This window comes from Dermacentor albipictus, chromosome 2 (genome assembly GCF_038994185.2).
Source record: "Dermacentor albipictus isolate Rhodes 1998 colony chromosome 2, USDA_Dalb.pri_finalv2, whole genome shotgun sequence".
Taxonomy (NCBI): Eukaryota; Metazoa; Arthropoda; class Arachnida; order Ixodida; family Ixodidae; genus Dermacentor; species Dermacentor albipictus.
The window spans coordinates 93,312,187-93,384,275 of NC_091822.1; the positions used below are offsets into that span (position 1 = coordinate 93,312,187).

Sequence of the window (72,089 nt, forward strand, 5' to 3'; positions counted from 1 at the left end):
CGACCTTTTTAATGCGATCTAGTCTGGGTGATACATACGGTGGCGTGGAAATACCTAAGTTTGTTGCGTAACAGCAGGCGATGAAAGAACTTATGAACAAGGCACAGATGGGACATTTTCTGGCGTGACGACAAGGATTGTAGGTCATGGCCAGATTCGATGGCACTGATTCTCGCGGTCCTAGTATAGTTAGAAAAAAGGTAATGAGTAGCGTTATTCTGAAACATTTCCAGTGACTGCGTTAGGTTTACTTGATGTGGATTCCAGATTGAATCAGCATAGTGAAGTTTGGGTCTCACTAGAGTTTTACAAAGGAGTAGTTTTAAAGAAGAAGGTGCTTTGGAACATTTGCGTCGTAGGTAACCTAGCATTCGGTTAGCATTACTTAACGGGCGATGTGGGCATTCCAAGTGAGATCGCATGTGATCTGAAGACCAAGGTACCTGTCAGCTCTTACCAAATCGAAGAGAGCGTTATTAATGGAGTACACAGGTAGTTCATTGGTACCTCTAGCTATATGCATGAATTTACATTTGTTAACATTTATTTCCTTAACAATGAATTGCAGCTTGCAAAAACGGCGTTTAGTTCACCTTGAAGGCTGATGATCTCGTCATCGCAAGTTATTTCACTGTAAATTACACAGTAGTCAGCGCATAGGTAAATTTAAAATGAAACACAGGAAGGTGAGCTGTTAATATATGTGAGAAATAGAAGAAGTAAAAGCACGGTGCCCTGTCGTACACCCTAAAAAACAGGACTCAGATAAGAGGTTACTTGGTTAGCTGAAACAACTTTGAATCCTCAGTGAGCAAATCCTAAAGCTATTACAAAATTTTGGGATCAAGCTTTATTTCATGCAGGTTGTGGATTATTAAGCTATGGCACATTTCAATTAATGCTTTTGCAAGGTCTAAAACAATTAGGCCTGCAGCTGAAGAGTGGTCCAGCATTAGGTTCAGTTTACGCGTGAATCTTATACTTGGGTGTCACATGAATATGTTTCGCGGAAACCGTTTCTAAACTAAGGAAAAAACTAGTTTGCTTCTAAGAAATGGGGAATGTGAGAAAACAGCATACGTTCGATAATTTTGCATGGCATACTGGCCAAATAAGAAGGCCGATAGGTAATGGGGAATGTTAAGTACCTGTTTTGTAGAGTGGAATCGCCTTCTTAACCTTTCTATCAGCAGGCAGTGAACATTTCTCAAGTTATTGCTGGAAAATCTTTCTAAGATTAACGGAACAATACGTGTAAGTGCTTTTTAGAAACATTGCATTAATTAAGGTACGACCAGTAGCAGATCAGAGTTTCAGTGATCCGATAAATTTTTCTATGCCGACTTGTTCAATTATCAAAGGGTACATTGCGGCGTAGCCGTAAGATAGTGTAGTTGGATGCGTTTCCTGAGCGTGTTTATAAACGTTAAGCGTAAAAACGTCATTTAAAACGCATGCCCAATCGGCAGAGGGAATTACGCTATCAGTGCTATCAACAAGGGCTATGGCGTTGTCATGTTTTGGGTAATAGTGCTCCATAACTTTTTCGTATTAGTAGCTTGCATGGATGGCAATGTGTTCTTTAAAAAGTTATCTTGAGCTTATTCAAGCGCTGTTATGTAGTTATCTGTAGCGCGTTTATAGGCTGCCCAACTTTCAGCTTTTGAAGATGCGTTAGCTGATCTGTGCAAACGTTTCTTTTTGTTAGAAAGGCGCTTATTGTGGGTGTTGACCATGGAGCGTTATCATTATAGGAAAGAGTTCAGGAAGGCATACATTTTTCCGTTATATCACTAATTTTAGTAATAAACATATTCCAGTTGAGTTGCACATTGCGGTTATCAAAATCAGTCAGAAAAGTGTCAAGAAATATACAGAGCTCATCGGTAATTGATTCAAAGACAGCTTTCTCATAGTCGGTAATTGTCTTGATCTTTTTCTCTGACTTCGGACGGGAAATGTTGAAATGGATAAGAGAATGATCGCTTAAGGACGGTAAGTAGGTAATGTCCGAAATAAAATCGGGTCATGTTGTCAGAGGACGGTCAAGGGTGTTACCAACTTTTCGTGTGATTCTGGGGGACTGCGTTATCACTGGACTGAAAGAGAACAGTGCGCAATGGTCCCGAAAATATTTTGCTAACGTAGAGACAGGGTGAATCACAATGGGATTGGTATGACAGGCTATGTTTCGAATAATAAAGTCGCCCAGTGGAAACAAGGATAGGAAAGAATAGCATGTTTCTCATGATATGATAAATAAAGATCGAGCCCCTCAGTTAACCCACTTTCTTCTCGTTCTCTGTATCTCGCCACACATAACATTTATGTTATGTGTGGCGAGATCAGCGGGATGTGTGGCGAGTTAAGCGGGAACCCTGCAACAATGGGCAAAGCACAGACAAAGCTTTTGCCTGTGTCTTGCCCAACGCAGCAATATAAGTGTTCTACATTGTTGTAACTGCGCGAAAAGATACTTAATTAACATTTAAGAGCGCTTTTTTTTCTTTTCAAACATAGCGTTTTTTTTGCCTAGTTAATGCACGACGCACTGTCTGGTGCACGGCTTTGATGCCTTGTGCCATTTTATTAAAGATGACTGCCCTTTGACTCAACGCATGTCTGCACTGCTCTGTCTCTTATTTCACCAGCATAAAGATGCTAGTTTTTTTTCAAGTACATTACAAAGAATGCACGACGTATTTTTTGCCCGATACTTTCTCCGTGTTGATGAAATAAAGCAAGACTAGAATACCCGCAAATCCAGGCGCTTTATTCCATCCTTTATGTCGGCCAAAGATCACAACAAGCGCTAGGAAAAGGACTCTTTTTCTATTCGCACATATCGGTTTGTTGTTTCTGTGCAATGCGCAGACAGGTACAATTGATGCATCCAAATTAATGTGAATATCAATATTTTATCAAACGTTGAACAACATAATAATGCGGTGTCAACATAAGAGCCCGTTAGCGTCAATCAACGCCAACAATAAATGAAGGTTCACCCGAACCAATTCCCACAGTGTGTGGCGTTATCTTTTTTACTGCTATGCTCTACATAAACTAGAGGCATCTTCTGCAGTAATGCAACTAAAGTAGATGACTACTTCGACCAACCAAGCACCAATCGCTTCACGAAAAGCAGAAGAGTTTTAAAGCTAACGAAATATGACTTGAAGCTTTCTGCGAATGCTTTATGAGATCACATTCTTAGAATAAAACACAAAGAAATTTTCTGTTGTCTTGATCCGCAGCAAATAACTCGTGTCGAAACTAGTATATTACTATGATGGCATCGACAGACGCTCAAGAGAGGAGCCGCCATGAAAAAAGATGAAGTGTCTTGCTTTTTGGCGCGAGCGTTTGTCAGCCTGGGGACTTGGCTCCAGTGTGAATGCAGTGCGAATGGTGTCCTTTGTCTTGTGCCTTGCCACACGTAACATTTTGGTGGAGAGGCAGGCTTCAGAGGGATCCCGGCAAAACTCGACAGAACACAGACAATGCTTTTGTCTTTGTCTTGCCCAACGCAACAATATAACCGTTCTAAATTATTGTAACTGCCTGAAAAACTACACATTAACATCTAAGAGTACTTTTTTTTACTTTTCATGCCCGGCGTTCTTTTTTTTTTGCATACATTATCCATGACGCATTGTCCGCAGTACTGCTTTGATGCCAAGTGCCATATTAAAGGCGGCTGTCCTTCGTGTCAAAGCCTGTCTGCACTGCTTTGTTTCTTGTTTCGCTAGTATTAAGAGGATTGTGGTTTCATTTTCAAGTACAATACAAACCCTTTACGACGCATTCTATTACCCGATACTTTCCGCGTGTTGATGACATTAAGCAACAATACAATGCCTGCAAATTCAGGCGGACAGTGACGAAATATATCAACTACGTGTTCCTACATTTCGGCGTACGTTATGCTATGTGAGACAACGAGTGGTAGTAGTCCTAAGTTTATGCTGACAATTTTTTTTTTACATGGCAAACTTAAAGGCTAGCCATTGTGCTTCGTAAATGCCTCAGGTTCGTTCTCGCCATTTCGGTGTATGTTGTGCTGTTGTGCGGTGTATGCTGTGGCTGTGCGAGAAAAAAACAAAGTGCTTGAGTTCACAGCAAAGTTCACTCACTAAAGCTAGCACTTTTCTGCGATGTCTTGTTTAATTGCTTGAAGTTACGAGAAAGTGCGACTTTTTTCTGTTGTGTTGCATTGTATTTTCTGTGCTTGTAGGATCCCATATGAACCCGATAGATATGAAGGTACATTGTATCCAGTATTGATTCTCTTTCTTCGTTATCTGCCTTCTAATTTAGAGAAATTTCATCCATTTATTTGTCACTTTTGTGGTCCTTATTCATACATATCGTTATTTTCCGTCGGAGTCAGGAAGTGCGGCTAGCACGTACCATGCCACTAGCTATTTGTGGCCGCCAGAGTCGGTAAACGATTCTTCCTAGCCCCTAAATACGTCTTTTCATTGTGGAGATAGTTAGCGAGAACACTGGACTTCGTGACTTGGTATATTATATATCTATTTGTAAAGCACAGCGTACAAGGGGCTAGTACCCGAGCCGGTTGCATGTTATGTGCTAACCTCACTTGCTGACTCTGACTGAGAATAACTATATGTATTAATCAGGACTACAATAAGGATACGTTTATGAGGGTTTGTGGCAAGTGTGCGTTTGAGTGCACGGCATAACCCGCACCCACTAGAAGTGGGCCAATGTCTTCAGTGCCTTCACAGAGGCAGGGGTGCTGACATGATGGAAACGCTGACATGATGAGCGGTGTCGAAGGCAGCTGTGCAAAAACGACGACGACGAACACGCCAACAGTGGCACAAGCGCGTCTCTGACTTCGTGACGTGTGCAATCAGCCATGCACTAGGCCCACTCTTGGCTAACCGGAAATGAGAACCGTGGAGCAGCCGTTAATTCATGTAAGCTTGCTCGTCTCACACAACGGGGGCCTCGACTTGATTCCCACCCACACCGAAATGCAGCAAATTTTCTTTTCAAAGCCACTAACGTACTTTGTTTGGCGGAACCTCCGTGGGAGTGGTGACATCCATTTGTGCATTTGCTGATGTGATTTTGCTCTTTGCGATGTCGGCCATTTTTCGTCACGGCGCAGTTTAGTCAAGGGCACCTGCCAAAATAGACACCTAAGGATTTCACCTTAATAAATAAAGAAATACTACAAGACAAATGAATAACTCGGCATGGCAACGTTTTTACCATCCTATCGAGGCTCAATCACGATGATCTCTGCTTCTGGAAGAGGAATAGCGATGCGGCTGCAGCGGCACGCTATTCCTCATCACTACTGTAAATGGCATCCTTATTCTGTTGGAGCTCCTTATGTGCGTTGCTTGTGAATATGCGCTGGTAATAAAGATACTTATAAGTAAACAAACAAAAAAGAAACCGATTCTTAACGATTTTATAAAAAAGGCATGTCATCTATGTTATTAGTGATTATGATAATGATAAAAGTAGAGCTTGGAAACTCTTTGGCGTAAAATAATCCCCTACAATCCTAAGCAAAATTACACCCTTTTGCCACACAACAATAATCGTCATCTGTCTTGTCCGCATTTCCTTTCTTTAACGCTGCGAGCCCGGTACTTCCCAGTGACGAACTGCATGCGCGTTATCAGCGCGACATAGCATTCCCGACAGGAAAGTAGCGGGTGTGGCGTTTTTAAGAAAGGAAACGCAAGCAAGGCAGATGAAAATTATTGTTGTATGGCAGAGATACACCCCAAAGGGTGTAACTTTGCCTAAGGGTATAGCTTGCATAAACTAATACCTGCTTTACTGCATCAACAAAACTGACGTTATCATGTGGGATATCAGGTGGAATGTAAATGTTTCTTCGATGAAAGTAAGTTCGGTTATTTGCCAAGTATAAAAGAATTTACACAAATAGAGACGAAGTCACGTTGCATTCTAGATCAGTTTACTTGCACAAAGTTCATATTTCCCGGTTGGCAAACACACCCCATTTTCACACAGTCCGAGAGGGCATCTTCGATGTGCGGATGATTCTATCCTTTCAGCATCTTCCGCACGGAGGGCCTTGAAAGAAACCATCACAAGCATGTTAGCTCCGAAGTAGATGCTCCTACTTTCAAGGTAAATAAACCCCTGCGTCATTGTAAACATTTGAGAACTTACCGACAGGGAACAAGCGCTATTAGGGGACTGTGTTACGCAAACCCGTGAGTGAAAGTGCACGGACTTTGGGCTCGCTAACGGAACCTAATTTATCGGTAATCCATGTGCACAAAGTGAAATTCAGTAATTAACTGGAAAGTATTCAATACCATGTTCTGACTGCAGTCGTTATTTAAAACTACATACTTGACTGCAGAAGAAGAAAGGAAACCGAAGGCATGATTTAGTTAGTGATACCATACAAAGCCAGAAAACAAAGACACCACAGACGGCATACGGGAGATTACATGTGCGTAATAATTAATATAAGTGAATGCAAATCATAGTGGATAAGGAAACACCAGGCCGAAGGAGGGGCACGAGCGCACGTCTTTGCATTACGCGTGTGATGCTCTTACCAATTGAGCTATCGCGGCGCCGTTGTCCCATCTATTTCCTGGGATATTTATGAACTAGAACTATACCTGGGAGCATTAGCCGCGGTAGCTAAATCAGTAAGAGCATCGCAAGCGTAATGCGAAGATGTGGTTTCGTGCCCCACCATGGCCAGTTTTTTTATCCACCTTCGCTTTAATAATTTATAATTTAGTTATTTCAGTTAGTTAGTGCATGCAATTTCTGCTATGCTGTCATTGGTGTCTTTGTTTTCTGGCTTCTTGTCATATACCTAGGTGTAGAAATAAAGATCGTCTTAGCAAGACCCCTGCTTCGAATACTTTTCCTCAGGGGAGTACATGCATATCTTGTCATAATTAGTTTTGTAGATTTTTTATATGTACGCTATTACGACATATTAAAATATTTATTATCAGTATAGAACAATCAATACCTTAAGTGCAACGCTTTCGCTGGAAGGCGAGGTACTCATAGCGTTAGCAAAGTATTCGACCGTTACAAAATAAATTAAGATACCTAGTTTTAAAAGGAGTTTGGGATGCGGTAAGCATTCACCTATTAACGAAAATAGCTTGATTTCATGCGCGCATAAAATACATGAACGGATCTCGCTCCAAGCCTGTCAGCATTCCCAGGATCAACGCAGGCGCGACGAGAGCCGACATCACGGAATAAACGCTCGCGCGAACCGCTCACCGCCTGAACTGTTTCGCATCTCTAGCATTCGGCGCACGTGCAGCCACCAGTCACATCTGCTCTCAGTTGAGCAAACAGCGATGTGCAGCTACGGCCCGGGTAGGCGAAAAGACGCTCGCTCCAATTCCTTAGCGCGCGCTTAGCATTGGGAGCTCGGGGAGACGGTGAGCGTCAAGCCCACGTCCTTCTCGTATCGCAGCCCCCCTCCCACCCCCGAACGCTTGCCCTCTAAACCACAGCATAATGCGTACGGACCACTAATCGTAACTCCACTTGTACAATAATATAAACAACGTCGTGTCGAGGGCGAATGCAAAAATTCACCTTCTAAGTCCTTAGTGATAATATGATAATAAAACCGCGAAGAAATGGAATCATCTAAGCATTATGATTTGTGCAAGAAGAGCATGTTCTCCAAGATAGAAGGAACAAAGACGCCAAATAAGATGTGCTGAAAAAGCCTAAGTTATGACTTTTGATACTATTTCATGTTGCAGAGGCGCGAAAACTCTTATAGATGAAGCAACTACCTTGTGTAAAAAAGTCTGTCAATACCTTTTTGAAAAGTGTGATAATTGAGTGTCTGGGCTAATTTAGATATATTAACATCTGCAGTATAAGTTTTTCAATTGAACTCTATTAGCACAAGTTTGCCCTTCCGAAGCAATAAAGTAGACAACAAAGCTTGAAAGCTATATTTTGGTGGAGCATACGAAGATGGCTTGCCTAAAATGATCACTGGCAGGCAGCCTTCCAATGCGGAGGTAGTTAGCCGTGTTTGCTGTTAGGTGAAGTGCAATAAATGTTTTCAAAATTGTTGAAGCCTGAACAAAAAGACTCAAATCACATTTACCAAGCGCGCAACCGATGCTGCTTAAATTTCGGCCAGCGTTACAACGTGATTGGAATGTCATGGTAGGGTGCTGCTCATTTACCTGGAAAGTGGTTTCAGTCGCTAAGAATCAGGAAAAACAAGCTTGTTGTATTTCTTCAAACGCTGTAAATCTTGGTGCGGTACGTTTACACGTAAACGTCGGTGTTTTGGGGCGAAATTTCACTAAAGTGACTGGTTCTCTGAAAGTGATCAACCGGGCATACCGCCCCTGGACTACTCGCTACAGATACTAAAACGGTGACCGATTTGCTGCACTTATTATGGTGTTAGCATTATGAGGGACTTCTTCGAAATTTCAAAGTGTGATTGCATTAAAAAATATATGATTACTTACGTAGCAAGGAGTTTTATCTGGTAGCGTTCGATTTAATCCTTGGCAAATAACGCAGCATCCAACAGGTCTCTGTAGAAAATTTTATCTACTTGTCACTTATAATTGCACCAACAAGGTAGCAAGAAAACGACTTCCAAGTTAAACTATTAGCAATGTTAATAACAACACTGTGTTAGCTATACTGTACGCTTCTAATGATATTCTTCGTGATATCGCACTACCACCAGACTGATTTCGTACTCGAAAACGGGATACGAAGACAAACCCCTTACGTGACGGAGCCCATTGCGAGGCAAATCGGGATTGCTCGTAGAGGGGCAAACTGTTGTGCCGCGTTATTAGGCTAGGTGCCCGAGTGATCTTCTGCGACGTTCCATACGACCTTCCGTATCGTGCCCCACACAACCCGTAGCGCCATTTGGGCTCTAATAGGTTAGTCTGTGTAAATACATAAACTCATGCACGCTTACCGCTAAGTGGTTGTGGACACCAATGCAGCCACAGGCCAAAGATTTAGTTTCGTAGAATAATTGTGAGAGCGAACTCTGGCGCTACCGTCGCCGGGAGCTGCCACCGGGGTGGTTCAGTTAGCAAGGCAAGATGGCAAGTATATGGATTTGCCTAAACTTCCTTTTTCCACTATCAAGCGCCTTCGTGACTTAGTAGAGAACCCCGATCATATCGAAATCGATATTGAAATCATCGCTCCGCGGAGGTACGCATCGGCAAGTGGCATAGAACACCCTTAGAAATTCCCGCTGGCAAGCAACAGCGTTGGGACGCTGGGCGCGTTTTGCTTTGGCCGCCTAGACAGTCTGCAGATCATACAGTGAGAGTCGCTGCAATTCGTAGCGAATATGCTTTTCACTGAGTCTTCTGCAATTATTCCTTTGATATAGCTTCCTGTGATATTCCTGCGATATGGTTTGGTACAGTAGTTTCCTTTGGAATTCACTGGAGTGAACGCAGATAAAGCGGGATAAATAACGCCGCAAGGACGTCTCGTGACACAAGCAGGAAGATCAGAAAAGTGCATTTAGTAATTATCGTTCCATGTTGGCTGAACGATTACAGCGCCATAGTTCCCTCTTGCAGTTATTGTAGGAAACTCCGCGGTCCAAAATTATTGCTAGAATTTTTTCGACACACGAAAGGCCAACTTGACATCGGGAGACCTGTGTCGTATCATAGACCAAAAAGGTCACAATTTATGCGTGAGCTAGTGCTTTTATTATTGTGCATACGAAACATCTGTGACTATCTTAAGCAACGTCTCAGTGACGGAGACGTTAGAATGCGATGAGAAAACGCACTCGAAACGCGGTCCCTTACGGAGGCGCAGTTAGAACACCAGCAACAGCTTGCTCGGGTAAGACATGCGTGGGAAACGCTAGCAATTACAGAATCACGTCAGCAGCAACAAGGAGAAGCTGCTGAAGAGGACACGTAGGAATGCAGCCGAGCGCATCGGCAAGCAGATCATGCGAGAAGATAAGTGCTGCAGCAGCATTTATTTCATTTACCGAACACAAGATGGTAAACTAAACCGGGATTTGCCTGAGGTTCAAAAGGAGAATTTATTATGTCCTTTTGAACCTTAGGCGGTATCCGGGTTATCTGACTATTTATCACCCTCGCCGGACGGGGTTTTTTTTCGAAATTTGGCCTATGAGCTAAGAATGTGTCATAAGAACAAGTTTACTGGCGAAATCGCCATAGCTTGTGTTTTATTCTTTGGATTTGCTTATCTCGTAAAATTCGGCCGTCATGGTTTCAATAGTGCAGTATAGGGTTTGTAAGTAACGATTCTAAAGAATGGTGCAGATACACGAAAATACTCCATTGCGGAGTTTCTGCCCTAAGGTTTTTGTTAAGCCATTGGCAGCGCCAGCGTTGGCACGTGCTTTCGTGCAAATAGGGCGTGAATGCTAACCTATAAGTGAAGCATAGCTTTTGCATACAATATACACCCAGAAAACATCCAGGAGGCAAAAAAATTATTTATGTACAGTGGATTAGTCATAGTATCCGACAAGGTATCATGGTTCAGAATTAGTCGCATATGTCTGCATATAATTGAAAGACACTAACCGTTTGAAGCTCATTGCCAAGAAAGTGAATGGAGCAAGCAGTTCCCGAGGACCTGCTCTCGGGTCTTGAAACTAGAAAAGAGATTAAGGAATTCGGTGCATGTTTTGTTGAAACGAAAACTTTATAAAGGGAACTTGTCAGAATGCGGCAGTAACGGCTGCGACTTTTTACATAACAGGAATGTCTTTATTCACAATCAATGATTACGGACCTTAACAGAGAGTGGACCCGCTGTGGTTGCTCAGTGGCTATGGTGTTGGGCTGCTGAGCACGAGGTCGCGGGATCGAATCCCGGCCACGGCGGCCGCATTTCGATGGGGGCGAAATGCGAAAACACCCGTGTACGTAGATTTAGGTGCACGTTAACGAACCCCGGGTGGTCAAAATTTCCGGAGTCCTCCACTACGGCGTGCCTCATAATCAGAAAGTGGTTTTGGCACGTAAAACCACATAATTTTTTTTAAAAACACAGAGAGTGTATAAGAGTAGGGTTGAATATTAATATGGAGAAGACAAAGATAATGATTAATAGCCGGGCAAGGGAACAATACTTCAATATCCTCAGTCAGCCTCCAGAGTCTGTGAAGGGGTATGTTGACCTAGGTCAATTACTCAGAGGGGATCCTCTTCATGAGAAGGAAACACATAGAAGAATAAAAATAGGTTGGAGCGCATTCGGCAGAGATTGTCAGATCCTGACTGGAAGCTGATCATAATCATTGAAACGAAAGGTCTACAACGAATGCACTCTACAGGTGCTGACATATGGCCAGAAATTAGGAGACTGACAAAGAAGCTTCAAAACAAGTTAAAGACCACGCAAAGAGCGATAGAACGAAGAATGTTAGGGAAAACCTTAAGAGACAGGAAGAGAGTGGTGTGGATCAGAGAGCAAACAAGTATAGCCGATATTCTACTTAAGACAAAGAGAAAGAAGTGGAGCAGGGCGGGTGATGTAATGCGTAGGCTAGGTAACCGGTGGGCCACTATTGTTGCATAATGGGTGCCAAGGGAAGGGAAGCACTGTCGAGGATGTCAGAAGAACAGAACAGCTGGAATCGGTTGGCGCAGGGCAGGGGGAATTCAATTTCGCAAGGAAAGGCCTTCGTCCTGCAGTGGACATAAAATAGGCTGATGATCATGATGATGAATGCTTTTATAATCCTTTAAGTTAAAAATAAAGGTCGCACGTCAAGAAATGCCTATGACAAATTTCAATCAATAGAAAAGAATTGTGCAATAGTTTCGCAAATGCTAACGAGGCAACGAATGAAGTCTGTCGATTGCTTAAAGCAATGGTTTTTCTACAAAACAGTCTGTGCTCGTTTTGCCGCTGGTTAGTGGTACAAGGGTCTTGTCGAATACTCGTGCTCACAGCACGGTACAGCACGCATCCAACAAGATCGCTTATGTGTATCCATCTATACTACCCCCGCAGATACGCGGGCTCCATTTATTGCACATTGCGACAATGAAAAACAAACGTTTCTCTATGCCCTGACTGCAATGACCTCTGCGCCGTTAAACACCTAATTCTTTTATTAAAGCCAACGTTTCTATGCCTTTCTCAAAGGGGGACTAGCCCGTCTGTTCCGCCGCATTTCTTCCTTTTCTTTAGTAACGCGGGCTTATCTCGTGGAGACAGCTCAGTAACAAAGTGGGCCGATCGGGGATCTGGTGAAACGAAGAAAGGGCGAATCAGTGATACAATGTGATGCGTGGTTACGGCAGTGCCATGGCGTGGGTCCGTCAGTCTCGCGGTCTTGCCGCACAGGCACGCGATTGCTGTGTGCCAAACGCGGTGCAGAAACTGAGCAGTGCCATCCGTCGCAGGCCGACGACAAAGGACACAAAACTTATCCGATGGGAGAAGTATATGAACAGTTGCTTGAACGTTGCCAGGACATGAAATAAAATTGTGCGCATCATATGGCTTACTGCGGAGCAATAAAGCGAACAGTTTCGCGAACATTCCGTCTTATGTTTATGCCAAGAAACAGGTTTCACCTCGGGCCAATTTATATGTGGGCATTGATACAGTCAGACTGTCCATTGCTGTATTGTTTACATATTGTGCCTGAGATCAAAGCATAGGCTCCCTCCTTCTATTCAACCCCCTACTATGATCATTGATGCGGACGATCATGTAACGCTTCAGAGATATCCAAATAAACCACTCTTATATGACGCCCGTTAACAATGACAGAAAATGTTGTAAGAATTTTGCACCAGCACGTTACGTACGGTATATGAAACAAGATTTTGCAAAACATATAAAACACTGCCGAAAGCAAGCACATACGAATGCTACCCGGGAGCACATCGATATTATTCCGCCGATATAATGAAAACATTCTTAAATGAAGTGACTGCCTCATCAAATACCGAAACTGATCGCAGTTCGCTTCCCTCCCCTCCCCACGGGCGCTTTCCCTTGGGGAAGGTGTGCTTTTCTAGAAGCCTTTGCCACTTATGTCATTATCGAAGGTCGCGTAGGCGCTCTTTCCTCGTTTGAAAACACCATCCGCTTGATGTTGACATGAGTAGACGCTCTTTCTGCAAACGCTGTTCGCGCCCACCTACGCATTGCAAAACGTGCTATACCAGGTTATTTTATTTCGCTGCGCACTACAAACAAGCCACACTATGTGGAAGCCACACGCCCACTGCATGTAAAAGGCGTGCTGGCATTGCGATTGCAACTAACCTCCTTCGCAGATGGGCCAATCGACGGGCCTTACCCTGTTGACGTCATGTGCAAGAAGGTGTTGGCGTCAACCGTACGTGTGACGAAGGCACAGAAAAATGCTGGAGACGCGAACATGATTTTTCTTTGCACAATTTACTTCTCCCCCTCTGCAGAGTGCTTCCGTGTTCACAAAAGGTGACCGCCTCAACATTTAATACCATGGGCATGCTTATATCGAAGAGCCTTCGAAACGAAAGGCACTTTATGACCCTGACACATGGGTAAAACCAAACGACTGCGTTTATGACTATTTGGTTGGACATCGTCAAAAATAAACAGACCAAATGCAGAATAAATTTACGTGTCTAGCTTTCTAGCACCCGCACATTTCTCAGCAGCAGGGAGTAATTAAGAATTTTATTACGCTTATGAGAATAGCAACACTAGCAGAAATAGAAAAACAATAAATGAGCTAGCATTGTTTTGGCTACACGAAGGCAAAGTGTCGTTGAACGCCACCGACAAACCGGAGGGGTGTAGGAGGCATTTGATTTTGACGTCGGAAGTTGGAAAGAGGCATTGGCGTCATTCCAAGGCTAACAAAGCGCGGACAAACGGAGGAGGGAAAAATTGAAGAGTTGTTCTGGAATTCTGGAATTAGAAAAGGTGCGGTAGTAAGGAAACAGTACAGTGCGTTCGGCTGCAAGAAATGTCTGTCTGTCTGTCTGTCTGTCTGTCTGTCTGTCTGTCTGTCTGTCTGTCTGTCTGTCTGTCTGTCTGTCTGTCTGTCTGTCTGTCTGTCTGTCTGTCTGTCTGTCTGTCTGTCTGTCTGTCTGTCTGTCTGTCTGTCTGTCTGTCTGTCTGTCTGTCTGTCTGTCTGTCTGTCTGTCTGTCTGTCTGTCTGTCTGTCTGTCTGTCTGTCTGTCTGTCTGTCTGTCTGTCTGTCTGTCTGTCTGTCTGTCTGTCTGTCTGTCTGTCTGTCTGTCTGTCTGTCTGTCTGTCTGTCTGTCTGTCTGTCTGTCTGTCTGTCTGTCTGTCTGTCTGTCTGTCTGTCTGTCTGTCTGTCTGTCTGTCTGTCTGTCTGTCTGTCTGTCTGTCTGTCTGTCTGTCTGTCTGTCTGTCTGTCTGTCTGTCTGTCTGTCTGTCTGTCTGTCTGTCTGTCTGTCTGTCTGTCTGTCTGTCTGTCTGTCTGTCTGTCTGTCTGTCTGTCTGTCTGTCTGTCTGTCTGTCTGTCGGTCCGTCCGTCCGTCCGTCCGTCCGTCCGTCCGTCCGTCCGTCCGTCCGTCAGTACAAAGTGAAGGTAGAACTTAGTTTTACTGGGACTTGTCTCACGGCTTTTGTACTATGTACTTGAGATGTTAGCTGATTACCAGTTGACCTTCCACCGAACCCGAGGCGCAGACGGCACGCAAGAGCTCGGCCGAGGTTCCATCTGTGGACAAGTGCAACGGCAGCAGTTGGTATAGAGGTTGAGAGCAGACTGACAGGGATACTGGGAGCCATCAATCTCCCTTGCCATTTGGGGGCGCTAGAAGGACGTAGCCGTGTCGATACGCCATCGGGCTCTCGTGATTCGGCTTTGCATTAGAAGCAGTGTAGCCTTCCGCCTCTTGTTGCTGGGCTCAGCGTTGTGCCCAAAACTACTAAGGTTCGCGTTGTGCAGCTGTGTAAATGCAGTCACTGAACTAAACGCACAGTAAACATTCATTTCAGAAGCTTCAGCGTAAAACTAAACCGTTCTATCGATTTGAATATGTCTCGTTTCTGGTCGAAGTGCAAATTCTACGACAAAGTTGTTAGCCTCTAGTTGGTCGGAATTTTTCGTGTCCACGTGCGCAGTATTGCCTACGCAAAAACAAAAGGCAGCTGGAAGGCTTCGTGTTTCAGTTTCCGCGTAACAGAATTAAGTTATTCGTATATTCGAATTCCATTCCGGTGATATCCTGTCTGCAGGGTTCGAGTAAGTCGTATATTACGGGTTTTTTTACGCATTTGATATTGACAAATTCTGTTAGTTCCATGACGCACTTGCGCTAGGTGGGGGTCATACAAAAATGAGGACGTATGAGGTGCTAGCGGCTCCGCGAGCCATTTGAATACCAATCCGAAGCTATGATATCTGCAACTTCTGTGCAAGTGTCACTTTAAGTGTTTTAGAGTGCAGCTCTTAGGCGCCAGTTTCTGCGGCGAGCCTCGACGTCCCTCGGCGTAACCAAGCGAGCAAGCACAGCGAAGGATTAGAGAGTCAGCGCGGAGTGCTGCGGTGAATGAATGACGGCGAGGGTGAAGAGAGCGTGGGGAAGAAAACGGAGGAGGAGGGTATAGCGATAGTGTGATAAAAAAAAGCGCAGTGCCACACGAGACGGGCTCTGCAGCGACAATGGCTGCAAGATGGCGCAATAGTAGCACGCATTGTTCGTTCACCGATGATGCCACTGGTACCATACATGGAAACAAAGCACTGCTTGAGGGGAGGTCTGCCTGCGGCTGCTACTGTGAATCGCGCCCACGCACTGCCTCTCGCCATCTCACGATAAGCGAGGCAGTCGCACCATACTTCACTCCGTTTACAACATGCCGTACGAGACAGTTAGTGCGCGCCAGCCAACATATCGCTCAATGAAAACAAGTGTAGAGCTGCGCTCAAATTTCGCCTTACGGAGTATCGCAGTCGTCGGTGATTTTTTTTCCGCATAATACTTTTAAACATTCATTTATTTCAATAGTATACTTGCGCTTGGCGAAGGACCTAGAAGAATGAGAATGCATGCTGCATTTCCGGACACGTGGGCGCATGCGTGACATACTTCGCTAGTGGAGACTGTGTGCGTAACGTCGGCATCAGCTTCGCTGTACATCCGCTGTTACAGGATGAAATAGAGGAGGAGGAAGACTAAACTTTATTTGTGCGCAGCAGATATGAGGCCTAGGCCTCTCTACCTAAATGACGGCCTCGAGCCCTTGGGCCCTGGCGGCATCTTAGGCCTGCTGGATTGCCTTGAGTTGGTGTTCCGGTGCACAGCTGAGCAACGCGGTCTCCCACTGCTCTCTGGTCTTGTTTATCTTATTCTGTGAAGGTGTCCGTGGACAAGCCCAAACCACATGTTGTAGGTACACCCTTTCTTGACAGAATCTACATCTATGCCTATAAAGGTCTGGGTAGTAGCAGTGGTAGGCCACCGGGTTCGGAGGCGGATTTATTTCTTAACTTCGATGGACCTCTTAGAAAAGGAAGTTGCACAGTGCACACACGATTGAGGGCCTTGACAGAGAGGGTGTAAGAGTTGGGTTGAAGAATAATATGCAGAAGACAAAGATAGTGATGAGTAACCGGGCAAGGCAACAAGAGTTGGGGATCGCCAGTCAGCCTTTAGAGTCTGTGAAGGAGTACGTTTGCATAGGTCAATTATTCACAGGGAACCCCTATCATGAGAAGAAAATTCCTAGAAAAATAAAAATGGGCTCACATACGACAGACATTGTCAGTTCCTGACTGGAAGCTTACCATTATTATTGAAAAGGAAGGTGTACAATCTGCGAATTCTACCGGTGCTGACACATCCGGCAGAGTCTTGGAGGCTGACAAAGCAGCTTGAGAACAGGTTAAGGACCGCGCATAGAGCGATGAAACGAAGAATGCTAGGTATAGCATTAAGAGAATGAAAGAAAGTGGTTTGGATTGCAGAGCAAACAGGTATCGCCAATATTCTAATTGATATTAAGGGAGAGAAATACAGCTGGCCATGGCATGTACTGGGCAGGTTGGATAACCGTTGGACCATTAGGGTTACAGAGTGGGTACTAAGTTAAGGGAAGCGCAGTAGAGGACGGTAGAAGACTATGAGGTGCCATGAAATAAGAAAATTCGCGGGTGCTAGTTGGAATTGGTTGGCGCTGGACAGGGATAATTGCAGATCGCAGGGAGCAGCCTTCGCATTGCAATGCACATAAAATATTCTGGTGATGATAATGATGATGGTAGCAGTCTCCTCTATGAAATGTTTTGTGTGTAATGTTAATGTTAATGTTAATGTTAATAAAGTGCTGAAACGATTGTTCATCTCGCTCATGCAGTGTGAAAGAAAGCAGCGCAATATATCCTTATGAATTGCCATCGCATTATTGTTTCCAGCTGAGTGTCGCTTACGGTCTGCACTGCTCACATTTGATGCTCTCACGCACTAGAGAGAAAGGCGTCGATATCACATCTGACAATGAACGGACACGGGGAGTTCCGCAACCATTTTTGGGCGGCGGCGAAGGTTGGAGTACAGTGGCGAGCAAGGTATCATAAGGTAATCAAAGAACAGCCCACCACGCAACCTCCGGTGGAGTCCCAAGTTTTACTTCTCGAACGTAATTATGAATAAACTATCCGTAATTATCACAAGTAGACTATGTTATGAGACAATCTAATGGTTTTTCGGGGCAATTGAGTGTGCACAAATAAATCTCAGTCCACATAAGCGACCATTGTGTGCGACTGGGCAGTCGCCGTTCATGAGCTCCTGCTCTTTCACGCATTTTTTTTTTGTATCTGGAAGCCATCTAGGGCCCTTCTACTGGGGTCGCGCGCACGCCTCCGATAGTGGGTGAGCACGAAGGCGGTGACGCCGACAGCGTCAATGTGGATCTGCGGTCTGTATAATTGGAATGGAACAGAAATGTGGCCCCAACACGTGACCCTGCTCTCCGCAGACTCGGTCCACTGTGTTTGGTTTCACGTGGATTGTCATAATTGTGCACTTGCTCGGTTCTTCTTGCAGACCTCTCTGCGCACATTTCCTTTGACAATGTTGCCCAACTTCGGTGCCTTATTGCACTCGGTACACTTATCGTCTCTTACCCGCCGTGGTTGCTAAGTGGCTATGGTGTTAGGCTGCTGAGCACGAGGTCGCGGGATCGAATCCCGGCCACGGCGGCCGCATTTCGATGGGGGCGAAATGCGAAAACACCCGTGTACTTAGATTTAGGTGCACGTTAAAGAACCCCAGGTGGTCAAAATTTCCGGAGTCCCCCACTACGGCGTGCCTCATAATCAGAAAGTGGTTTTGGCACGTAAAACCCCATAATTTAATTTTTTTTCACTTATCGTCTCCGTTTTAACGTGCGACTGCTGCAGCCGCATGTTCACATTCCGCACATTCGTTGTCGGGCGTGCACTGATAGCAGCTGTTAAATAAACTGAAACTGATCACATTTCGGGCCAACCTTTTTCTGGCTTTACTTTCTCCCAGTCGTGCTACATCGTCTTTCATTTCGTCCTGCGTGACGTGGACGAAGAAAAAAATGCCGCAGGGGTCCTGACATCCCTAGTTGCGAAGCATCCTCGAGCAGTTCTCACATAGCCCCATACTTATGGCGCTGCTCTTATGCATTGGAATAAGGGACGAAGCTATGACTTCAAGCCATGTATAAGAAAGCTGCCAAAAGCCAGTATATTAAGCGACGGGGGCGACCATATGATGTGCCAACCGCTACGGCGGTTTGACGCTCTTGCTACATAAGATCTCACTGCCAGACAGATTGTGGGACTACTCAGCAGAAGATCTTTTTGGGACGACTCACATATTACGAAGGCACAAATGTTTTTTTTTTTTTTCAAAAGTATTGAGTTGTTGCAGAGCTGCGCGCGAGTTTAGCATTTTAGTTTCATAAACGAGATTAATAATCTCTCCTTGCACAAGACAACCCTGCCAGATAGAAGAAATTCCTTAGTTGTGTGTCACCCCGCGTAAGTGGCTTTCCATCATTTGTCTCCTAGTTTTAGGACATTTTAGTTTTCAGGGCACCAGCACCATCGTCGTCGTGTTAAGGGTATTTCTCACAATGGCCAAGCCAATAATTTTTACAACTTTGAGCTGTGGTAATACGGCAGTGCGTTAACGCTGCTAAAGGCTGCTATCTCCAAGAATGATATGTTGCCGTGGTAAAATAACTGCTACGTTTATAGGCTGTTTAACCTTGGCGAAGAGTGTACCAACGTCAAGCGTTATTCTTGTGTTCAACCACACTCTGCGCATGTAAAAGCACAGACCAGTTGGGTGCTTACTTGAAATGTCGATGCTGATATTTTTGCTCGGTGCAATGGCATCCGGATCGTCTGCAGAAAAAAAAGAAATTATAGTTCACACTTTAGGTAACGCTATTTAAGCTGGGATCGAGAAAAAAAATGATGCTATACAAGTTAATCAATCTTGCTATGGGTTCTTATACCCGAACCACGTGTCCCACGTTTCTTCTGCCTAATTTGCAAAATATGCAAATTCCACGTAGCTGGAAGTCTGTGGCCGCAGTTTCTTAGTCACTCTTCCACTGCAACATTCCTAGCGTTCACAGGAATATTGTGAGCGTACAAGTATTTATACCTCAACGCAAATTTCATTATGAAGTAATTGCTCTCACACAAACTTGGCTTAAGCCTGACGAATATGTTAACATTCAGGGTTATGATGTGGTCACCAATTCATGGAAAACAAACCAAGGCCAGGAGGTGCTCTACCGTTTATCAAAATGAAACATGAATTTCACGTTTGTTCTAATTTGACTACCGAGGCATCACTGGAATATGAGGTGTTATTTATTGAAGTCTCTTTTGGAATCACAATTGGCACAGTTTATCTGTCACCGAGTTCTAATGTCCCTTGCTTCCTTCACGCATTAAAAAGTATGTTAGACGAGTTATGCAACAAAAATAAGGAGACTATTGTATGTGGCGACGTTAACTCAAACCTACTCAATCGCTGTATTATTTCATATCGGAAGGTATATGAATCATACGTGTGAGTGAGTGAGTGAGTGAGTGAGTGAGTGAATAAACTTTTATTCGATCCAGCAAAGCGCGATAAAACGCGCACCTGGCTAATCCCACGACGGGACTGGCAGATCTAGTCTGCCTGCCCGATCGCGGGCGCGCTGGACGGCCAGGATTTGATCCTCGAAGGCGGGACTTCGCAGGAGGGCGTCCCACTCTTCCTTGGTGAACTTCGGGCCCAGCGACCCGCACTCCCAGAGCATATGAGGCAACGTAGCTACCTCACCACAGGCCACGCAAGAACAATTCGTATAAATCTCTGGAAATATGCTATTAAGGGACGCCGGATTTGGGTACGAGTTCGTTTGCAGAAGTCTTAGTGTGACCGCCTGCGGCCTGCTTAACTTGGAGTGAGGCGGGGGGAAAACCCTTCTCTCTAAGTAGAAGAATTGAGTTATTTCATTGTGTGTGAGAGGAGCGTCTCGGTGTCCGGGGAGAGAGTCGCCCGACCCGAGGGCAGCGGGTTTGTGAATCTATTTGGTGCGCCTACACGTGTAACAAACTCTTCTGCAACCGTTATTGATCCTAATCTGCACAATTTTAAATCTACCGGTATTATCTCCGGTGTAGTAGATAAGGATTAATCGGATCATTTTTCAGTGGTTTTACTCGTAACTAGTGTCCAGCCTAGACCGTACCGTCACACAGCTACACGTGTGGACATAATTTTGCTTCGATAGAAGTTACCTGCGATACGCGAACACGTCATGAACAGCATTGATGTATACAAAATGTACGAACGCTTGAATAATGTGGCTTCGTAGTGCACAGCGCTATATCAAGATTAGGTAAAAAGATACTACAAACACACGATAAACCCTTGGATGACGCAAAGTGCCTTAGAGCTATTCTATAACAAGCATGATTGATACAACTAGCAAAAAATGTAATAAAGAAAACGTTTGCTACAGAACTCATTACAAGTATGTCAGGGACAAATTATTGCCACACGATGCCGCAAGAAGAATTATTATAATCATACTATAATTGCAGATCAAACGTGCCCTACAAAACTATGGCAAATAATTAATTTGTCCAATAAAGTTACCACTCAACAATTCAGCCTTCCGGAAATAAATATATGCGGTGACTCAATACAACAGTTCGCCGTCAAATTTAATGTTTTTTCAACGAAGATTGGCAATGACCTCTCATTGTTATCTGCCCAATCCCACGCCTGCCTTCTACAGTGGAGTACAGCAAACTTGTTCGTATCTTTAGATGTTGCACCATAAAAGGTAAGCTCTACAATTATTTCCATGCCGACCTATAAAGCCTCAGGATATGACAGTACATCATTAAGCAGAGTAAAATCTAATCTACATTTGTTGTGTCCTTGCCTGACGTAAAGTTTTAATTTTGCTTTTTAAAATGGGAGGCATGCCAACGTACTATCGTGAGCTAGGGTCTCTCCCATTTATAACTGCGGTGATTACAACCCGTTAGAAAAGTACCGTCCCATTTCAATACTCTCTACAAACAAAACGGTGTTCCAAAAGCTTACGGTCAAGCAAAAAACTAAGATCTTGGTAAAATATAACACACGAACACCGCACCAACATTTATTTTGCCCAAACAAGTCGACCAGCAATGCAGTTACTTATGTACCAAACTATGTTAACATTAGCAACGAAATACTAATTGACATATTCCTGAGCACTAAAAAAAGCCTTCGACATCGTCGATCATGAAATTCAGAAACACTTGCTCTGTTGTGGATCTGGAGCTGGCAGTTTATATTTCATAATAGAGCGTGCACTGGCACACTATATGATATGACTTCCTACCTATTACACAAAGCGTCCTACAGGGCTCAGTTTCGGGTCCGCTATATTTTCCTTGTTCGTCAACGACCTTCCCCAATGACTTCATATGGATGAGTCAATAACTTTTCCTGATGATACCATAGCTTTTATCCCAAGAAAAAGTGTCAGTCACTTACACACTCTCTTCATAGACAACTGGGAAAAGTAAACTGGTTTATGACAACTAATTAACACTGAATGGATCGAAAATAAAGTACAATGTGGTTTTGTCGAATAGAGTTGAAATGCCATCAATAACTTTGAAAATAGCGATGACACCAAGTAAAGAATGAAGAATTTAAATATATTCGCCTTACGTTAGGCTCATAGCTTCATTACAGGGCACATATAAAAAATGTCTGCAGCTGGCATGTTTTACTTTATATGAGGCGCGTCGGCACTTTCCCCCTTGTGCTCTGCGAACCGCATACTTTATAGTTTTCATACTCATTTAACCTATCTTATGGAGACATTGGGGATACTTTTTCGCGCTGCCTGGATCTGGTTATCAAGCTGCAGAAAAGAGTGCTCCGAATTATATCCTTTTCCGGTTACATGAAACATGGAGAACTGGTACTAAAAGAAATAAAGATGTGCCATTCCTCATTGTTAGGAAATTCGAAATGGCATGCTCAGTTGAAGGCATAGTTCCGGACAATAACCCCTTTCCGAGGCCCATTTTCATCACGCCACACCGAAACACAAGGATGTGTAACAAGCACGTGACGCCCCCTCGGGCATAACCTGCGTTGGCTCGCCAGGCTCGGTGGCCAGCCAGGCTCAATAGGCAACATTGGTCTCCGCACCGCAATAAACACGCACGAGCACAGCTGCTCGCGGTCAGTCATCGTTCGTCACCACCACGTTGCGGAGCGTCTGTCTAACGGAGGTTGCCTCGAGCCCTCCCTTGTTCACGAATCCGGGCGGATCGTGACACTGGCGCCGAGGATGCCGACGAGTACCCACGCATCGTCCCACGCCGCCGCGAGCTGCGGAACACCGCCCCCCGTTGCTGCCACCTTGCCGCTGTACGGAAGGCTCGAGCCGTTCGAGGGAGATGGGTCCGCCTGGCCAATTTACGAGGAACAAGTCCACGTGTTCTTTCGGGCTAACGACACACCCGAGGCCAAACAGCGGGACATTTTCCTGGCCAGCTGCCGGACCGGCGTCTTCAGTGTCCTGCTCGACCTTCTCCAGCCAGCCACGCCGCATGTTAAGACCCTGGTGAGCAGGTCGCCATACTGCACTCGCATTTCAACCAAGCACCATCCACACTAATGGAGCGTTTCCGCTCCAACAACCGGAGCTGCCGGGAAGGAGAGACCCTCGGGCAGTTCGTTGCTGCGCTACGAGGATTACCGAGTGCCTGCGCCTTCGGGGACCAGCTGGACTCGCTGCTCCGGGACCGTTTCATCTGCGGCATCAACTACCCCACCGTGCGGACGCGACTCCTAGAGCTTCCCGACCTCTCGCTGGACGACGCCGTGCAGGCAGCGCTGGCAATGAAAGCTGCCGCCAATGGCACCAGCGAGATTTCCCGTGCAACTGGCTCACCGAACCGGCGGTCAACAAGTTGGCGACGAAGGGCAGTGCCTGCGGTGCCTGTGGTGGTGCCCACTCCCCCTCTCAGTGCCATTTTTCACAAGCACAATGCTTCACGTGTGGGAAACCTGGGCACCTGGCACGTGCATTTCAAAGGGGGAGGACGAACAGCAAACAGCCGCAGCAGCAGCTTGGTTCAAGCCCAAGTACCACACAAGCCCGCGGCCAGGGTAGCCGTCGCAAGGATGTGCAGCGGGGGCGTGCGGCACATGCTCAAGTTCTTCCGCGGCCAGGCTCCACGGGGTGGTCGAGGACCCGCCGACTTTCGACATGGGGCACACAGGCTTTGTACCGTCGTCTGTGCCGCCGTACATGCTGACCGTCGAAATCTGCGGGCACTGATGGTGAATCTGATGCTTACCAGCATATGGTGCTCCAGAATTCCTCCCGGAAGTATGTCACAATATCGACAACTTTGAGGTTCTTACAGTACACGCGCTTACCGTTTGGCGTGGCCTCAGCCCCAGCGATATTTCAGAGGGAGATGGACAACTTCTTCAGGGTTATGAGGCTCGTGGCAATGTACTTGGATGACATCCTGGTTACTGGCAGCAATGACGGGGACCACCTGCAGAACCTGCACAACGTCCTGGTACGACTGCAGGACACCGGCCTCAAGCTGAAGCTGGAAAAGTGCATCTTCCTGGCCCCCATTGTTGAGTACTTGGGACATGTCATTTCCCAGGCTGGCCTAGCCCCGGCTCCCCGCAAAGTTGATGCCATGCTCAAGGCGCGTAAGCCCCGGAACAAGAAGGAGCTTCAGAGCTGCCTCGGCCTCTTCGACTTCTACAGGAGTTTCCTGCCAAATCTCTCGGAGCATCTACAGCCGCACTATCTTCTGCTTCGAGATGGTCAGCAATGGATCTAAGAAGGAGCAGGACGGGGCCTTCCAGCGCAGCAAGAAGCTAACACCAAGGCTCCAGTGCTGGTACATTTCGATCCTGCTAAGTCTGTAATCCTAACCGCAGATGCGTCACCGTACGGCATGGGATCCCTCCTGGCACATTGGGACAAGCATGGCCAGGAGCACCCTGTGTCGTTTGCTTCTCGTCGGCTTCATCCTGCAGAGCAACACTAAGCCAGCTGGACAAGGAAGGTTTGGACCTCATATTTGGTGTCGAATGCTTCCACCAGTATCTGTAAGTTAAAGGCGGTCACAGACCATAAGCCACTGTTGAGGCTGCTGGGGCCTGACAATGCAGTTCTTGTGCAGGCATCACTTCTAGTGGTACGCTGGGCCTTGATGCTGGCAGCTTGCAGTTGTCAGCTAGTTTACCGTCCGAGAAAGGACCAGGGATTTACTGATGCCCTGAGCCGCCTGCCCCTGCTAGAGGTGCCTGATGCTGTTCCAGAATCTGCTGAAGTGTTCATGCTGGAGCACGCGCACCCGGAGGTGCTCTCCAGATCTACGATTTCGCAAGCGACCAGCTGGGGCCCAGTCATGTCTCGGGTGGTCAAGGCGGTGTCCCGGGGAGGAGGAATTGGTTCAGCAGGCAAATAGCCAGAAGGCTGCTGAGCTGAGCTTGCAGCAGGGCTGCCTGCTGTGGGGTTCCAGGTTGCTGATCCCACAAAGTCCCCGGTCCAGGGTCCTGCAATGGCTGCACACGGGTCATCGGGGCGTGGAAAAGAACAAGATGGTGACCCGGTCCCATGTTTTGTGCCGTGGCCTGGACGAGGACATCACTCACCTGGTGCAGAGCTGCCAAATCTGCCAGGATCATCAGCGGGCCTCACATCATGTGGAAATCACCCCCTGGCCGTTCACACAGAGACCCTGGTCCCGCCTACATGTGGAATTTGGGGGATCTTTGAAGGGCCATTACTTCCTGGTGGTGGTGGATGCCTTTTCGATGTGGGTGGAAGCACTACCTGTCACCAATGCATCACCAGGCGCGACCATTGCAGCGCTACGACAGGTCTTCGCCACCCAGGGGTTGCCGGCCATTATCGTGTTTGACAATGGGCCTGCTTTCACCAGGAGAGAGTACCTGGCTTGGCTGACGAAGAACGGACACTGCAGGATGATGGTTCCGCCGTACCACCTTCCTTCGAACGGTGCAGCCGAGCGTGTGGTGCAAACCATCAAGGACAAGCTGAAGAAGAGCCAGACTGGGGATTGCTGGACTCAGGTTGCCCGGATACTGTTTCAGTATCGGACCATCCCCCATGATGTCACTGGCCGTGCGCCCTGTGAGATCCTGGTGGGTCGGATGGTCAAGACACCCTTGGACGTCTTGCATCTGGACCTCCGATCCACAGTGCTCCTGAAGCAGTTGAAGCAGAAGCTGGCGGCTGACTACGGCGGGTGGCGTCCCGGGCTTTTGCCGGAGTCGGGAGCTCTAGTTTTCGCCTGGAACTTCCGTCCTGGCCCACCCTGGTCCACCGGACAGGTGGTGTCTCCTGCCAGCACCTCATCGCTGCTCATCCGCATGCCAGACGGGGCACGTGGCACAGGCACGCCGACCATGTTAGGCCTCGTCTCGGGACCTGGGCAGCACCCTCGACTGCCGCTTCAGAGTTCCAGCCCACAGGAGGACTAGTGGCAACACCAGTCGCTTCCAGCGGAGCAACACCAACCTCGGAGGCAGCAAGCGTTACCAGTGGTGCAGCGCCCGTTGGGCTGGTGTCGAGCACGTCACCACTCACAAGGCCGACTACTGCGGACCCTCGGGATGGAGCGAGGCTGGCTCAGGCAGAACCTGGCGTTGACACACCCGGCTCATCAGCACCGGTGCCCAGGCGGAGTACTCGAAGGCGGAGGCCTCCGGACCGTTATTCGCCTGGGTAGCAGGCACTGCGGATCCGGCTAGGGCGGAGGCACATCCTCGCATTTTGAACTTTGGAAATTTGTTGTCGACAAGCAAACTGTGGGTTAGGGGATGTAACAAGCACGTGACGCCCCCTCGGGCATAATCTGCGTCGGCCCGCAGGCTCGGTAGGCAACATTGGTCACCGCACCGCGATGAACACCGACGAGAACAGCTGCTCGCGGTCAGTCATCGTACGTTACCACCACGCTGCGGAGCGCCCCTCTTATCGAGGGTTCCTCGAGCCGCCTCTTGTTCACGAACCTGGGCGGATCGTGACAGGACGCAGTTCAGCAGAAATGTTAACGTGTCACCTATACAATTAGCGTAGGTTAGCCAACATTGAAACGAGATTATGGAATAATCTTCCGTAAACAGCAGAAGTGAGTCCAAAATTTTCGTATGTTTTAAACAAGCTATAATTCACAATGAGTATTTTTCAATAAAGTAATATTACCTGATTGGGAATTTGTGGTAGTACACTTGTGGTATAGCAAGTTTATTAATATCGTGCTAACAACAACGCTGGGTTAATATGCACTTATAAATTGCGTTACCTGTCAACCTGAGTTGCAACGATGTTTTGTCTGCATTTGCATGGGCCCCGAACTAGCAGTATTGCTAATGGCGCAGGTGATTTTCAGTACCTGTTGTAACCATGTATAAAAATAATTGATCATGACGAAAGTAGGGCGATTTGTTTTTGCATTCGCCTAATCACAGAATTATTCTTATTATTTCTTCAACTGCCTATTGATAATATTTAGATCAAAAGTGTTATTGAGAAAATTTTATACCATGGTGAAAAATTTTAAACCTAGCTTTTTGTCGCTGAATACGTGTTCCAAGAAAGTTTTTTTTCTAAGCCTCAAAAAGCAAGCCCGCGAAGTAGTGTGCCTTAGTGCTGCACAACTACTCGCACTACACTTTTTTGTAGTCTTGCAGTTTTTCGCATCATGTGCGACCCTTCAACTGTGCGCGAAACTGAGCTCTCTCGATCTCCCTTTTCATTTCCGTACCCCTTCTTTCCGTGTATGGTAGAACTCGAAGTGCATCTGGCTAACTTCCTTGGATTTCCTGTGTATTATCTATCTATCTATCTATCTATCTATCTATCTATCTATCTATCTATCTATCTATCTATCTATCTATCTATCTATCTATCTATCTATCTATCTATCTATCTATCTATCTATCTATCTATCTATCTATCTATCTATCTATCTATCTATCTAGCTATCTATCTATCTATCTATCTATCTATCTATCTATCTATCTATCTATCTATCTATCTATCTATCTATCTGTCTGTCTGCCCCAATAGAAGCTGATACTGACTTGACGTTGTTTCGTATTGTGGGCACTTGGCGTATATCCAACAGTCCAACAAAGAATTATTCCGAATATCTCATATTTTGGGAAGGCATGTAACCCTGCTGCCTCTCACTCGTGTTCACAACCAAGCAAAAGGTGACAGTGCTGCGCGAGGAGCGTCGTTAGTCCAATCCCACGAGCTACAGTAATTACCTCGCCCATATCGCTGTCACGTGGAGTTCGATGCTACATGTGAATTTTAAAGTAACGCATCAAGAATTCAAAAATCCGCGAGCAGACCAGCTTTCCCTTCGTAACCTTCTACCACGTACTCAAAGACACAGTGTACGAAGCTTTTAATTGTCTCGTCTGTAAGAATTTGCCAACCATCGCCTTCATCAATAACCAATGTCAACGCTATGAAGAAGCAAAAAGTAATCGCAAGGCACGCCAGATCACGCGTCTTCGAAATACGTCTGCTACATCGTTTTGCAAGGGCATTCAGTCTGCGCATCAGCCGTCAACATCTCAGAGCCTCGTTCGTATCGTTCGCCCGAAGATCGAAGCCGCTGCGCTGGATGGCTTGAGACCTGTTGGAACGATTCTCGGCCGATAATTTCCATTGAGCAGTCTTCCGTGCCCGACGAGTTGGCAAACCTTGGAATTCAGTCGGTCTATTCCGTCAAGCGATCAGACACCTACACCTTTCCGGTGATCCCTCATTCACGACGCCAGTACCTCTCTCGGCCTTTTCTCAACCCGGTGGGATGGCGAACATCTGACGATCGGCCGATTTGTTTCAACGGCCGAGGAGTTTCACACATATCCCGTCACTGCCGCAATATCTGGACGTCATCTCAATATCAGTATGCATTCCAACTTTACTGCCACTCGCCAGGCACTCGTCCGCCATCCTAAGATTCCACAGAGCAATATAACCCTGCTCAGGCGTCCTCATCCACACGGCACAGTCGTTCATCCTCACAACGACGACCCCTATCTCGCTCATCCATGATTTACTGTTCTACATCCCCCCTGTACTGATGCTACATGACAAACTGACGGATGCAGCTCCTACGGGTGACGCTGCTAGAACTACCCGGACTGCCATTGCTCTACTTACCTTAATGACGGATAGAAATTTCCTTGATGTGTACCAGAATGGCGTCCTTGTCACTGCTCTTTTCGATACAGGCGCGCAGATATCTATCATGAGCGAGCACTACGCCAACCCTTATGTACTGACATCTGTGGCGTCCTGTATTGTGCGAGTCGCTGACCGAAAAGCACTGGTCATAATAGGAATATGTGCCCCTCGCGTTGGCGTCTGTTGCTGCCAAACATCTGTTTTGTTTACTGTCCTTCGAGAATGTCCCGGTTATGTTATTCTAGGCCTTCATTTTCCATCCACTTACTCCGCCCTTATCGACTGCTCTACCGTACTTGTCCAACTTGATTTACCTTGTGTTAACCCTCCTGCGTAAGTTCCCAGCAGGTTGCGCTCCACCGAGTCCATACGACTCACCACACAAAACATGACCTGCGTCCTGCTTTCTCCAGCTCCACCTGCGCCTGACGGTGACTATGCTGTGACTCCTCTCGTGGACGTGCTCCTTGCCCATCACGTTGCACTTCCATACATGGTCGTCAGTATCACCAGCAACTCTACCAGCCTAGGTCTCCTCAACTTCGTAATTGGCGACCGCGTCCTACCGCAAGGCGTAGCCTTAGGGACGCTGCCCTCTCATAAGTTTACCAATTTTCAGCCTTGACTGCTGATATTACCTCGTTTCCTGTTGACTACTCTTCCGCATTGCCGGTTATCTTTCCTGAGCTCACAAACATAATTGCTCCCGAACTTCCTCCTCACCATGCCGACCTGTTATGACACTTGCTCTCCTCGTTCAGCGACATTTTTTACCTGGGTCGCCCTGTAGGCCAGACCTTTCTCACGACACACCGTGTTGACACCGCTGACGCACACCCTATCACAGCCGACTATACTGGGTGCCCTTGTACGAACAAGTCAATCAAAGGGAGGTCGAAAAGAAGCTCTCTAGAGAAATCTTTGAACCGTCATCTAGTCCTAAGCGTCCCCTGTCATTCTAGTTACCACTAAGGACGCCACCTGACAATTCTGTGGGGATTCCTCGCACCTCATCAAGATCACCCTCGACTGCTTTCATGATGTGAAGTAATTCTCTTCCATCCACCTTCTTCGCAGCTACTGGCAGATTGCCGTCGACGACATGGACCACGAGAAGACCACCTTTATAACACGCGATGGTTTATACCAGTTCAGAGTCATGCCTTTCGGCTTACGTATTGCTCAGCTACTCTTGAATGCACAAGCGACACACTGCCGCATGACCTTAAGTGGTCCCTCTGTATTTGTTACTCATGACGTGATCGTCTTTGTTCCTACATTTGCTACGCCCCTGCAGCGCCTCTCGATCGTTCTTTCTGCTTTTCGCAATGCTGGCCTTCAACGTTATTCATCTAACTGTCGCCAAATTACTATCATCGGCCACCTTCTTGATTGATCTCGTTGGCGCCCAGTCCCGGACAAAGTTCATGCCGTACATATTCTTCCCGTACCAACATGTACTAAAGATGACAGGAGCTTTGTGGGACTGTGCTTGTACTTCCGCAGCTCCATGCACAATTTTGCGGAAGCCGCACGTCTTCTTATTGCTCTTCTGAATGCAGGCGTTTCATTTTCTTTCAGGCCTGACAAGCAACCACCTTCTCAAAACTTATTTCTCTCCTAAAACTTCCAGCTATTCTAGTGCACATCGATCTGACTGCTCCAACAGAAGTCTGCACTGATGCCAGCAGAGATGGGGCGGGTGTCATTTTTTGCCAACGTCAGTTAGGCCACGACCATGTCATTGCCTACAACAGCCGTCGCCTTTCTCAAGCTGAGCGGAATTTCCCATCACTGAATGTAAGCGCCTTGCAGTTGTCTGTGCAGTAGGGAAATGTCACCCTTACCTATACGGTCAGCCATTTACAGTCACTACAGGCCACCATGCGCTCAGCTGGCTTTCGTCCCACAAAGAACCTAGCAATCGCCGAGGTCACACGGCGCTACGCCTATAGGGATACTTCTACACAGTTGTCCGCAACTCCGGCAGGTTACACCATACTGCTGACGGCTTGTACCGCCCCCAGCCGATCTTCTTGATGTTCCTGCAACCGATGCTTCTGTTTCTATATTTTCGCTATCTCTTTTCGCTGACCTCGCTACGTAACAGCGTTGGTATCCAAGTGAACGTAGTACCTTGAACAAGCATAAATGTGGCTCAAGTTATCCTTCTCTTCGCATGTTCTTACTCCAGAACGGCACTTTATATCAGCGGAGCCTGCACCCTAGTTGATCTGAGATGCTGCTTGTCATTCCGCTGCATTTTTGCACCATTCTTCTGTCCAAGCTGCAGGATCTACCAACTTTTGCTCGCCCCAGGCAACCTCGTACGAACGACGGTGTCCGGCGAAGATTCTCTTGGCTGGTCTGTACCGATCGGTCCACTGATACGTCGCTTCTTATGAGTTATGTCAGCGCCGTAAGAAGCCGTCTATACACTCTGCTGGCTGACTCCAACCTCTTGCCGGTCCTGCAGAAGCCATCTATCATGTTGGCATAGACTTACGCGGACTTTTCCCCACCTCTGGCTCAGTAAATTGCCGTCGGAACTGATTAAACAACTTGGTTCGCGATCACCAGAGCCCCTCCAACAGACGTAGCTGACTTCCTGTTGCACAAGATCATTGTTCACCACGGCTCTCCTCGTGAACGTCTTACTGACTACGGTCGCTCCTTCTCTACAGCTGTGGGTGACTTGCTCCGCTGTTATTCTACCAAACACAAACTTAAACCCCTGTCACACTGGACGTTTTAGTGTCATTCGAACCGAATGGCATTAGCATCGACAGACATTATTCGGCTGCTACACAGCGATATTTATTGACATTAGCACCGAATGACTTCCGCAATCGAATGAGTTCGAGAAACTCATTAGGCTTTGCACTCGGACCGAATGTGTACTCTCAACCCCAGAAACAAAGCAATACAGGGCAGAGCGTTTGCAAATTGAAAGCCGTACTCGTAAAGAAATAACTTTTGCGCGTTTTAATTGACTTGTTATTTTAAAGAGACAAAATCTGTGCGGCAGGCTGTCGCAAAATGTTGTTACTCTCCAGCTCAGCAGCGTCTGGCCACCGCCCATGCCGCCGCCACTCTGCTCGTCGGCCATAGAACGTCTAATCGTTTCCTCTGATTATTACGCCTTGCTCGTAATGCAAAGTACGGAGCGACTAATCGCTTCACCTGCTGCAACTTAGCGTCGTCGTCCAGCGTCGCCATGTCGCCATTTTGATTGTTTTCAATTTATCGGCTACTCAGGTGGCTAAGCCTTGTTTTGGCTTATAGTGGCCACGTAGTCAGAAATAATACTTTTTTTATATACGCATTGCTAAAATATTTTCTTTTCAGTGAAGCGACGTCTGAAATGTATGTTTAAATATATGGATTGCTTATTCAAGCTCTTCATACCTATCTTGTTCTATTTTAGTCACCACGTTTTTTCGGGATGATTGCCATTGATATCGCCACCAGATGACATTAATTTTTCTAGTGTAGCACCTCCGTGGGCGAATGATATTCGTTGCACAAAATTCCATTCGATTCGAATGACATTAAAACTCCCAGTGTGACAGTGGTAATAGTACTGCATACCATCTGCAGATGAACGGCCTTACGGAGCGACTTAAGGGAACAATGATGGATGAGCTCTCCACCTATGTCTCTGAGGACCAAAATGACTGAGATACTGCTCTCACTTTTGTCCCGTTCGGGTGGGATTCATCACGCCAGGACACTGCAACTTACTTGCCATTTTTTTGGTTGTACGGCCGAGATCCACTATTGCCTTTTGATACAATACTGCCTAGCCCTCAAGAAGCCGTGTCTGAGTATACCCGCGATGCCATTGCCCGAGCTGAAGAAGCACGCCAAGTTGCTCACCGTCGCCTTTGTGCTTCTCAGAAGCAGGAAAGCAATTGTGGTAGTTGTCACCGGGACGTCGACTATCATCCCGGCAATCTGGTCCTTCTATAATCTCCCACTGAGCGCGTCGGCCTTTCGGGAAAACTAATGTCTCGCTATTCCGGTCTTTACGGGGTCCTCCGTCAGGGGACCGACGTAACCTACGAGATCTCTCCGCTCACACCTACTACTCGCTCCGTCCTCACTTCCCATGACGTCTTTCAAATACGTCGTCTAAAACGCTACCAGTTCTTTTCGGTCTAAGAAGCACCACGACAGCACTTTCACGCCGGGCGGAAATATGTTACACTGTTAGGCTCAATGCTGATAAAATTAAGCAGGAACTTGGGACACAGTTCTATGCTCAATGACTAGCCAGCTGTAGACTTGTCTTTGTCAGTTACTGTAAATTACTGTACATACTCCAAATACGTATCACGTCTTCCTCCTTCCCTCGTAGCAATATAATTCTAAATCCAACCTAAGGGAAAGCTTTAGCTTCTGCATGGCAAATTAGCAATGTTTTATTCTGACAACCACTGCTTCAAAATTGACGAGTTATGTTAAACCCTAAAGAAAAAGTTAAAATGTGATTTCGGAAAGCGAATGCTTCTTTGGCTGGCAGCTTTTTTTACATAACTTGCGAAATATTGTGAAATTTCAAGAAACAATACTTGAAGTACACAACTCTGTACCTCAGCAACTAAAAACGATATCACCGTGTTGTAAGCATCACCTGATATTTCTTCTAATGCAGACAAAGCTAATATATCATTCGCCACCCTGAAATACTGCACTAACTTCTAAATATGGCAGTCGCAAAACCATTACATGCATTGTTACAAATTCGCGTAAGTCCTAAATTCCTACGTCAAATTTGTCCGATTTAGTAGCTCCAAAGGATGCAATTCATGGAGGTGCGATATCAGTTTTTGATACTAAGTACCGGATTTGTAAACCTCGTAGTTCTTTTTCAGATTTGCCTATTTTCGACAATTGTAGTAAAAAAATGCAATGGCCTAAATCACAGTTATTGCCGCAATCACTGTGATTTAGCGTTCTGCCTTAAATGCAGCCAACTTCATTCTAATCGGTTGAGCGGCGTTCTCATAAAAGCATTGATGCATTTTCCATGTGATGCATTTTCCATTTTCCAACCCGCCGTGGTTGCTCAGTGGCTATGGTGTTAGGCTGCTGAGCACGAGGTCGCGGCATCGAATCCTGGCCACGGCGGCCGCATTTCAATGGGGGCGAAATACGAAAACTCCCGTGTATTTAGATTTAGGTGCACGTTAAAGAACCCCAGGTGGTCAAAATTTCCGGAGTCCCCCACTACGGCGTTCCTCATAATCAGAAAGTGGTTTTGGCACGTAAAACCCCATATATTATTATTATTATTGAGCAGCCGACATTGGAGATCAGCCCGAACTAAAGCTTCCTCTTAATGCATCACACCGGTTCTCTAAGAACCCCATGAAACATAGCACTGAGTATACGCAAGCTCGCGGCCCCAGTGGTGCACAAGTTATAACAAAAATAATCAAGAAAGGGAAACTAACGAAAGCTACGCGGGGGCAGTTACCTTGGCCAGACATCTCATCCGGAATGCCGACGTGTTGTCTGCCAGGTGTCTAGCAAAATCGTCGATTCATTGCCAGTCGAGCAAGTAGCTGGATGTCTTCCAGATAAAGCTGCTATACTCGCGGACAACTTTCCTTGGCTATGAAGCGGAGGCTACGGAAACTAAGCGCACCTCTTTCCCCGCTTCTGGAAGTAGTCCCGCAGTTTTGTTGACGTTTTCTTACGTGGAAAATTGAAAACAATATCCTTTTTGTTTTTTACTGCATCGAGTTTGAAACGATACCTAACATTGACCAGTCAGCTATTGGTATTTTATTGTAGTTTAGTTTGCTCTTTCGAGTTCTCGCACACCCGAAACCGTCGCTTGTGCAAAACGCCGCGCGTTTTGCCCATTCATGAAACGCAAAATGGCGCACCTGTCTTCTGGTGAATGTTTGTCGCTTGCTGTCCCGCCAATCAACTCCCCTGAGAGGCTGCTGACCAACTTTATCAGCAGAAGATGGTTGAAACACACGCAAAAAAACTGTTTGCAGCGTCTGCGCGGAAATCAAACGAACCCATCTGGGAATCGCAACCATGTACAAACGAGTGAGTGTGCGAGCTAACTGCTGCGCGCCGAAGTCCTAACGACTTCATATGGCTGCTTGGGAGCTCCGACGCAGGCTGCGATGCATGCTGTCCAGAACTTGGTACATATATCAAATGTGAATGAACAGTGATTCACGCCGAGTTATTTGTATCTGCGTTTACTAAAGAGGTTGTGCGAGGTTGGCGAAGCCAAAGCCGAGCGCGCCGGACTACACTGCGTACGAATATAGTTATGTGCAGAAGCTCCGCCCCGCAGCTTTCGCTCTATAGCCAAGAAAAGTTGTCCGCGAGTATACAAGCGTACTCGTTCTTAGTAACAAGGCAAAGCAACACACTCAGGGTCCACGTGCTCCTTTTTTTTCTTTAGTTGTACGTCATGGCATACGTCATGATGAGAACTTCATCGCATTAGGTTTGATACGCCACGTGGCGGCGAAAAAGAGAACGTAAGTCGAGAATCGCTGGGTATATCTGCCGATCCTGCAATTTGCGTTCACACAAATCTTGCCCTCATGCATGCTTCCGATCAAGCTGAGTCATGCAGCGTTTCCTGGCGGATCTTTTCTGTAGTTGCACGCAACGGTGACAGTGAAGCAATGCGTTTTTTGCAAGTTTGGGATAACATTCTCCTAATTCCTTTCGAAACATTCCGTTTTCTCTTAAAGATGTATTCTGCATGTGTCGGCCTAGCCTGTTCTTGCGTGTGGTACGACACTGGGGTGTTTGTTGATTGCTGGTGAACAAAGGGGGACACCCCAATCTTTCTGGTAGTATCTACAGGTGAAGTAGCTATTGCAGGGCAAAGCCGTGGAGGGCAGCCCACCAGAACGTGCACCACTATCCTCGTTTTTTTGTCATGCACTTCTTTTCCTGTGTCATAATGTCACAGGTTCCGGCTCTGTTAATTGAGTTTCATGAATGAAAACCTGTTGAAAACGCACACACAGTGCACACTAAAACACTGCGTAGGTATGTAACATTTTCTCTGTTTTGTAAAAACCTACAGAGGTACGTTGCAACTAGCAGCCTGCAACAAAGGATTATCAAAATGCGAATCATCCTACAGCAACAGATGTGGTTTTGATCATAAAGAAAACATCATACAGAACAGTTTCTTTTATTTGGTATCGCGATTGTTAGTGTGTTTACGAACACTTCCACCACATTTATTTACCAATGTCAAATTTTAATAAAATTTCTGGAGGAACTTACTGCACATAGCGAGAGCTGCGGCAAAAGTCGAGGCAAGGTAGATGATACTTTGTGATCCAGATATGCGCTGGAAGCAGAACACAAAAGCACTGGTTCTTATAAAGCCCACATATGAAAAAGAAATATCCGTGGATTTTTATGCGTACAGAAGCGCATTTGCTTGACGGCCAATGTAATCTACGAGTGGTCGTGGCTACGATTTAAACGAGTACGAAGGTGTCACGCACAATGTTCGCCCAGCACATTTTTCCGATACTGCGCATTTATAGCAGGACCGGTGCTTCCTGTTGAAAGGGCGATGATATCGTAGCATGGCCTGACTATCATGGTATGTCGTCTCAGACATTTCATGACGCAAAATGTTTCGAATCCAATTATAAGTGGGGTTTTCGCAACCATACCCGGATATCACCCTCTTTTCGTCTCAAATAGGGCGCTGGAATCAACACAGCGGAGAAGCCAAGTGATCAAAGTCCCGGTCAAAATTTCAGTGTCAAAGCTGCGAAAGGACTCGTGGTGGCACTTCGAGGCCGCCGCGGTAAACTACGCTAGCAGCCAGCCGCTGCAATCTCGGAGCCCATGCGCAGCAGACAAAACTATGCGCATTGCAAAGATGAAATAATTTTTCTGTCTTTTCAAGATCGACGACACATATATTTTTCACTTATTTGGCTCAAAATTAAGAATTGTGTATTACTGATAGCGTTATCGTGATCAGGAAATCAGTCTTTAGCGTTGGTGGGCCAGCTGATTTCGATGACGACACGGCGGATGCGTACGCAAGCGAGTGTTCACTGCATTACACAGGAGATTGCACATTCCCTGGTGGATGTGGTAAAATAATATTTGGCTCACATTTTCACAGGAGCGCCGTTAGCGGATCCGCAGCATTTTTTACTATGTTCATAACGAGTTTCAGGGTCTTTTTAAAGGAGTTCCGCATTCTTTGGTTAGCCACGTTGGTTTAAAATTTGACATTAAACTAAATAGCTTTTTTGCAAGTCTCACGTACCCCTTCAGTAAGAATTTTAGCTGATTCAACTAGAACTATTTTAAGTCCTTAGCAACTAGAACAGGTGCCTCAGTATTTTGTTTCATTTCTTTTCCCCTTCTCGGCCTATCGGCTGCGATCAAAGTGTAGTTTCTTTTCTCCTAGCACTTCTAATATTATATACTCTTTCTCTAGCGTGCAATATTTCGCATAATTTATTTCAAAGCAATTGCTGCAGCCTGCGTTTTGGTACAGCTGTTTAAAGTATAAAACATTAATGATACCAATGGGGAAAGATCACTTATCAGGTTAACGCTTTTATAGCACCCGTGGTAGCCATTTCGTTGTCTGGCAAAGAGGACTTCTCCAGCAGTGCAGATTTAGTTTTTCATTCAGGCTAACGGATAACTTTGTAACAATGCATCTTCTCCTTAGATATATTTACTACGTGCTACGTGCCCTTGATTTCTTAGCAACTGTCCCATTGTCATATGCATCGCGATGACGCCTTCTGCATAAACCCTCCGCTTTACAATACGAAAGGCTGGTAACACACTTCCGAACAGAAAATGGGTCGTTGTGTTCTTCACAAACATGATAAAATTTAGGGCGTCACGAATGCCAAGTAAGCCTTTCCAGGGCTTGGCACACATCGAACGCTACCCGCCACGTCGGGTCGCACCGGGCCTTAAATCAGCCCCCCTTCCCGTTTTCACCCCCATTATTTTGCCCTGAGGAATATCGTCCTCTCAAATGCAATGTGTACGCAGACCAGAATACAAAATCACTTCAACAGCTTTCTCGTCAATGAATATCATCAGTCAAATGATGGAAACACAAACTGGCTAATAAATGTTAGAGTACACGTCTGCGCGGCACACATGCAACAGCTGTACGGAAAATTGGGCAGGTTCGCAAATATCCACTGCAGGAAAAAAATGACGAAACATTCTGCTTGTGATGCTAGTAAACGTCAGCCAATGTAGATGAGGGAATACTAAAGTAGTGGCTTTATTTCTAACCGCCACACCTGGGGACGTGAAGTGGAAGGCGTGGCCTGTTTTTGACCCGGCCGTGCGCTGGTGCCGTCAATTTTACGAACGCGATCCACGAAAGTATAAAACTGGCGAACACGACTAATTCGAGATCATACGTAAAACCAAACTAGGTTGAACAAGTGATGTTATGTTACGTTGTGGTCATAGATGAAATATTGTGCAGCCTCCGATAAACACCTATCAGAGGCTGTGTATCAAGGAACACTGCTGTGCACGGAAGATTACTGTCACTTCAAGCATATCAAACTCCGCTGCTGGATATTGAATGAAACAAAAAAAACACAAAATATTTTCCTGAGCAATGACATAGTCTAAACATGACGCGCTAGAAAGCCACACGTGCAGAGTGCTGTTAGGCTCCTATACAAACTAAGCTAGCACTGCAGTTGCAAGCGATACCACATTGTGTGCGTAAAGATTGAAAACATAATATGTTGTATTTGCATCCTTGTCACGTCGAGACTCGCGCTGTTTACCCAGTTGTATGTGTACGGATAAAATATGTTAGAGCATTAATCCAAGTAAATGATTCTAACATCCATCATTGTCAAAGACCGCGACGTCGCTAAAACAAGCATGGGAGCCATCGATGAAGGCTCCCATGCAGAAGGCTCCCATGAAAAAGGCTCCATGATGAAGGCTCCCATGAAAAAATGAAGGCTTGCTAGCTGGCATAAATAGGGTAAAATGTGTTTTTTTTTTTCGTATTACACAAGTTTGGAGTCAGAGGTTTGCACTATGTTAGTGTTGTCTGCCAAGGTTCGCGATCTTGCTCATTGAAGGGCTTTAGGGCAGTCGATAAAAAAGATCCGGCCATGTGCACCGTTCCATACCTGCAACCCCAATTTAGCAGTCCCCTGATAAAGTACAACGCCGAAACCTCCGTAGTCCTTGTTATAGAGCCGGAGTACTCTCCTGATGAACGCGCGCTTCCTGCACGTCTAATCTTTTTTTCCTCCTTAGTATATCTTCTTCGCATCCTCAAGTCGACACGGGTTTCACCGGCGTCACTGAGGATGTGGTAGCTTCAACGTTTCCATTCTCAAACAGGCATTTCTTAACAAACAAAGATGTTCAAAGTGGTTGTCTATAACCATCAGATTGTCTCCTGTATATGCACGTAAAGTTCCTCCCAAGCTTGTTCAGCCGCACACTCAGAGCCACTATTGCAATTTTTAGCTGCTTCGGAAATGATTTTAAACGGCCGAAGACATATAGGACTTCTGCTAGTGATCTCCCCCCTCAACAACTCTCCCCCCGCCTCTGCGCCTTCCGATGAAGCACGAACCTTTATCTTTTAAGAACGACAGAAGTTTCCTGGATACTGGAGTCTCCCCTCCATTCCACTCAATAAACTCCACTCAACCTCCACTCAACCTTGAAAATAAAAGTTTTTTTTTCTCTCTCTCTCTCTGCAGTATTTTCGATATATTATTCCCCTGAATGGCGTACAATATGCGCTCGCGCTCTAGTTAAGAATTTTCCTGACTCTTCACTGTAGCAGTTCACTGACTGCAACGCCAATGCATTTTTGTCAGATTTCGGTCATGGATATCGCAACTGATGGCAATATTAAAATTCATTTTCAATGGATAAAACTCCGTTAGTACGAAACTTCATATTTGCTTGATAACGTCAGCTGTACTGAATTTACAACTTACAATTGGAGCGGAGCCTCGCGGAAGACTTGAAGAATAGCTGATACGCGCTCAAGGTAGGCGAAAATACGAGAACGTCGTCTAGGTTGCAGAGGCGTGTTGACCATTTAAACCTTTGAAAAAAGAGTCCATCATTCGTTCGAACGTTGCTGGGGCGTTGCATAGACCGAATGGCATAACTTTGAATTGGTATAGACCATCATGGGTGATGAATGCGGTCTTCTCTTGGTCCTTTTGATCTGCAGTAAATTGCCAATAACGTGACCGAAGGTCACTGATGAAAAGTAGTTGGCACCGTGACGACAATCAAGGGCGTCGTCAATGCGAGGCAAGGGGTAGACGTCTTTCTTGGAAATGCTGTTTAGATGACGAACCGTTATATGACATCTATCTTTTTAACAAGCACAATGGGCGACGTCCAAGTGCTTAACAAAGGTTCAACAATGCCTCTTGTAAACATCTTGTTCAGTTCATCTTGAATAACCTTACGCTTTGAAGCAGAAACTCGATATGGCCACCCATGAATAGCTCTGGCATCACCAGTATTTATGTGATGCTTACCAATTGAAGTCTGGTCCAATTGGCGATTGTTGATATTGAAGTTGTCATGATAGGAAACCAAAAGGCGACACAGAGCTGCTGCTTATTCAGGCAATAGTTCCGCAGCAGTCATGGGACGAAATGTGGCGCCAGGGAATATGGCATTTTTTGGAGATGGTGAAGAATCTGAGCAGACGTTTACGGAAAATGGCGTGACGTGGTCGTCTCCTATAGCACGCAGCGTTTCAACAGATATGTCTTGGGGTAGAAGTTCCTTCGTCAGGCCAAAATTGACCATGGGGAGGCATGTCCTGTTATCGGTTATGGTGACGACGGATAGGGGTACAGTGATATTGCGTTTCAAAAAGATTTCAGGAACAGGTGTGGCGACGTAATAACCATCCTACAGAGGAAAAGCTGATAGCAAATCGACGAAAGTCAAGTATTTAGGCAGCAGGTGGACGAACCCGGTCACGCTAAAGTTGTTCGGTTGTTCGGCATGAATATGCGCGAGTAGAGGAAGTTCGAGGCAAAGGCTACCCCAAAACAGTTGAACAAAGCTGAATCGAGTCCGAGGATTAGGTCAAGGGTACAATTGGTCAGCACTGTAAAAATAACGGGAACGTGGCGGTCGGCGATACTGATACGGGAAGTACACATTCCAGTGACGTCAACAGTACTGCCATCGGCCACGCGTACGGCTCGTGTAGTAACCGGTCTCAGAAGCTTCTTCAGTCGACGACGGAGGTTAAAACTCATTATGGACGCCTGGGCTTCTGTATTAATTACCGGCGTCAAAGGGACACCGTCGACGGGAGCATCCAAGTTCTCGTTCAATGGGAGCGTCAGTGGAGGATTTCGACACGACGAAGATAATACAGCAATATATTTAATCGAATATGTTAATCACTTCAACATTGGGATTTGACTTCAGGTGTTTTCCTACCGGAAACAATCCACCGGTAAAGCCCGATGCGTTGCCTTAAATGGTAGTCTTTCGTTTCTTCAAATTGAAAAAAAAAATGGTTCTTTGACTGCGCGAACTTACAATCCATACAGGTGTATCAGCGACGATCTCTACGAATAATAAAATTGCGTGATTTCACAGAAAATTCAAACTTTTATTCCGGGGACCGGACCAGGACGAATTTTTCTTCAATTCTGATGCCTTTCTTTCAAGGAACCCGTATGGGTTTCCTTTGTAGCAATTGCTATGAACGGGTGGATGTGTGATTTTCCCTTTATCAGTATGCTACTATAGTCTCATAATCTTTACTAAGCCTCGGGAACAGAGTTTATTGGATTCTGTAACGCGGATATAATTATCAGTCTGAATTGATAGTGGAAGGTTATTGGTGAACCTTCTTAAATAGTTCATTGACGGATATGAGACAACTCCTAATATTCTCTAAGGCAATATATCTAATCAGAAAATTTGGTGATTTTCCACTTAGTGCATGCATATCTCTATTAAAAACGATCATTCCAGAAATGGCATTTATAGTCATCTCTTTGAATCATAAAACTGCTGTTTTGAAGAAATTTGTTGCACGTACGTGTCGAGTCATCCTTTTTGCACCGGTGGTTCAGCGTCAGAGCACCCGCAAACTCTCGCGTATTTTATATAATTGTCTGCATAAGGCTGCCATGATTCCTTTCTTTTATTTTATGAAGAAAAAACATTTGCTTATAGATACCAAAATTTTTGCTTATTTCAAAGAGTGAGTTTTCTGTCAGCGAAAGAACGAGACATTTTCTGTAGTTCATACGTTGCAGGAGCCGCCAGTATACATAACAAGTTCAAGACAGTCATAACTAGATGTACATTTTGTTCACGCGAACCCAAGAACATCTCGCGTTTCATGTCACCTAGGAAATTTGTAGTTACACCTAACGCATATGTCGTTTTTCTGGATAAGTAATGCTAAGCGCATTTTAATATTTCAGCGCTCTGACCTAAAGCAAGGCCAGTAATTTCACCTTTTCCCTTCGTCACTAGACGCATACGCAGTCTTTTCGTTTCTGCCAAAGCTGCATTGTTTAGGATAACATTTCTGAAACTGACAAGTCAGGAGTGTGCATTTTGAATGCACTGACAGTCATATTTTGAAGGTCAAGGTGTTGAAAGCTAAAACTACTTGTCAAACAAACCGCGCTTACCCGCCTTGGCTTAGCTGCCTATCCTGGTTAAACAGACAGGTGGCTCTTCATAATGGTAAGTTTGGTGATCACCTTGTAAGCATAGTTCTTAGCTTGGAAGCAATGCTGACTTTAAATAAAGCTTCGTTAGACTGCACCTATGGGTTTTAGTTGCATTGCAAAGTAAAATGCGCACTAAATGTTAGCGTAGTTTCCCAATCTCAGGCGTAGTTGCGAGTAGACAGATCATTGTGAATTTTGAGTTACCGCAATGCCATAAAGGGAACCACCATTAACAGCATCTAGGTGCCCCAAATACTGTAGCCATTAGGCAAATGGAGGTGACGCGTACAACTGCTGTGGTAATTCTCGCAAAAGGCCAAAACGGAATGCAGAGAATGAAAGATTGTGAAGCTAAAGTGAAAAGGTAAATGGGCGAAATTCATCAAATCAACTGGTCGCGCGCATTTTTTGCCCAAATAGAGGCAAACAGATGAGTACGGAAGTTGTTTCTCGGTTGGATATTTTTACCAACATGAAGAATTCGCATAGTTGGTTAGCCATGACCTGAAGTGTAGAACGAAGACGATTAAAACGGGAAAAAGCACTCACAGGATCAGTAATGATCAGCCAACAAAAATAAAGTGAAGAAGCGCAGTTGAAAAATTATGCAAATCCCACGCATAGTAAGAATCAATATAAATGAAGCTTTCTGTTCAAGTTGCATTGATTGACGATAATTAGCGGTGATGTTGGTGGCGAATTTTTAATTTCTTTAATGTTTCTAGTTCGGCACGAGAGTGTTGAGTGGGTATTAAACATTACCGTGCATGCACCAGTGCTGTTTGTCTGCATAGTACACAGAAGACACAGGGAGATGTATTTGCTTGAGGCGTTGTTGTGCGCTATATTTCATAACCTATGAGAGCGTTGAGCATTCTGATTGCCTCACATGGCGCGTCGCCTCGTGGCAGAAGTACTAAATTTTAATTGTACTTTGGGGTGGTACGTGCCAAAACCACAATCTGATTATGAGGCAGGCCGTAGTGGCAAACTCCGCATTAATTTTGTCACCGTGATGTTCTTTAAAGTGTCCCTACATTTCAGTGCCCGTATGTGAAATTAGAAGCAGCAGTGACAGCAACAGTGGGAATGTCGAAGGAAGGGGCAAAGGAAGCTTCGCTTTAACATCATTTTAATGTCTTGCACACATGCCCGCTGTCATTGTGACAACTTTTTGCATCTTATGACGACAGATAACTTGTTTACACACACGGTTCACTAACGTTCCACGAGTGATCACATTGCATGTCTGTAATAACACCTTTGTTTTTCAGGATAAGGTAAGCAGTCTCCTGTTGGAGTTGCCAACTGAGAACCCGTCTTCCTGTTGCGAACGTTCTTGTTGTGGTTGCGTAGGCGGTCATTCAGGCCTGCCTGGCCTGCAGAACAACCACAATTAGATTGTCTATACCACATCACCTACACGCTTTTCCTAACCACACTCTGCTCAGTTAAGTGCTATATGAGAAAACACTCGTGTAATGAGGTTCAAGTTTGCGTAAAACAACCTCAGGTGGTCCAAATTTCTAGAGTCCCCCACTATGGAGCTTTCACTGGATAAAACAGCTTGCATTAGGTGGCTGACTTAGATGTCTTTTTGCGCTGTACACTAATTAGCAGCTACATGGCAAGATAGGCTTGTCAGTTCATGCCTATCGCAATAGATATTTTTGAAACGCGTTTTTAATCATGGAAGTTTCTTTCCTTTTGTTTTTGTTTTCTTACGCCTGTCGTGTCTAGCAGCTGCCATGTTTTTTTCTTTTTATCCATTACGATACAAATGTTATTCTGAAAGATGAAACGACGCCAACGTCGAGCAGCGGAAATGCTCTCGTGTCATCTCCTGACGGTTTTCTTCAGCTCGAGCAACCGAGGAGGTTGCTCCAAACCGGCAATAATTTTGTTTACCTCTCGTTCGCTGAGAAGAAAACCGTGGCCCGACATTCTTGGCGTGCGTCACAGCACAAAATTGTGGCGCACCACCTGCATGTTATTTCTCTGCGCTGTCAGACGAGCTTTCCTGTTGTGGATGCGACTGACAGCTCTGCATGCAGCTCTGGCAGTAGGCGAGCAAGCAGCGTGAACGCTGAACGCTCGCACGAAATGGCACCAATGGCGGCTTAAGCCAGAGCAGCTGCACGTAGTCGGCTTTCTTGTTTACCGCAGTGGCCATAAAAATTGGCAGAAGAACCAGAAGGAAAGAAAACCGAAATACACCGTTTGTTTAGAGCAAAAGCACCAATTTGAATTTTTTACCTTTAGTTAAACCATGAAAATGTGAATACCTCATCAGGTATAGTAAATGCGCGTATTAGTAAATAAGTGAGTACAAAGACTTGTGCACACGTATAGGGTTTCCCAGATAACGCGAGCGAAGCCGATAAAATACAAAAAAATCATAGGGTGCAAGATAGGATAGACAGAAGACCTTCGACGTTCGGTCGTCGCATCTCTGACAACCGAGCCCCGTTGGATCAATCTGACAATCGGGCCTTTCACCATGTGTTTCGGTGCTGTTATTTCTTTTACCAGGTTGGCTAACGTTATCTGGCACATTCGACGTATGTGGGTCCTTTCACGCAAACTGTGCCAACCTTAGCGCTCGACCATCTTCGATTCCTTTAAAATTATGGGGTTTTACGTGCCAAAACCGCTTTCTGATAATGAGGCACGCTGTAGTGGGGGACTCCGAAAATTTCGACGAGCCGGGGTTCTTTAACGTGCACCTAGGTTTAAGCACACGGGTGTTTTCGCATATCGCCCCCATGGGAATGTGGCCGCCGTGGCCCGCATTCGACCCCGTACCTCGTGCTCAGCAGCCCAACACCATAGCCACTGAGCAAGCATGGCGGGTTTCGATTCCTTTCTAAACTTCTAGGCTCTTCAGCATATATGAAGGAGTTGTAACAGTTAATGAGCAGCAATCAGGTTGCCTTCCGGTCGGCTCTGGCGTGCCCCAAGGAAGTGTGCTGGGGCCATTATTGTTTTTATTATATATTAATGACATTGCTGCTGAACTTGATCCGAATGTCCAAATCAGATTGTTTGCGGATGAGTGTGTGCTTTCTTGAAGAAATAACTTCAATTAACGACCAAATCCATCTTAACTCCTCTCTTGCTAAGATTTTTGAATGGTGTGAAACGTGGGACATGAAACTTAACACAGATAAGACCGTCTTTCTTCGCTTCTCTCGCAAAAAAGCTCCTCTTTCTTTTAACTACAGACTTGGTTCGTCACCTTTGCTGGAAGAGACCAAATATAAGTATTTGGGTGTCACACTAACTAATACTTTATCATGGAATTTACATATAGATAACATCTGTTCTTCCGCATTCCGTAAACTGTACTTTTTAAGACATAAGCTAAGAAGTTCTCCCCCTAGCGTAAAATTACTTGCTTACAATTCACTAATTAGACCTAAACTTGAATATGCATGCGTTGTCTGGGACCCATTTAATAAACACAATATCACCCGCCTAGAAAAGGTACAGAGAAAAGCTGTAAGGTTTATTTACTCTAAATTTTCTCCGTATGACTCACCCTCTGAATTAATGCAGATTAACGGTATACAATGTCTTGAACAACGAAGAAAAAATTTACGTTTGCAATTTCTTTTCTTGCTTTGGAATAACTATCTAGCTATTAACCCTTCTCCATATCTGTCGCTTTCAACGTCAAGGCATACACGCCACCATCATCCTAATTCCCTGACACCGTATTTTGCGCGAACAGATTTATTCAAGTTTTCATTTTTCCCTCGCACGGTAACGGACTGGAATGATTCCTTATTGCCTTTCGCCACACTTTGATGTTTTGTTTTTTAACTTTGTTATTATTGTTTATTGTTTTGTTGTCATTTGACCCACCCTGCTTGGACCTGTACAAGGTTTGCAGTATTGAATAAATAAATAAATAATAAATAAATATATCATGAAAGCTCATTATCACGAAATAGGTTTCGTGAAAAAATGTTTCCACCCTCACGGAAGCATGCGTCATCAAACGCGGTGCCATAAACTGCGTTCATTAATAATCAATCAAGACTGTCTTTCCTCAGCAGAATAAGACACGCCTTGCATTTGAAATTGCACTCAACGCTAATCAGTCATTTCTACATTTTTATAAGCCCTATATATATGGGAAAATTGGTTCGTATTTGGGATCGCTCATCAGCCAAGTGCCCAGGAGCTGTACGTTGCGCTACACATGTCTTCAGATAAATGTAATTGCGCAGCCATGCGCACTGCTGAAAAATGTGCAAGAAAATAATTATTTGGCTATATTTATCCGCCAATTAAATGCTGAGGTATTCCTGAAGAAAAAAGTACCCCTCGATTCCACTCTGAGAGAGTGGATGTACGGCGAAGCTGTTTCGGACGTATACAGACACCACCACCACAAGCGGCGTACGTCACGCTCGCATGCACGTGTGCAGAAGTGCAGCATGCATACTCATCTTCTGGGCCCTTGGACGTGTGCAAGTGCATTGTTTTGCTAAATTAATGTTTAAATGGAACATGTGTCAGAAAAATGCGTAAAGTAGGAATTACACACCAGCTGCAGATTTGATAGCTTCTGGTTGTCATTGCAATAGGTGGCGTAGCCGCTGTCACGGCATTCCTTCTCATCTTGTAGGCTTTCCGCCTGGCGGTAAGTCCATTATTAAACCAATTTCTTTAGTCCATTAGTCCATTATTAGTCCAAGTCCATTATTCAGTCCAATTTCTAAAGGTAACACGGCTCAGAAATTTCGTAAAATAGGACTGACGCACAACCTTCAGACATGATAGCATAGGATTCTAACGCGATAGAGTTAAGGGCCCCGTGTCGCCGAAATAGACGTTGTCAAATTTTTAACTTCTGTCTATTTCTTCACTCCTAACCAACACGGATTCCGGCGAGGCCTGTCTTGGGAAACACAATTAGCTTGTTTTATTAAGGACATCAGTTCTAGCCTTCACACTAAGATTCCAGTAGATGCCATATTTCTCGATTATAAAAAAAGCCTTCGGTAAAGTACCTCATCGCCGACTGTTGCTAAAATTACCGCATTTAAGCTTAGACCTCTTACTGCTTGAATCGATAAGAGAGTTCCTCACCTATCGCCAACATCTCGTTTAGGCAAATTAAGTCCACTCCACCTTGTGTATTGTGGCCTACGGTGTCCCACAGGAGCAGTAGTCGGCCCGCTACTTTTTTTTGATTCGCGGATCATTGTGTCATTTACCGTTCCGTCACTAATCCCACCGATAAACTAATGCTTCAGCGCGACCTAATAAACGTCGAAACTTGGTGGCATACTTGGCTTATGGTCCTTAATATTAAGAAAACTTTCGTAGTTTCTTCTCATAGGCGACAAGAATATCAAACTAATACGTAAATGCTTAATGGAGAGGTTATTTCTTCAACAGATTCCCTCAAATGTTTAGGACCAAACGCCACCTGTGACCTCACGCGGTCATCACATGTCACGCACATCACAAACAAAGCTAGCCGCACCCTTGGCTTTCTACGACGCAATATTGCACTTTCCCCGCCCTTCGTTAAGTTATTAGCCTATCAATCTCTTGCAAGACCTAAGTTAGAATAGGCATGCGCCGATCTGGGGCCCTCATACACAAGGCCTTAGCAAGACACTCGAGTCGGTACATAATCGGGCTGCCAGATTCATCTTTTTTGACGACTCATATCATACATTGGTCACTTAGTTAAAATCAAAGGCTAATCTTTCCAAACTAGATAGGCGCCGCAAAACATTCAGACTTTGTCTTTATCATGAGCTCTCGCATACACTCCCTCCCGACAACACCCTTATCGAACCCGCATACCATCCTTCAAGTTGTACAAAGCACCAAAAAGCCGTTTGTCTGCCACTTGCTTTGACAACTACTCATCTTCATTTATTTTTTTCCTTTCCTCAAACAAGCATCGATTGGAATAATCTTGCAGTCCGCGTCATTATTCACGGTGATCGTGCGCGTTTTATGTCTACCAATGAATCACATGCCTGACTGCATCATCTCGTCGCATTACCTGTACTATTCTTTTGAACGTGTTTCTGTTGACCTACTAATAGGTTTATCAAGATGTCTCCTGGTTTTTAGTTGCCGGGTTTCATAGCTAGAAAAATGTTACTGCCACGTTTTGTACACATTATGTTCAACAATATATTTACACTCGAATACTATATTTGATAAATTATCATGGATTTCTTTTGCGTTTTGCTATTTCTTAACCTGTGTATGCGCTAAATGTCTTAGTGTTCACGATTTTTTTCGTTCCTGTTTCTTTTGAACTCATTTCAGTGCTTACTGCAGTGTTATTGTATTTCTGCTAATTTTTGCGCTCGCCCTGCCCCCCTCACGTAAAACCCCTCCAGCAGGGTTATTTGAGGTATTGCAAATGTATAAATAAATAAATAAATAAATAAATAAATAAATAAATAAATAAATAAATAAATAAAATCTGGCGTCGGCGTTCCGAGCCAAGCGTCGACCATGGTTTCGGCAATAATCATTCCCAACCATCGAAATCCAACCACGCATACCCTCCGGGCAAAGCATAAATGTTACTGAAGTAATAGAATTTCTCAAATTGAGATACGTCAGAAAAATCGAAAAGTACGACTTACACACAACTTGCAGCCATAATACGGTGGAATTGTAATTTACTTTTAGAGAAAACAGAATTCTGTTATGCGGAAGCTAAAACAAGCCCCTCTCCCAGCGTTTCTACTATTTATAGACCTGCAGCGGCGCCCGCGATTGGCGCGCGCCCGCACGCGCAAATCTCGCAGGTTAAGAAGCGGCTCGCCCAGTTCCTTGCAACACCTCCAGATGGCGCTCATCTCCGCACCATCGCGGCCCATGGAAGAGGCCACATTTCTGCCAGAAAGCTCGCCTTCGTCCATAGCGTTCGCCGCCAGCGTTCCTCGGTAAACCTTACGGTTACATAGGATGCAGTTGCCGGGAAGCTTCAGAAGAAGTCAGGGATCTTTGAATGCTACCGCGCTCCACTCTTAAAGGCGAAGCTTAAGCATCCTCCATTTTTTTGTGTAATTCGAATATACGGAAAACATAATTCTGTTATGCCGAAACTCAAACACAAAGCCTTCCAGATGCCTTTCGTTAACGTGGGAGCAAAACCGCACACGAGGACACCAAAAATAGAGGCTAAAAGCTGCGCGTTAAAATACGTGAAACATCGCATCTGATGGTGCATTGAATTGTTCGCGTACTGAGCAAGATTAATGAAGCATTTCACTATGGGCTAAGAAATGACGCTAAGAATAGGAGCTATGCATGAGCCTATATGCATCCCCTCCTTTTGAATGAAGATCTGGTCATTCCATATTCTGTATATGAGCTAGAAACATTCCTATTCTGAAGAGCAGCTATGCACGACCCCATACATTCTGTATAAGCTTATGCGTAGCTCCTGTTCTTAGCGTCATTTTTAGGCCATTGTGACAGTCTAATATTTCGCCGCCTCACAGATAACAATAATGCAAATGTGTTTAGACATTTGGACGATTTTTAAAGTTTAATGCAAGGAAGGGAACATGGTTTTCTAGCCGCTCTAAATCACCTACTAGCGCTTTTTCGCGAATGTTCCAATCCTTTCAAATTAACGAATGAAATTCCGGAAGACGGAGTTTTATGATTTCTAGATTTGAAGTTAAAACTCACAATTAGGTGTGCTGGGAGTAGCATCGAAGAGCATGTAAACCCCTGTTACCTTATAATTCATCCCATTCAATACTCGTTAAAATTGTAATAGCAGGACAGTTCTTAGATAACGCCCTGAAGAAATCTTCTTTTCCTTTGATGGCAAGAGGTTTCGAGGGGCAAATGACGCAACTTTTGTCAGCAGGGTATCCTGGCAGTGTTTTAGTATATATAGCTGAGGCGAAGTTCCAAAAAGAAAGAAAAAATGAAAGATACTTTCAAAAAGGTAATAGATTAGACACTAGTAATTCCGTACATGCACAATGCCTCGCACCAGCTAAGAAAGATAGGAGACCATAGCAATATCAAAGTAGTGCTTTGCGCTCCCTGAGAAGCTAGGGAAACTTAGCGAAATGACCAATCCTTTCCAGAAAAAGAAAGACCCGTGCACTGTTAAACATCGTGATCCTTTTGTAACGTGTGTGTCTGGCGTGGTATATGAAGTTCTCTTATCGTGTGGTTCCAGCTAGATCGGTCAGATTGGAAGGTGTCTGAGTGAAAGACTTCCAGAACACCGGAGGAACGTGGGGAATTACCGCGATGGGAATGTTTATGTGCATTGTCTTGACTGTGGAATAAAGACCAGCAAGCTGTGTAAACCCTTGTTCAACATGCGTAAGATAGTAGCCGAAAATAAGGACCAGAGTGTTAGGGAGATAATTGAAGCAGATTGCATTAGAAAGGCTGGTGTGTCGTGTGCCAGCGCACCCTGTTTTACTGGCGTCGAAATAAACTAGGTTTCTCAGCATGGCCACCTGATGCCGGCATTTCGGTCTTGTGACATCATGAAGGAAAGTGTTCTTAGGATGCAATTTTTAAATACAAGATCAGTTGAAAGTAAGCGCCTTTGTTGTCTACTCCACATTTTGTCCTTGTTGGTGCACGCTTGACCATGATCTGCTATGCGTAACCAACTAAGCTAAAATTGGGTGCTCTTTAGTTAGAACACCATCCGAGCAAATTCAGCGCGGTACTCAGCCTTCCTTTCGCTCTCAACACTTCACCCTTCGGGTGAGCCTCAACATCGTTTTTTTTACAGAAATTATAAAGTGGAGGCAAGTATTTGTGGCAGGAAGCGTCAAACAAAAAGTACTGTGTGAAAACAAGCAGAGCGCTAAGAAGGCGATAAATACTCATAGAGGACGCACTATGTAAATGCAGCCTTTCTTAAAGAAGCTGCTAGGTAGCCATTAATAGCTGCGAAAGGCGCGGATATTTCAGTTTGCGATGCAGTTGTGTAGTTGATGTTTGCGATAGGCATGGAACCATACAAATTTTATTGGCAATTTTTATTGTTCAGCCATTTTTCCGCGCATTGAGCGAACAGTTCGTACTTAAGAATAAATACTATTACGTGGCACGTGTGGCAAAATTTCCAACTAGACTGTGACCGAAAGAATTTCCTACTTGCTCAAAGCACGCAGCCTTTGCGCACCTCCTGCATAAAGCCAGGTAGGTGAGAATGCACGGCTAGCTGCAACAAATGTTTTCAGATCGATGCTGGAACGTGTACCGGCAGCTGGTTCACGTGTTTCGGCACACTAGATTTCTTTTTTTCAGCAAAGGCTTATATAAAGAGCATGTACTGTAATATGCTTGTTAGCTCAGCTTCTTAGTATGACGGCAAACAGCACTAACACGAATATAGCCCATCGAAAGCAATATGCCAATTTCTTAAAATAGCTTTTCTTCTAGAAGCAAGCACAAGTATATTCAACATCAATATCCAACCGTGGGATTAAAATTCAGCCTTACCGCGCAGTAGTCGTTAAAAGGGGCTCCCGCGTGTGATACTGGCAGACAAGAGAACACTACCACTTTTGAGGTATTGTCATTTTCCATTTTGGATATTATCAAAAACTAGGCGCGATAGCCTACGTCGTTGTTTTATAGACACTGCTCTAAATATACAAGACATGCAGGAATATTTTCATTCTTAATTTCGGTATTTAAAATGGGCAGTACCAATGGGGGAGTTTTTGGATGATCACGTCAAAATACGTGGTTGCAATTCAAATCTGAGCCACCTCACGTTCCTTAGACGAGGGAAGAATCTAATTTAGCGAAATGTATTGACGGCTAGTCGTTGCGTTTTGATAGCAAAGCTTGACGTAAACAGGACGAGCCGAGAAAGTCACAGGACAAGGCACTCATTCCTTTCTCTGCCTCGCGTCCTCTTGATGGCGCTAAGCTTTATTATGAAGGACAAGCTAACGCATGGAATCATCGAGGCATTGTATGACAAAATATGTAACCATGTGATTAATTTTTTATCACAAGGTGAACTGGCCTTCGTAATCTTTTTCTTGTATGTATGTTAGGCTTCGGGTGAATAGTTATGAACAATGAAAGACCGATTGAAACTTTGCGCTATTGTGATTTTGAGCACATATGTGTGCCCCTTGCAGAATAAGTTTGTTTGGGAGATGGCGCTTCTGGTGTCTGTAGATTTTGTGTCTATTCACGTCGTCGTTTTGGCCCCATTGTATGTATTCAATTTAAATAGGACTTGCGCTTGGCTTGAGTTGGTTCTTCGTGATTGACATAATTTCCATGTGCTTGTCATGGTGAGGTTGTCCCCTTTAAATTGTGTGTGTGTGCGTCTTACGATCATTATGCCACTCACAATTGTATGTATTCTAACACTACATAAAGCTACCGGTGCGTTAACGCCCGCGTGAATTTATAGACATAACGCAAGTGCTGTGACAAGTTTTCCCGCGGACTGCGCATGACCAATAACGCACATGTTGTGTAAAAAATTGAACCGTAGCGTCCCAATTGTAATCATTGGCTTTGGTCTTCCCAAACTACTGATGCTGTGGACATGTTCTACATGCATGCAAACATTGCGCAACTCTTTATTATACAAAAACAAGCATACTTAAAACTCATGCACGTAATTTATGATGAAGTAATGACGTTCCGTTTCATAAAAAAAGACTGTGGCGAATATTTTTACGCATTCTTTAGTTGTTTGTTAGCTTAGTGGACTTTGTTTAATAGTTACAACTGTTTAACTACATCATTTGCTTCTGCTGAACAAATCGCAAAATTGCGTTTGCCATCACGAGCTTTACACATCAGAGATCTGTGGTTGTTAGTAAGAAATAAAAAAAAAACGCTTACAGCTTCCAAGAATGAACGCACCCAGGACTACCTCAATGTCCCCGTGGTTTAATACCGGATTGTGTCAAAGTAACTGCGCGGTGTGTAGCTGAAGTAACGGCAGGTGTTAACAACCAGAAAGCGTGAGTGCATACATAATATCGCGGGGAAGCTTTCAGGGCCCACCAGGATCATAATTACTCGAGGGTTACGCAGGAATTTGGGAAGTAAGCGTTATTCGTCAGTAAACATTAAGCTGCGTTGAGCACTGCGTAAGCGTCTGAAGAAGTACGCAGCTGCGCGGCTTGCACTTAATAAATGCATGGAATTCGAAATTAGTCTGTCGTCTTGATTTCCTCGTGCACTCGCTCTGAATGAGAAATAAAAGGAAAGTCAAGTTTCTTCTTTTTTTTCTGCTTCCCGCTCTTGAAGATTACATGCTGTGTTATTTATAAAAGACGCTTTCGTCAAGCAGGAAAGAGATAGGTCCGAGCTCCATCACGGCTTGGCCGTGCACGAGTGTAAGTTGACTTCTACGTTCTGCCGGAGCTCTGCTCTGTCAATTGGCATTGTCATTGGACTCATGACATGCAAATAGCAATGTGAGAGACGTCATGGTGCGTCGAAATATTTTTTTGTATTAGTGTCATCTAATCTGCCGTTGTTTACAGAGGACGCTTTCGGCAGCCTGTGGGAAGTAAACTAAAAAAAGTTTGTTGAAACATTGTGAAGACAATTAAATCTGCATGCTGCTTTCCAGATTTGGAACCATGCATCTCGGAAGAAGCACCTACTGCTTACTTCTGCTCGTCGCAGTTCTGGCTGCTGGTGAGATTTTTTTATTTTCGGTCCAACTGACCGCGGTCTTTTGCAGCAATTAGGACAAGAGCTGCGCTGCTGCCCTAAGCACTTTCACTGAGCAGATGTGCTCGTTGTATTGGTTTTATTTAAATAAGTAATTGCCCAGCACCTCATTCCACTGCAGTAAAAAATGAGCAGTTTATTTTCGGGCAATTCAGTATATTTCGCTGTAATATGAAAAAAAAAATGCTAAACAAATATAGCGCATTTTGATCGTGGACGTGCCGTCCTTCATGACGGCGTAACTGTGGGTTAAAAGTAATTGGTATATAAGTGCGACCTTACCATAAATTACGAACTCGAAACGCTGCAATCGCGCCTCAAAAAGTGCAGTATTAAACATAATGTTATGCCAGGAATAAATGTGGAATAATGGCTCAAACCACGAGAAACCTTTGATTGGCCTTTTTTTGTGTCTGACGTGTCTCTCAAAGCGTACAAGTTCTCCGACCGTAACAAACAAAAAGTCGGTTACAGATTAACAATTACAAAGGAGCTCCACCCGATAAAACATAGTGCACCTGTTGTTCACCTCTGAAAGAAAGCTTAACCATCTGGAATGCGCTAACAGCCTAGCGACTTTGGTCGGATAATGTAAATGCCAGGCTATTATGCAATAAAAGCTAGCATTTTCACGCTAAAATATTACCTTTTGGGTGAGCATTCCCATCAGGATGTCCTATAATATATGCCTAGGCGTTCAGGTTTCGTTCTGAAACCAGTGACACAAAGACCGATAAATAGGGAGAAGAAAGTTGTTTCAGTCATGCGAAACCTCTTGACCTCGGGTAGATGCGCAAACATAACTGGTTGGCGCATCTATGCAAATTTTTTCTTAACTGGGCAGAATACATATCCTGGTAATTCTTTGGTTGTCGCTGACTATAGGTGGCTGATCAATGGCTTCACGCATGATTTTTTTTTCTTTTCTGAAACGTAGCGTCGAATTTTGAGCCCGGTTTATAGAAATTCAGGATTCGGTCGGCGTCCCTTTCTTTACAGGACACAGATTGTGTAATATACCTCCCTGTTCCTCTGCTTTTCCTTCAACAATTATTTGCTACTTAATCCCTGCAATGCCCTCTCCTCCGTACATGTCCGCTTTCTTTCTAGTTCACTCATTGTCTCGCTGCTTGCTTGTACATCTAATTTTTCGTTCTGCCTTTTATTCAACAGTGGCATAACCATGTTTTTTTTTTCTGTCTCTAGCCCCCTCGCAACAGTCTTACTTGCGTGTTGCTTTTTTGTCACCTTCCCAACTTTATGCTTCACCAGGTAGTGCTTAGCGCGCACTCTTAGAGTTTATAGCACGTAGTAAGATAGCTCCAACGCATACTTCAGCAAAGTCAGGCGCGCAAAGCTGACTTGGCTGCAGGCATGGTGAAAGGCACTGTTAAAGAAGCATTTCATATGTATTGCGTGTTGCATGTGAAGCTGCTCTTTGAGGTTAGCTGCCCCGCGTGCCCCTCAACGCGCTTTCGCAGACAAAGGAACATTCTATGGGTTTCACTTGAAAACACTTTGATGGATTTTATGATTACTTTTTATTCAGGATGGATCCCCGACGAATTTGATGACAGGTGCCACGAAGATGGTGAGTTCAATAGCATAGAATTGAACACCTTACTCGTTTGAAAGCAAATCCGGGTCCTGTGCTAGTTTTATAAATCAGGAAGAGAAGACATTATCGCGTGGTTATCCCTTTATGTAATGTAATTGCTCTCCCTAATCGGTTTTCGCGATGTAGGTGTAAAGACAGTCGTACAAACAACACCTATTAAGAAAAACAAGAACATTGTGTTGTGTAATGCGCAGTACGCCGTAGATTTTAAAGAAATTCTCGTAAAGGTAATTTCATTCGGAAGGCGCATCGTTTTTATTGACTATGACGTATTCGTTGCGTCAGACTTTTCGTTTATTTTTTATGTTCTCTACAATCTCCACGGGAACCGTTATTTAGCACGATGAGAAGTAACCAAAATTTGGCGAGACAGATGCACTGTTAGCTTGCCAGCGTGCAATAACAGTTAAGCGCCTTCATTTGCACAGTTAACCCTGCAGACACATGTAGTGCCGCCTCTTTCTTTTAAATAGAGAGTAAAGTATTGCAATCGCGACACGGGACAGACGCGCACAATCGGCTACGGTAGCTTTGTAGGCATGTCACAGCCAATAGCCGCCTTGCGAGAGAGACGCCGATGCAGCCTGCTGCACAGTGCACCTGCTAAGCTGCGCGAGGGTACTGCCTGTTATTGCCTGCTTGGGGCATGTGCAAATGTCCGAATGCATCTAGAAACTACAGAAGCATCGGTCGTGGGAAATTACCCTCGCATTCATTTCGGAAGCTAAAGCCAGGTTTTTCGTCTGTATGCAATGAAGAACAGGGTCATGCTCAGTATATGCTGTGACGACGGCGATGAGATTGCTATAGAGTGCACTTTAACGTGTTGCATTGGGACGAGCAGCGGGTGCCTGCGCGTGCTTTTGAATCAGACACATTCCACCGGTGCATTAAACATTTCTGCAATCTTTCTGGTAGCTTCTATTATAAAAGACAGGTTTTAAGTCTCCAAACCTTGGACTCATTGCTTTGATTGCTAAAGCACTCTCGTGTATAGCGTCCTACCACAGCTCAGCTTGCGGCACGACCGCTATCGCCTAATCACTACGCCATATCAGCTGTATCCCACAATGCGAGCAGTTCTGTGTCGTGGGTAAGCGCACGTACAAGGGTTCGTACCACGGGTGTAATATCACGTTGGCATGAAAAGAAACACATCATAACGAGTTTTCACCGTCCTGAGGTACCACCCTTGTCCCCTTTTTCCACAAATCTTCTAACCTAATCTTCCTTTTTATTACTCTTTATCTGCCTGATGATGATCATGGTGATATTTAATGAAACCCGCTTGCAAACTAAGTACCGACATACAAACAGCCCCCTAGCCTGCTTGAGCTAACTTGGTTTTGGTATTTTGTTACAGTCTAACATTTTGCTTATCTCCATACTATCTTTTAAAGTTGCTCAAGTGAACACTCAAGTGTTTCTTCCTTTCTTTCATGTATACTCTAGACACTCCATGCTTATCTCGAACGCTGACCGTTGAATTGTCCAATCAGCTTTGAATCCTTGCGCATATGGAGGGAGGACGTTTGGTGCGGTTGAGGCTGAATTTCAATTCATCGGTATTCCATTGCATTGCACCCAGCTGTCTCCGGACTTTTTCTGCTGCTTACAACTTTCTCGCCATCTCGGGAGTACTTCTATCCTGTGTGCGTTTGTCTCAAGCAACAACCTCCGGGTCTCGAAAAGGTAGAGAATGTTGTGCGAATAAGGCACTTTGTATGGGTCCTCTGAGGAGTTACATTGACCAAGGATGAACGTTCGTTTTTCTCAGATCCTCAGGACTTTGATTTAGGCTTTTGCAACAGGCCGTCTCTCCTCTAAAGAGAAGACTGCTCACAGCCGCATTTGCGCTCGAGCAAGGACCACTTTTCCATAAATGTGCGAAAATTGTAGAGCTTATCAGTGGATTACCCTCATAATGAGCATCCATGTACCTATTCTCTTATCTTAACCTTTCATTAAACTGCTCGACGTAACCAACTAAATCGCATTGATCCTCCGCGTTTATATCACAAATTCACGCAATAAGGCTACCACTACCTTGAATTGCATAGAACATTTAAAATTCTCCATTCGTGCCACTCAGCCGCAATAATATTGTGTCGCGTGACAAAAATTGATGTGCTACAGCTTCATGTAGCTTAAAAATTCTGAGCGAGAAAACCACTGATTTATTTTTTTAGAAATGGAAACATTGCGTTGGAATAGTAAAGGAGTTAAATTAAAGAGTATGTCTTTATGGATATTTAAACATACTCGCCTTGTCTGTTACAACATGGGATGCGAAGTACTGGAAGTAGACTTCTCTACAAACATAGGTGGCCGTACACATGATGACGAACCTTTCGTTCATGGTCCTAAGCTCGCAAACAGTGAACACGTCGAAGTGACTATACAGTGCCAACGATAAAAGAACCACCGCACCCGCTCTTTCCTTACTTTTACGACTAAGACGACGTCCACTCTATTGTGTGGGTGAAACAAAATCTGTGAGAAACAGCACATGCAAAATTTTACATATCCCTTCTAAGGTGCGGACCTTATCCTACGCTAAAACTGTAAACGGCAGTCTTTTATTTTACCCTCTGTGTCGCTACTGTCTGTTCTTATTTAGTTTTATTACTCCCATGAAAATGCTGAAGTCACACATTTTCATTCTAGCAAGGAAGTACGTGGTGGCGCGAAATTAAAGAACATGGACTTACATTACAAAAAAGCTGGGTTACGTTCTCACTCTGATGCCTTTTTTTTCTTTTCTTTACCACATTTCTGTAGTGGTAGAACATGCGTCTCTAGAAAAATAGTTAACAAAACCAGCGACGTAACCAGAAAGTCTTTTCGGGGGAGAGCAGCGGGTGGGCATCCCCTTGACCCACGACTGAGAGATAGCGGACGGCAGCCTGGAGAAGCCACACGAGGCTGTCTATCAAGTTGACGGTTCTAAATTCTCTGAGTTTTCCGGGTTTTTCCTGAGTGCCTTTGCGAAATTCTGTGAATGACACAGAACTTTGTTTTATATGAAAACGGGCTGACGCCAAGTCATCCGATGCTGTCACTCTCTAGTATGCATGTAAAAAAGTTAAGAAACAACTTAATCCCATTTGAATACTGAGGACTAGTGTTTACTTTATTGAATAAGAAAACAGAAGAAAGAGGTTAGGAAAATGGACATCGAATAAAATATATTCGAAAAAAAATCTAAAACCCATTCCAAATAGAGTGGAACATTCTTAAACACGTACAAATATGAGATTCATGCAGAATCAAATATTCTCGAATATGAGCATTTTCCATCAACTGATAGAAACCTCATTGGTATGATGCCCGAACTTTGTCACAAGAGAGCTTCTTTCTCAGCAGTTGATAAGTGTTGCGTTTCACTAGTTTAATGAGATTGTTTTGATTCGGATGAGGCCCACCTGCATTTCGGTGTGAGCCAAGACTGTTTTTTGAGCTGACGCTCGTTCGAAAAAGCGGCGGCACGCTTTCTTTCCCGTTCGTTCTTTTATGCGTCATTTCTTTCTCTTCACATCCTCCTTGCGCCGCGCGTTCGCCCCATGGACAATATGAAGCATCCTTTTGGTCAGTTGTAAAGTCAACGTCCAATTTTTCAGACTCCCTAGGGGCCGCGAAAACGTCCGAAAAATTCGGCGGTCTGCAAAATGCATGCATGTCTTTTACTGTCCTTAACTGCTCAAATCGCCACAGGAATCTCTGAAAAAGCTCCGAATGTCTGCTAGTAGACCTATTAGGCATATCGGGGCTCGTACTATGGCAGGTACGGCAAGTGCACACGTGTATACTTAAGGAATACATGCTGTGTCCCGCGACAATTTCTCCTCCACACTCTTCTTAAGCTTCACCGCAGTACTATGCATATGCTTCTTCGCGTAACAGTAATGTATTGATGCGAAGCTGACTTTCAAAAACCGGCATTGTGAAACGCGTTGACCTTTCTCAGATTCGAAGCCAGTCGCGAAGATCACAAAAGCGGAGTTAGTGCTGGTAAGAAGCTTCACAGTGAACGTCGAAGGAGCTAGGCACGGCCGCGGTGGTGGTTCCTAGCCAGCGCACCTGCATGCGAGAGCACCGGTTCGAGGCAGCGAGATAGTCAAAATGGTGGGGGTAGCGCCTTTGATTAATGTAGTTTCGGGCCTACAATGCCTCCAAGAAGTCCACAAAATTCGACAGACAAGAGTTCTGGCGTACCAAATTTCAGACGTTTTTAGGGATTGACTCTATGGTATACGCGGTTGTACCGCGAAGCCGTCCGAATTATCGGGCGTGTCCGAAAAATCTGACGTCCGCAAAATCAAGCGTCTGGAAAGTCGGTCGCTGAGCGTACACTCGCAACTCCTCCATACAATGGCACAGCGTCAAAGACGATTCGTTATGATTTCTTTATTTTGCTCGAGCCAGCAATACCGCGACTTTCGTTCTCTTTCCACAAAAATGTCTCTGTTCCGCCCGAAAAGCGAAGCATCAATTGCGATAGCAAATTAGCAGAGAGCCATATGAAGTAAGGGCGATACTTTTATCGGCCGTATGAATTTGTAACCATTCGCTTGCTAACTAAATTAAAAGCATGGTGTCGGCACCCACCGCAAACATCAACGCATCACACTTGATAACCGCAGCCAAGCGCTGACAAAACGCTGGCTTGAAGCAATATGGCGGCAGCAGCGATCGAAATTACTTTTATACTGTCTATTGCTTCATCGCAAAGTAAGCGCGGAGAACACACCGCACGCACAAAGCTACGAGCCACTGACGCACCCAGACTCTGCCTGAAACGCATTCGCTTTCGAGATACGGCCGTGCGAATGCGCGTAGCCGCCACATGCTCAGCTGCAGCCGGAGTAGAATGCCGCCCCCCCTTCCCTCCCCTCGACCCGGTGGCGTATTTCCAATTGCTAGTAGGTACAGCGGGGCGTGGCACTTGCGGAGACGACGGACGTTTGCGCGCATGCACGAGTAAGGGGGGGGGTGCGAGAGAGGAAATGTGAGGAGTTTCGCTACTTGAAAATGCGACTCTGCCTAGTGTTAAGAACGGCCAGCTGCAGTGCAAGTTTGCCACCCACTTACGACTATAGGCGGCAACATCCCGTTGCTGTTAAGAACAGCGAGCTGCAGTGCAAGGTTGCCACCCACTTACGACTATGACGGCAACATACCGGGGGCGTCGCCCCCAATTTCTAGCCACAGCGTGACTAAATCGACTTTGTAACGGAATGAGTTCGGCGGGCCAACTATTGTTCCCATACTCCCCAACGCGCTACCCGGAACGGCTCCGAGTTCTACGGGGCCCCTCTGACGTCGGCGGCTAGTTTGCGATCGCCAAACGAACGTTCGCGTCGCCTTGTATCACGGGAGGACCGAGTGTTTAAAAACTGCTGTTGTGCGGATGCTCCACCCACTTTTCTTAAGCAGTCATGTTGGACTGACATTCTCTCTCAAGCAGTCATGTTAGATTGGTGTACCTTCTCAAACAGTCATGTTAGACTGATTTAAATACTGCAAATAAACCCATATTCCTCGTTCTCGATGAGAAGCAGTTCTTCCCTTCATCCAGGTCCTCCGCATGGATAAGTTGGACGACGGCATGGGCCAGCTACCTTCGAATACATGCCGGACTCCAATCTTGACAACGGATCACGAGCGATAGGATTGAGCCCCCAATACTGACAGTAGATACTACGGAGGAGTTTCTTGGCGCGCGTTGTATTCGCTTGTCCCTATGCGTGCCGGCAGAAGTCGCCGGGCGCGGTAGTGCTGAACTTAGCATCGCAAGTTGGCGGCTCGACGCAATTATATTTATTCGATCATGTTTTTACTAATGAAAACAACGTGTCATTATTTCGCTTGATTGGCGGTACCTGGAGGGCACCAAAGCCTCAACGGGGACATCAAAGCTAGGAGCCGGACTGGTCCGTGGGTTGGGGCTCGCAGAGGCCTGCGCGTGCCAGGGGAGTATAAGATGAGCTGTCCGCGATAGCAGACAGCCAATTTTTTATGCGAACACCCCCTGACACGCTTCGGCCTCTGCGGGCCCAACCCACAAGACGCCCTGCTTCCAGCTTTGATCCCCCTGCTACCGCTTGGGTGTCCCGCAGGTCCTGCGCCGCCAGCTTTAATATAACCTCAGGTGCTCTCCTTAGGCCTCCGTTTGCCGGTTACATGTGCCCTCCTGGAAGCAGTGCTTGTAAAAAAATCCGATCTATCGTCGCGCCGAAAAAAGCGACCCACGACTTATACAACTCCAAACAGAACATTGTCCCTTTAGACACAGCGATCACCAAGCGGCGTCCGCGCCCACTGCCTCGCCGCGCGGGCAGCCAGCGTCGGTGCGTATAAACCAACTCGGCCGCACTCCGCAATGCCGGCATCTCTAGGGGACAAACGAATGCAACGCGCTCTAAGAAACCTCCTCCGTAGTGCCTAGGCTGAGTCATATGTTCAAGGACCAAAAGCCCCCAGATTTTCTGTCTCGCGCCCGCTCTTACTCGCGCCTACGCAGTAACGTCGAGCGCCGTCAAAAGCGCCTCGCCCCGCTGTACCTACCACCAATTGTAAAAACGCGACCTGGTGCCTCGCAGCTTTGAGTACCTCGAACGCGACGGAAGACGGCGCACTTCCCGCCCGCTTTCCTCCTTTTCGCGGAGGCGAGATTCAGTGGCACTCGACGGCTCGCCTCGCACCCTTTCAGTCACAAATACAGCGTATGGCACGAGGCGAAGGTGTTATTGCCCTTGGATTTTATAAGGAACATCACGGCGCCTGGAGTTCTCATATAATTGCTAAGGCAAAAAATTACAGCAATTTTTTTCTAATAGTTTTTTCGGAGTATTTCGAGACTATTCAAAAACCCTGAGAATTTCCGGTCTTCCCGGTTGGTAGACACCCTGCGCAGAACACTAACCCAGAAATTTCGAGTTCGTACTACATATAACGATGAATATATATTTGTAACTACTAAAGAGAACTTTATATCGCACTTTTTGCGACCTTTACCCCGATCTAAAAAGTAAATAAAAACTATGTCTGCGTCTTTCTGCAGAGTGAAAACGAGGAGGACTCCCCATGGCTTAGGTGTCGTGGCTACTACCGTTTGCCCAACCGTTTCCTGACTCGCAGAGATCGCGCCAAGAAATCTGGTAGGAGATTTTTCACGGAAGAAATTAACTGTGAATGCAAGTTTGTGGGACTTCAATTCAGGGTGGGTGATTGATCCGTGTAAGGTAGTAAGTTCTTCAACATTGCTCCCAAAAGCCAGGAAATTTAAAGGTATTAAGCGTTCAAGAAGCAGTCGAGTGAATGGACTTGACAAATCTTTATAGGGATGCAAAAGCGAAACAAGGTTCCAGCACGTTACCCCTCGAAACTGTCCCGTTTCTTTAAGCCAATTCTTTCTTTTTTGGCGCACTATTCAGTTGCACCATGTTTTTAAAAATATGCTTCAGTAACGAGTTTACTACAGCATTCTTGATGCATCTTTGCTGACAGCAATTGCTTGCTGGCTTGCGTTGTTTGAGAAGGTGAAAACATGAACATGCTTGGGTAACGATGCCGCTTATTGTAATGTTTGTCCAAAAATAATTAGCCATCTTATCAAATCAACTTCTGTGGTATTTCCGTGCAGAAAGAAAGAAGACGTAACGATGCGATTACCATGTCAAAGCGCATGAAACTATATGCTTGTTTACGCGCAGATCGAGTTAAAACACAACAGTAAATTTCTCCAAAGCTTATTACTATAACATGCACTGCCGTACTCGTGTAGGGCCGTCCATATATACTACAAATATTTACGGAAATATTCATGCCGTCCGAAAGACAGGCAGAGGTGCACGTTGAGCGTGCAAGGACAATGTACCACGAGGTTGTCGAACAGTGCCTAACGCAGGACCAAAAAGACTGCTTCAATAGACTCACTAATGCCTGGTAGACCACTTTTTGTAATGTCTCATGTTTTGTTGACACGATTGCTGATTTTTTCAAATAATACAGGAATTGAATTTAGAGTATATAATACATTGCATTCCTCATTATTGGAAGTTCCCCACTTGCCAGTTGTGTGGGCCTTTTTCATTAAAATTATGTCCTTAAAAACGTCACTGTACAAGTAAGTGATGCTCTAAATGAATTCTAAGTAAAAATGTTCATTACACCAACCCCCTGGGTTGGATGTGTTATTGTAAAGCATTTTCGACCTAAAACTAATTTGATAGCAGAGAATTTACTGGCAGAATAATTTTTTTTCTGACTAATAAGCAGTATGCTAAATATGACATGAACAACACTGTACTGAAAGTATACTATCTAAAATGGCTTTTACTGAATCTGAAATACACACTGCCGGTTATTTATTTATTTATTTATTTATCTATTTATTTATTTATGTTGTACTTTCATGGTCCGAAGGTGTTACAGAAGGGAGTGGAAGGAAATACAGAACATGTGCAGATAACAGGTTATAATAATAAAGGAATAGAAAAAAATACAGAAAATAAGAAATAGCAAATATAAAAAGATATAGGTAGATGCATTATTTAATCGGTACAAACTTTCTTGAAAGTTCACTTTCAATATGTCTTTGCTTTTAGTGAGCACCCGCAATTCTTATGTGCAGCGCCATTTAATAATAGTAGTGGCCGTAATGCTGCATAGACCAAGTTTTTTATACCTTACAAAATTTTACAAAATTCGCAGTGCATCAACCCTTTGCAGATGATATAGGTGGCTTTATTGCAATTAGCAATATGTATAATTATGGATGTGAAATTAGCGATGAAACATTTTATACGCTATGATCGTTACGAAGAAGTGTGGTGCATACCCAGTCACATATGCCTTGTGACCAAATTTCTCGTTGAAATACTTCACTGAAGAGTTACACATACCCAGTTACCCAAGTTGGCGTTAAAGAGGTTCACTGATTATATAGGGAAAATGAGACATCCACCTAATCGTAGCAATTGCTCCAAAGGAAACCCATTCGGGTTCCTCGAAAGAAAAGCCTCACAGTTTAAGAAAAATTCGCCCTGGTCCGGGACTGGAACACGGGACCATCGTCTTTCTGGGCCAGCCGCTCTACCACCTGAGCTAACTAGGCAGCTTGCAGATGGCAAGGCGCAGTCGGATTTATCGACAACGTCAAACGTCAAACACTTGTCTTTACCCGCCCTGGTTGCACAGTGGCTATGGTGTTGGACTGCTGAGCACAAGGTCACGGGATCAAAACGCAGCCACGGCGGCCGCGTATCGATGGGGGCGAAATGCGGAAACACCTGTGTATTTCGATTTAGGTGCACGTTAAAGAACCCCAGGTGGGCGAAATTTCCGGAGGCCTCCACTACGGCAAGCCTCATAACCAGAAAGTGGTTTGGGCACGTAAAATTTCATAATTTAAAGAAAAAAATACACTTCTCTTTGCTCCAAGTTGTTCACAAATTCGACTTCGCCCTGCCATCTTCTAGCCGCCTGGTTAGCTGAGATGGTAGAGCGGCTGCCCAGGAAAGGCGGTGGTCCTGGGTTCGAGTCCCGGACCAGGACGAATTTTTCTTCAACTGCGAGGCTTTTCTTTCCAGGAACCCGTAAAGGTTTCTTTTGTAGCAATTGCCTACGATTGTTTGCACGTCTCATTTTCCCTTTATTAATTATTTCCCTCCAACTTGCTGGTTTCCGCAGAACTATTACGTCAAATGTTCACTGAATAGCGGCACATACCCATTGTCACAAACAGACCTAGGTTGGCATGAAATAGTTTCATGCCCGGTGTCACCAACTCAGGGACCCAGGTCGGTCCGAAAGTTGATTTCGAATTCGCTTACCTGAGCGCAGCAGTCTAATACTCTCGCCATTGAACCGGGGACCGAAGTTGGCGGGAAGGAGATTAATCGAGGACAGACGGATATGCATAGGCATACCGCTAACTAGATGAAGTTCCCAAAAAATGCTACTCGCATGAAAAATCACTTATGGCAGATAGCACAACACAGTCCTTGAACTGGATTCCTCGACGAGGCAGCATATCCTTTCGAAAAAAAAATTAAGATTTGGATCCACTCATGACCAAAATTTTACTAAATTTCGAAATAGCATTTTATAGCGCAGACAGCAATTTGCGAATTGTAGCCGACTTGCCGCAGTGCGTGTCCACTTAAATATTCTAAGGCACAATCTATTCCTGGAGCTAGATTTCTCGAAGACGCAACATTTACTTTCACGAAAAATCCAGATTCAGATCGACTGATGACCAAAATATTACTAAATAATTTCTAATTACTACACAGCACATAGTGCAATTTACGAATTGTAGCCCGCTTGTTTTCAAGGCGTATCCACTTGAAAATTTTAAGGGAGAAACCAGGGGCGGAACTCACTGAGCAGACTAACGAACAAATTTTGGCGTAAGAAAATTCTTAAGATAAATGCGTATTCGCAAAGCTAAAACTGTTCGTAAAATCAGCAAGCTTGCGATGCCCGCTGCTGCAAAGATAAGTGTTGTAGTGTAAGAAAGGTGTCTAAGCAATGATAGTCAGGGCACGAATATTAGTACTTGCGCCAGTAATAAGCGTAAGTGGATTCACAAAACCTAAACAGTCGTCGTAGCTCTCGAAGTAAGAATCAATTTCTACGATAGGGGGTTAGCAGACATACAAACATAATAAGTCCCTGTTGAGCAAGGTGCTGGGCGATACAAACATGGACCTCTCGTCCATATTTTTATTGCGTAGCACCTTGCTTCACGATATACCACTGCCTCGCCCATGAACATGCACTATTCATAATTATGTCCATCTGCGCGGCTCGAGCTGACGCTGCTAAATGTTGAAACGCGCTATTGCAGCTGATTGGCCATAGGCCACACCTGATAGCCGAGGATGTCACGTGCTTATATCTTTGTGGCGCACTCTGATTCGTCGTCTCAACGTGCATTGAGCAGTTTAGTTCCTACTTGTATTGGACGTGCACTGTTGTGGAAGGCAATAACAATCGCGAAGGTATCGCGAATGGTATCGCGAAGTGAGCAATGTGAAGCGTGCACGACGCTGAGCGTGGTCAGTGAAACGCGTGGTATCCTTAAGGTATGCACTTTTTTGCGTCGCTCTAATTATGCTATGTTTTTCACATTCCCGGCGGTGCACAGTTCGACCTCTTCATTCAATGCGTTAGGACAAAGCCACGGCTTTGTGTATAATTAGTGCAGTACGTGTAGATCGTATGGATTTCACTGAACCACGGAATGAACTTCAAATCAAAGCCGTGGTACTTGCAGCATCCGGCTGGCAGCAGAAAGAAATTCTTTCATGTATATGCAGCCTCCATATTTACGTTCAGCCACAGGGAACGTATCCGCAACTCCTCAGGCATCGACTCTACCTCATTGATAGTTCCGGCTTCAAATGTTTTAGTCGTCCGAAAGAAAAGTGGAAAAATACTTATCGAGAAAGCAGCCAGTCAAAGACACAGAATCTATCCAATAATATTGATTGCATGCTTAGAAGCAATATCCAAGCTGTTAGATTGGGAAGGATTAGGAACGGTGATCAACGGCGAATGTCTCAAGAATGTTTAGCTTTCCGATGACATTGTCCTATTCAGCAACGCTGGGGACACATTGCAGCAATTGATTGAGCTTAACCGAGGAAGTGCTAGAGTAGCTTGACGATTATTATGCAGTATAGAAAGATAACATTGAATAACCTGTCCAGCGAAGAAATATTTATGGGGAGCAGTACACCTCCAGAGTGTGTGCAGGAGTAAGCTTATCTAAGTCAATTACTCATAGGAAACGCAGATCATGAGAAGGAAATTAACAAAAAATTGAAAATGGGTCGGAGTGCACAGGGCCGTCATTACCATATCTTGACTAGTAGCTTGCCGCTGTCGTTGGAAACAAAAGTGTCGAATCAGTGCATTCTTCAAGTACTATCATATCGAAGTGAGCGCGCTTTTCGTTGTCGGTTGGCGTTGGCGACATGGTCGACCAGTCGCTTATACGGTACCAGGCTGCCGAGAGAGCTGATATTGAGCCTATGCATGGCGTTACAACCGCATCTGCAACCGTGTGCAGCGCAATCACATAACATAGCAATGAAGATAGGGGTAGTGGTCGCCTTCCCTTGAGACCATATGATCTATATATTATGGAGCTTTGTTTTTTTCTGCCTTGCCAAAATTACCATCGAAATAAAGAAATTGAGTCGCTTTTTAATATGGTGGTGGTGGTGCTGGTGATGTTGCCACAGGTGGTGTTAGCATGGCAGACCTGGCCGGCCATTGCTCCGCATGAGCGTCTCTTTCAGTGCCAAGTATGTCACCATTTGTGACATACATTTGTGACGTCAAAAGAACGATGATGGGTGTTTTTGATGGGTGCGCGTGGTTGCGCTTGTCGGTTCTGCAGCAGACGCGCGGAAGCGGAAGCTGTCTAATAGGGGTGTGTAGTGACTTGTAAGAATACAGTCTTAGCTATAGATGCATGATTAGCGACTGCACTCGGTTTACCGCGCTCCTCTCATTTTCTTGTCGTTCAATCGGAGCTGTGCTTCCTCCTCGCCCTCATAAGACGTTGTAAGTTGCACTGCAACTTCGGTTGCACGCTTAGCGCAAAAACCTTTTGGCTGAGAAATTGCGTACAATTAGCGCAGCTTAGTGAATTCCGCCCCCAAATAAAGAAGGGCATTCCGACCGTATACGACGAAATACAATGTCGTTCCAGTTATTTTATTGAGCTAGCCTTCTTAGGGTGCTCACGCACATTCTGGGGATTTGATTTTTCTGTATCTCACAATTTGCCCACCTTCCCGGGTAACTGGGTAGTTCGTGGTCGAATGGGGTCCCGCTCGTCAACGAACATCTTTCACTCCGACCTGGTTCACTGCAGATGGAGGACTGGGTAGGTACACCACCGTTCCACGAAGCTCTTTCTTGCCGACTTGGACCACTAGTTAAGTGCCGCTCGGTCGGCTCCGGTATTGAATGAACCTCGTTGATACCACTTTGAGTCAGTGGGTATGTGCCAGTACGTGTGTACCGCTCTTCGTTGAATGTCTTTTACGCCAACTTGGCTAAGGGTATGTGGCACTGTGAATTTGCCACTCTACAATGACGAAAGGACCTCTTAAAGTTCTCTGATGCTGAGTAGAATCAAACTAGCGTCACAAGGGTCACTCAAGGACAGCAAAGCGACGCCATAGCGGGCTGTACCACAAATGCACTGGCTATGTGCGGCTTCCCAATGAATGGCTTTCACGCCAACGTTTTAGGGAGCTGCGCCGTGAATGCAATTGGCATGTGCCACTATTCAATGAAGATATGGACAGCTAGGGTCACTGTGTGTGTGCCTCTGGGTGCGCGGCTTTTGAGCTGACAACTTTTATCATTGACAGGCACCGACGCGCTATATTTCTCGTCTCGGAGGCCAGGCACATACTTTTCAGCAGCGCTGAAAGTCTATGTTATCCGCGTGTTAACTCTACACGCAAGCTCTCACCGGTGGTCTAAGTGCGCCTCGGTAAGGCCAAATCAAAATGCGTCAGGCGTCTAAACACGCTACCTTGCCCGCGAGGAGTTCATAACTCGAAGTACCGTTCAGAAGCGTTCAGTTGGACACTTGCTTTCGCAATCACAACTCATACAAAGTGCTTAGCTCTCCTCAGAATTTGCTATAAATGTTTTTATTTTATCAATCACGCATTTTATATTCTCGTGTGCATGTGTTCGTGGAATATAGCTCAATAACCAACATTTTTTTTAGATAACCACAGCAACCTTTAGGAATTCTCTGTGGGAAAACCAGTGGTCGGTACTTTACAACTTGCAACTCTGATTGAAGTACTGCTTGAATTTGAAGAGGTTACAGACCGAGAACAAACTTTCGATATGAAGTGTCGACCATCTCTCTTTTGAAGGTGAAGACCGCTCCGAAGAGGACCGGGCATTTAAACGGTACCCTCCGCTATCCAGGCCATATGGTGATGGAGGATGGAGGGCCATGGAAAAAAAAAAGCTCTCCATGTAAATAAATGTGAATAACTGGTCTACCTAATTCAACAATAAAGAGAGTACTTTCACAGTATGGACAAACCGGTGTACTGTCGGTGACGTTAAGACGGCCTCTATGGAAGCACCATGGCTACGGCGTTCTTCTGTCGTGCGTCTTCCGCTCTTCGATAATGAATGTTTACTGCTTGGGCATCAAAAAAAAATATAAAAAAGTTTGCCAAGCAAAAACAATTTTGCGAAATAGTGTGACCTTCGTTCCAACATATGAATGCCAAAAGTTGCATAGGTAGAACGTTATAAAATCTTATTGTGGCAACGTATGGCTATGTTCCTAGTTATCCCGGTAATCATCACAGTCTACCTATGACGAACAAATTATGTTATTGCTAGTAGAACGGCATGAAATAATGCGTGGCAACATAGGGCTATTTTTCTAACTATCCAAACAGTGATCAGATCCTACATATGGTGAAAGTACTTTAATTTTGCAAGTCGAACGTTATGAAACAGTATTGTAGCAACGTACGGCTATATGTTTTATTTGTCCATAGAATGATCACATATTCTGCATTTGGAGAAAATACTGTTATTTCGGATGCTGCTGTATTTCAACGTGTAGTAAACATTGAAATCGTTGTGTGCGGATGTATTACACGCCTTAAAAGGAACTCTTCTATCCATTGTCTTTGTTTGTTTGGTGTCCTTGTTTGTTGGCTTCTCATTATATGTATAATAAAAATTGGGCCCCTAAGTTAACCACCCTTTCAACTCGTTCTTCTATCCATTACAAGTTCAACCAAACACTCGCAGTATGATGCTGGGTGCCTTGTGTAACTAAAACTAAACTTGCAATCTAAAATGGCGCTCGTTAGATGAATGAGAACAATGCTGTGTCGTTCGCAGTCATCTTGCGTTCCTTAAAATAATTTTCGCCGTGCAGCTACTTAAGTAATTATGTACTTTTATTGACTCAACATTTTAAATTGTAGTCTTCGGGCAAAATCTGCATGTAAAATGTAGTAGAGCTTTCTGTGAAAAAAACCCTCATTAAAGCGTTTTTCGAGCAAACGAAGCAACTACGTGCATAAACAAAATTACGCTCTTGCGCCTTTCGATGGCAGCGCTCGCGATCGTATTTCAAGAGAACAGAGCCCCCACGCTCATCGCCAAACAACACCGAGCGTAAATGGCATACTATCTGCCTCAGCACTTTTGATTTAAAGATAAAAATTCATCGTCATTCTAAATGATGTGATAGGCAGGCGCTGCACATTGATACAGACGAACTTGTGGGATCTTCCCTTTCGTTTTGTGCGCGTGCTTCTTTCTTACGATGAGCATGTGGAATTCATTATTTTCTAAACACGACTGAGAGCAATGCATTCGAGCCGCATTGCAATACTAGAAATTCGCTTCACAGTCCAGTCGAGCCCACGCTGTGTACGTCGATGGCCTGTCGCACACAAATGGTAGCCTGCTATGTGCAAACCTATGGATATGCGGCCCGTTATCACTGTACGCGAGGCCATTTAGCCAGTTTTGTCGTTGGTTGGTCTCTCTTTGCAATCGCGTTCGCGCGCACACACAGAAAACGCAGTACTCAGTTATTTGACAAAGCAATTTTCTTACCTCGGAAGTGGTTTTTCTTCGGGTCTCCCGCAGACTTCTCTTATCACATTCGAAGTAAAACTAGGTCATCGTTCAAGGTGATGGCACTGAGACTACCCGCTTCAGATTAAACGGGCAGCCATCGCGGACCGAATTTGGTCCGCGATGGCTGTCATCTGAACTGAACACTAGCGTTTGTTTTCGTTACCTTCCCCTCGCTTTTGCAGAATCACTGAGGTGTTATCCCGATGGCTATAGGCACATTTCAACGTACTACAGTAACCGAGCACCTATGTTCGGGATGCAATCTCCCTGGATCCCACAACTCATGAGATTGCGCAAGCCTGGCTCGCGGATTTTTCACAGGCTCACCAAACGTCCCTCTAAGACAAGCACCTTAGGGACTTTGAGTATTTTGCCTGGTTATATTGTGCTCCAGCGATTGCCGTCTCGTCGGGTTGGCCTATCAGAAAAATTCTTGTCGTATTACTCAGGTCCCTTGAGGATCCTGTGACAGCTTTCAAATGTCACCTATACTATTGCTACTGCCGACACAGCTGCACCGCCAGTTCAACCAAAAACGGATGTAATTCACGCCGCTTGTCTTAAGTTTTACGTGTCCGCCTACAGTGCCTCACCGC

The 72,089-nt window shown here is 45.1% G+C and overlaps 1 protein-coding gene across 1 annotated transcript; it reads right to left on the bottom strand.

Moving 5' to 3' along the window:
- Positions 1-5,946: 5,946 nt before the first annotated feature.
- Positions 5,947-41,935, bottom strand: LOC135902749 (evasin P1180-like). The gene is made up of 6 exons (XM_065432969.1): positions 41,861-41,935; positions 36,058-36,124; positions 19,340-19,390; positions 10,599-10,669; positions 8,508-8,576; positions 5,947-6,087 (listed from the first exon to the last, which is right to left on the bottom strand). The coding sequence occupies exons 1-6, from the start codon at positions 41,870-41,872 to the stop codon at positions 5,959-5,961; spliced, it is 399 nt and encodes a 132-aa protein (XP_065289041.1). The 5' UTR covers positions 41,873-41,935; the 3' UTR covers positions 5,947-5,958.
- Between the last annotated feature and the right edge of the window lie 30,154 nt (positions 41,936-72,089).

Coding starts and splice junctions, on each gene's coding strand:
- LOC135902749 (XM_065432969.1), bottom strand. Junction 8,577..10,598: donor TTGGCAATGAGCTTCAAACG/GTTAGTGTCTTT, acceptor AATTTTCTACAG/AGACCTGTTGGATGCTGCGT. Junction 6,088..8,507: donor CAGATAAAACTCCTTGCTAC/GTAAGTAATCAT, acceptor GTTTCTTTCAAG/GCCCTCCGTGCGGAAGATGC.